This window comes from Gordionus sp. m RMFG-2023, chromosome 2 (assembly GCF_954871325.1).
Source record: "Gordionus sp. m RMFG-2023 chromosome 2, tfGorSpeb1-WG-v2, whole genome shotgun sequence".
Classification (NCBI taxonomy): domain Eukaryota; kingdom Metazoa; phylum Nematomorpha; class Gordioida; order Chordodea; family Parachordodidae; genus Gordionus; species Gordionus sp. m RMFG-2023.
In genome coordinates, this window is record NC_088776.1 from 2,132,303 (window position 1) to 2,204,391 (window position 72,089).

General features: G+C 27.3%; 2 protein-coding genes across 2 annotated transcripts; one reads left to right on the forward strand and one right to left on the reverse strand.

Annotated features, from left to right (window-relative positions):
* Positions 1 to 15,063: 15,063 nt before the first annotated feature.
* On the reverse strand, positions 15,064 to 29,129 carry LOC135925589 (ruvB-like 1). Its single transcript, XM_065460996.1, has 10 exons — positions 28,943 to 29,129; positions 28,811 to 28,897; positions 27,051 to 27,183; positions 26,203 to 26,286; positions 24,449 to 24,606; positions 18,703 to 18,852; positions 17,949 to 18,012; positions 17,268 to 17,469; positions 16,363 to 16,563; positions 15,064 to 15,313 (listed from the first exon to the last, which is right to left on the reverse strand). Exons 1-10 carry the CDS (start codon positions 29,081 to 29,083, stop codon positions 15,154 to 15,156), a joined length of 1,380 nt encoding a protein of 459 aa, XP_065317068.1. The 5' UTR covers positions 29,084 to 29,129; the 3' UTR covers positions 15,064 to 15,153.
* Positions 29,130 to 38,695: 9,566 nt separating this feature from the next.
* On the forward strand, positions 38,696 to 46,313 carry LOC135923277 (RNA polymerase II subunit A C-terminal domain phosphatase-like). Its single transcript, XM_065457941.1, has 9 exons — positions 38,696 to 38,918; positions 38,963 to 39,122; positions 39,165 to 39,381; positions 39,438 to 39,591; positions 39,642 to 39,997; positions 44,582 to 44,917; positions 45,014 to 45,160; positions 45,220 to 45,394; positions 45,457 to 46,313. The coding sequence occupies exons 1-9, from the start codon at positions 38,701 to 38,703 to the stop codon at positions 46,061 to 46,063; spliced, it is 2,370 nt and encodes a 789-aa protein (XP_065314013.1). The 5' UTR covers positions 38,696 to 38,700; the 3' UTR covers positions 46,064 to 46,313.
* Positions 46,314 to 72,089: the final 25,776 nt, after the last annotated feature.

The window sequence follows — 72,089 nt, forward strand, 5'->3', positions numbered from 1 at the left end:
AATAGTAATATAATATCCTTCCACAAACATCAAAACCAGAAAAATATAATTCATATAAAATCACTTTTAAGTCTTTTGAACGAATAATCTCAAAAAAAATTTTGCTCTGGGAGGGGTCCAAACCCGAAAACCACCCTCGTAGCTACGCCACTGGGTCGAAGCAATAAATCCGGCCTAAGGAGCTTGACTATTTTGTAATAAGTCAAAACTAACAACCTAAATGCTTTAAATTTAGAACATTTTTAGCGATTTAGACCAGTATCATTTTGTTGTCAAAAGGGTTATTTTAGTTCAAGTAATCATCAATATATACGATTAAACTTGTGTGTAAAAAGAAAGAACTAAAAAAAAAAAATTTATGATATAAGTTAGTATTTTAAACCTGGGAACCCCAGAACTTAAAAGGATGGCTCATGAAAATATCACTTGTCAATCCTTATAAGAAATTATTTTTTTGATAATATTTTTCGAATTTGTAAAATTATATACTTAATATTATTTTTATTTTATTTTATTTTATTTTTTTTTGGGGGGGGGGGCTTTTTTATATAATAAAAAGGCCTGATTTTAATCAGATTTTTTTATGAACCGAAATATTTTTGTGTTTTATATAATAAAAAGGCCTGATTTTAATCAGATTTTTTTTAATGATAACCGAAATTTTTGTGTTATAATTTTAAGACAATGTTAAAAAAAATATTAAGAAAAAAAATAGCAGGTATTATGGATTTATATTTTACAGTGAAAACCCAATTTAACCAGTTTTTAAAAAATAAAATATAAATATGATTAGCGAATTTTATTCTCAATTTTATCTGGAATTACTAACTAATTATTTCCTCCTCTTCAATTAAATTATCAAATTTCTATCTTTTTAAAACATAAATAAAAAAAATTATTCTTCTTTAAAAATATAATTTTAATAGGTGGACGTTGTTTTTGAAATTTAAAAAAATTAATTTTATTGAATCTGAAATGATATTATCCTCAACTTGATGACCCCACAATAGATAATCTCTCTTAGAAAATTTGATATCTTCATTTTTAAATTTTATTTTTATTGGTATGGCAACCTAGTTTTGTTAAACGGCTCGTTTTGAGCCGATTTTTAAAAAACGGCTAACTCAATATTTCATCCAGAAAAATAATTACGGAAGCCTGAAGAATTTGCTCATAGAAGGAACAAGGTTTAAGCAATATTTTTTTGGCTAAAATATTACCGTCTAATAATAGCACCTCATATCTCCTTTGCTCTTTTTTAGGAAGATTAATAGGATATATATATATATATCCAAAAATTTTGTTATTCCTTTTTTTTTTATATAGAAAAATATTATATTTTAATTAAGAATTATTTTTTAACTTTTAATAAAATCCCCCCAATTAAAATTTTTATTTAATAAATATTATACAACCCTTCCATCCTCTGCGTTTATCAAAGATGTGTTAAGCACTCTCTAGAATATCCAGGGTTATGCATTTGACCGGTCAAATATATATATTTTTTTTTAATTATTATTATTTATTCATATATAAAACTGTAGTAAAGGAGATGATGAAGAAGAAGAAGAAAGGTACATCTAAATGATTCATTTTTAAATTTATAATGGTTCCCGTTCTTAAATCGCTAAAACAAAAATATAGTCGATAAAAATTTTTTATCTGACTTGTATCTCTTATGAAAATGAAAATTAATAGATTCTACTACTAGTGGGGGGGGGGGGGGAAGTAGGTGTAAAATCTTGAGCGCCATTTTTCTTTAAAAAAACATCCTCTATTTTTAACTAAGACTAGCCCATTCTTCCCCTCCGACATTTTGCTTAACAACAATATCATATTAAAAATACAAGATTATGAAAATTTATCTTTCATTTTATTTTTATTTCTTATCAAAAAAAATTTTTTTTATATCTTAATTTAAGTAGCGGGCCATGAAGATAAAATGCCTGAACAAGGTATATCGGAGTAGAAACATTTTTATCAAAAATTATTTTAGAGGCATTTTATTATAATAACAATATTTATTTTCTTTTTTTTTGAGAATTATTCGTTTTTTTTTGAACTTATGAAAGCCAGAAGAGCGTATACAATTATTTTTGTTCCTGCTCAAACAAAATTCCTGGTAAGACAGAAAACACAGTATAAGATTTCTTGAGAAAAAAAAATATTTTAAATACATTTTTGAAAAAAAGCAGAAAAATTATGGAATATGATTTATTTTGAAAATTCGCGTCTTTTGTTTCGGTGTCTTTTTGTCTTCGGTATTTTCGGTAATTGTCTTTCTCGCCAGGTATCGCCGCGTTTCTCCCCAAGTCTAATTTTCATTTTTTAAATTTTTGAACGTATATATTCACAATTTTAATATGCGAATTATTCTATGCTTACTTATTATAACTAGTGTATCAGAGTTGTTAAATGATCTAGATACAAGTATCTAGATCCTGTATCTAGATATAAAAATGTGGTATCTGTATCTGTATCTAGATAGATTTTTTGATTAAAATATCAGTATCTATATATTATTTTAGACGATGTATCTGTATCTAGATCCATTTAAAAAGTATCTTTTAACAACTCTGTGTATACATTTAAGTTTAATCGAGTTTGTATATTATATATAAACAGGGCCGGGCTGAAAAAAATTTATGGATAGGATCGGGTTCTGCTATTGGTACCTCAGCTGGTCTCTGATTTTAAAATAAATGAAAGCAAATTTTAATTCTAAATTGTAGTATCCTAAGAGTATCGTGATTACCCCAAAATTCAAAATGTAATAATATTATATTATCTTTAAAACATTAAAATTTCTTAAGAAACAGATATTATATCAATTAAAACAACTGATTATACCTATTAGAATAGGGAAAAAATAATTATATCTATTAAGAACTCTAGTTAATTTTACCTTGGCGACAAGGAAGCTTGTCGTTTACCAAAAAAAATAACTAACAAATTTTTACTGTATAATTTATAAGATGTTTTTAAATTTTTAAAAATTTTATCTATATTTTAAGTTTTTTATTGCATTTTTTTTAATTAGAAGAAGAATTTCTGGGCGGAATCATTCTTCCTAAATATTATTTTAAAAAAAACTAATAATTTTAACTCATAATATTATTACATGGAGGAGAGGGTTTTTTTTTCCAACCCTTCCTACCTTGTATATGCCACTGAGTTTAAATAAGCGCTACTTCTTTAAAAAAAACGTTTTTATGATTAAAAACAAGTTCGATTTACAGATTACTAATTTAGCATAAAATATCAGTAGAGGAGACTATAGATTTATTGAGGTTCTTGCGAACCCTGGAGTATTATTAAATCTTATAATATATAATTTTTATATTTCAAAGATGATAAATTTCTTAATTCTCATGACAAATCCCTTTGTATATAAATATTACCTAAAAAAGAATGCCATTCGGACATTATTTTTCCGAAATTTCAAGGCTTGAATATTTGTTTGGCTAAAATTTTGATTTAGCATTTTCTTTTAAAAAAATATTAGCGAAGATTTTTAATAACGTATCATCTTAAGAGCTCACATTATCTCCGATTTCGACTAGAAATACTGGAAAAAAATTAAAATTTCTTTCAAAAAACTTTTTTATAACAATTTAATTAAATATTTTTATAATGTAAACTCTATAAAATACATTTCGAGTTATATAATACTACTTGAATTTTAAGCTGTAATAATTATTGACTAATAAAATAAAAGGATCCTAAAAAAAAATAATTTATTTTTAATATTTACACCAGAAGAAAGTACACTCGAACCCATTGGCACATCCTGTGAAATGCGAAGTGAATCAACTCTCGGAGTAAGAGATCTAAAACTCGCAGGATCCGATATCCCAAATAACACCACTACCTTTTATTTAAGGGGAACTTTTGAGTTTCCATTATCGTCTTTCCCTAATGCAAGTTTCCGTTATATATTGAGCCCCTATACAATTAATGGATTAAACCTTGACAATGTGATTCAAGATTTTCATGTCTCAGTAAATGATGTTGCTCAGGTTTTTTTATTAAATTTCTATTATTTAATGATCATATACTATATATTTTTTTAATAGACCAACTTCGAATTCGACATTGGTAATTTAGAGAAAAGCGTCAAATATTTCTTACAGATTTTCGTCATCTATCGCGGTTTTGATGCTAAGGAAGAGATAGCTGCTGTGCAAACATTCGAATGTAAATTTTTGTTCATGTTATTCAAATAATTTTATTCTAATTACAAAAAATTCACTTTATCCTTATCTCTATAAAATGAGACGTGTCCTTTGTTGAAAATATTTTTTATATTATTTTAAAATATTATACTATACGACCAACGTTATGGGACAAGCATATATTTTTCATACATATTCTCGTTATGTTTTAGTATTTATCAGAGTTGTTTCAAATATACATTTTCAAATAGATCTAGATATAGATATATCGTATAAAAATGGATCTAGTTAATCTAGTTGCCTTCTTATAAATGTAGCTGCACCCAGATACAATTTTTTACAATATATCTAAGTATTGATATAATTTTTATTATAATTATGTCAAGTGTGCTTGCTTAATATAGGATTTTATTTTTAAATTTCTATTTTTTAGCGAGCTTAAAATTTTTTTATTTGAATATCAAATATATAATTAAATTATATTTGTTACATTCTTTATTTTTATCATTAAATAACCCCCCGAAAAGGAAAGGAAAGGAAAGGAAAGGAAAGGAAAGGAAAGGAAAGGAAAGGAAAGGAAAGGAAAGGAAAGGAAAGGAAAGGAAAGGAAAGGAAAGGAAAGGAAAGGAAAGGAAAGGAAAGGAAAGGAAAGGAAAGGAAAGGAAAGGAAAGGAAAGGAAAGGAAAGGAAAGGAAAGGAAAGGAAAGGAAAGGAAAGGAAAGGAAAGGAAAGGAAAGGAAAGGAAAGGAAAGGAAAGGAAAGGAAAGGAAAGGAAAGGAAAGGAAAGGAAAGGAAAGGAAAGGAAAGGAAAGGAAAGGAAAGGAAAGGAAAGGAAAGGAAAGGAAAGGAAAGGAAAGGAAAGGAAAGGAAAGGAAAGGAAAGGAAAGGAAAGGAAAGGAAAGGAAAGGAAAGGAAAGGAAAGGAAAGGAAAGGAAAGGAAAGGAAAGGAAAGGAAAGGAAAGGAAAGGAAAGGAAAGGAAAGGAAAGGAAAGGAAAGGAAAGGAAAGGAAAGGAAAGGAAAGGAAAGGAAAGGAAAGGAAAGGAAAGGAAAGGAAAGGAAAGGAAAGGAAAGGAAAGGAAAGGAAAGGAAAGGAAAGGAAAGGAAAGGAAAGGAAAGGAAAGGAAAGAAAAGAAACAAACAAACAAACAAAGAATCTAAAAAATTCCTAAATATTTGATAAGTATTAAAATTTATATCATTAATCACATCCTCTAAGAAGTGCTGAAAAAAATTGATATTAAATAATTTTAATTTTTTTTGACAGGTTTTCTATTCACAATTAATTGGAAACTTTAATAGATCTTCAACTAAAATTTAAAATTTACCACGTTTGTCGTCATCTATTTTCAAATGAAATAAACTCGGACATAACGTTTAATGAATTATATTCGAATATTAATTTTTGATTTAAAATAATAAAATATCAAAATTTATTTAAAAAAAGTATCTAAAAATATATAGAGATATCTCTATATTTGATATGTAGATACTTTTATGAAGGTATATCTAGATAACATATTGTGTTTATCTAGATACAACAACTCTGGTATTTATAATGTGTTTGAAGTTTTTTTAATGAGTTACAAAGCTCTTAAAAAATGGTAAGAGAAAAAAAAAATTGTATTGTGAAAAAAAAAAAATTTTAAAAACTAATGGAAAATTAATAGCAAATTAATTGAAATTCCTTTGAATTCATTTATAATGTAAAGTTTATTTTGTTGATAAAATTATAAATTAATTCATTATTCGTTGTAAAATGCATATTTTATATACATTTTTAAAAAAACAGATCAACAAAGTTCACCAGTGAAGATAAATATTATTGGTATGTGTTCAATAAATCAAATATATTTTGTAAAATTAATTTATATAAATGATATTGGGATAATTGTATATATATATATCCTAGAAAGATTAACCATCTCAATAATATTGCTATTTTTTTTTGTTAGTCTCCGAAATAGTATACATCGATAGAAATTTTCTCTTATAAAGTAAGTGATGGCCATTTAAAAGATAGTCATAGCAAAAAAAAATTATAAATTGGTATAGTTAGTTAAACTCTCATGAAAATGATACTATATGTATATGATATACACATTATTTGACAGATAAATACCGATTTGCTCCTAAAATAAAAAACGTGGTTGTCGAGCAAAATGATTTAAAAGTGATTTGGAGTATTGGTCACTTGATAAACCAAACTTTTTATGAAAATATTGATTCATGCATCATTGAACTGTGTTCTATCACCCCAGGCATGATTAAACCTATACAAAGCTATCGTGTAGAAGTTCGTAACTATCAATTTTTATTTAAAATTAGAATAGGGGTTTTGATTTTCTCCATTATTAGAATTAAGACTTATCATTATAATAAGCCGTTATTTATAAACCCAAAGTCATGAGGTTCATAATAGATGGCTCAAATATTTGTTTTTAGAGACGGAGGATTTATAAAATTGAATCATAGTTTTATAGCTTACTTAATAAAATACTTACTTTTTTGACCAATCCACATGCATGAAACGCAGCAATAATTTATAAGAGATTATTTATACAATATTATTATTCTTTTTTTTTACATTATAGAAGTTCGCCACAAGTCTCACATTTCATAATGTTACCCTACAAATCAACAGAATAACGGTGATCCTCACATTCAAAAATGAACACAGAGATATGTCCAATAAAGACCATGTTGCCGATAGGAAATACATATTCTTTCCTTGTATATTAGATTAATTTTTCTAGAGATTATTAAGCTTATATTCTTTTTATAAGTGTTAATTTTTTATATAATATTAATTTTTTTTGTAGGTTTTTCCATTATAATAACTATTTATTTTTTTATATTGATAGAATGTATCTTCTGGATTGATAGATTTAATTAAAGCCTTTATAATAGGTTATACTTAGCTTAGAAAGGAATGTTGTAAGAGTGACCAGTCTCCAATAACTCATAGAATGCTAAAACAAATAAGAGATTCCTGAAAACTGGATTCTATTAATTAATTAAATCAAAATTATTTTAAAAAATATTTGGCAAGCTTATCTTGAATTGAGTTGGGAACATAACAAATTAATAATTTTAAAAAAAATATTTCTATATCTAGCATTTTTATATGGGCATTTATTTCAAAAACAAATTATTTCATTACCTTTTAAATAAATTTTGGTCTGTAGGATCAAATAATTTATAGTTATAATTTTCACAAATTTAGTAAATAAAAAAATAAAAATATGAATAAACTTATTAGAAATTATTTTTCAAAATTTCTTGAATAAATAAGTAGGAATCAAAATGGAGAATAAATAATTAAATTATATAAGAAAACAAATTTCCTAATCGCATAAATATCTAAAATTTACACTGAAATTAGAAGATTTTCCTGTATTTAATCAAATTGATTATCATATAGGAAGATTAATACATTAGAGACCAATTTATTTAACAAATATTATGAACCGATTATGTTTACAATCAAAATGACTCTGTGTAACCTGGAGATTCTCCTGATGGTAGAAAAGTTTGGACTATCTATTTGAGAAGATATCGATGCTTGCATAATAATATTTTGGCTAAGATCCTATTCGGGCCGTTTTAAAAAAATGGTCTCTAATCAAGCTTTTTTAGCAACACTAACAACAATAAATACATAAATAAAAATACCTCTTTCCCTGTCTATTAACCGCTCTATCTCAAACATATTGTCAGTAGGATATCATTTATCTTTTAGATGAATTTTACAATTTTGTTGATTTGCGGAATCTGATAAGGGGTGGCAGAAATATATATTCCATTATCGATATATGAATAATAATTCTTAAATATGAATTAATTATATTTTATAAAATATATTATAGGTTCCACCGATATCACGAAGAGCATAGGTAATTATTTTTAATTTTGAATGTATAAAACGAAAGTTATCTGATCTATGTAAAATAATATTAAAATTAAATTGGAACCACCCCCCCCTCCCTCTTAATTAATTTTAATATATACATAAAATACTGCCTAACAAACTAGAATTAGATAGATTTGGTAGATTTTTAAAATTAATTTAATATACCAGATACAATGGCTGAAATTGTCTGAAATTCGTAGATACTCAACATTTTCTGAAAATACATTTTTTTTGAGCAAATTAGATTTTGCAAAATTTAAAAATAGCCCTCAATAAAAATATATAAATTTGAGGAATAATACCAAATTCCCATGGTTTCTATATCCCAATCATAAAAAAATTTATAATATAAAAATAAATCATTTTTAATTTAGAAAATTTTTTAATCCAATACATTAAAAAACTCATATTTTAATTAATATATACTTCTTTTTTTTTAATTAAAGATATCGATACTACGATAGGTTTTAAACTTTTATATGTGAATATATATTTTATTATCTTAATTTTATGTTTACATTTTTTTTTATCATCGATATTTCTAATTTAATGGAATATTTTCGAGAACTGTTAGTTATTTAAACATTCATTTTTTTTTGTAAGATGTTATTGAAATGTCGTAAGTTGTGGTGGACATTTTATACTTTATGGAATATCTTAGAATCCAAGTTCCGATTAAGGATTTAAGACAATTCCATCGGATTTTTTTTTCTAAGAAGATAAAATAACGAATCTCATAATAACGTCCTGGCCCTCTTTTTGCTATATAAAATTAGCAAAACTAAGGCTTGGGCTATCTCTTCCCATCTAATTGGGTTAAGAAATTTGGGATTAACCAATGAGATAAGCTCGCCCCAATTCGAGGGCTGTTAGTTTTTTTTTGAAACCTTTATTTTTGTTAGATTTGAATGAGTAAGATCTTATTGATTTGTCGTTACATAAAAATTTATAAAAAATTAAAACAAGGCCCAGCCCGTGTACTTGGGCCGGGCTTAGGGCCTTATCTGCAGGTATTTGTTGCTGCTACATAAAATAGCAGAGCTTTCATATTCATTTTAAAATTATTGTATGGGAAATATATATTATATTATTGTATTTATTAACATACGTTATTGTTCTATTTGTAGTTTAAAATCAGAGTCGCAAAAATAAAGGAACATCAATATTATTTTTTTTATTTTATTTTATATTACATTATTTTTTATTATTATATTTCATTTTTTTTATTTTGTATTTTGCTAAATTTTTTTTATATATATATAAGGAATTATTATTTTCGATTTTTTTTATTGTGATTTTAGAAATAAAAAATATTTTTTAAAAAGGGATATTCTGGGAAACAAAATAAATAAAATTTTTTTAATTAATATGAAATTTATAAAGGAAAACTTAATAAATAAATGAATAAATAAATTGTTGTAAAGAAATAATCAGTTTTATAATTTTAAACATTATCGAAAAAATATATTTAAAGAAATATTAGGAAAGAAGATAATAAAAGAGTTGCCATATATATTAAGGTTGCTAATTGAAACATTAAGAAATATAAACATTGAATTTAGTATGGCAATTAAAATATTGGTGCCGTGACAAAACCGGGTGCCGACAAACCCGAAAAGTGCCGGTAAATTTGAGTTGAATGATTTTGAGAGCGTTTAATTCGAATAAAATGTACGACAAGTAGGGGTTGAAAATATAATTGAAATATTGGGAAAGTTTGCTTATTTTTCTCTCTCTTTAGCTTTCACCTTTTCTGGTTGGTAAGCTCCTTCAATAACTCTCTCCACCTTTATGTCATTCATACTATCTCTTTTATCTAATTTATACTTCTTCATATTGACTCTAACTTTATGGCCCCATTGAAGTTTTGGCCTTCCTCTTTTACGTTTGCCCATCACTTCCAAACTCTCAACCTTATTCCCTAAGTAGTTTCATAGGCTACCACCTAAGTTAAATTTGGATTAAATATACGGAGAAGAGAAACAGCGCTATTGCACGCACGGTTTCTTCAAAAAGTGATATTTCCTTCGGTGTATTTTGACCGAAGTTCTTTGTCCAGCTCAGGCAACCCTACTCCTAAGATAAAAATATCTCTTTTAAGAGTTCATCAAGCGGCGATTTAAAATTACATAAAGAACAAATACTTTTCAATTTGATTATTGAATAATACCGAGAGTGTTAAATTTAAGCAAAATATACGGGGAAATAGTGTTATCTGTTATGATTAGCGGTAAATTTGAATATAATTAGAACTAGTGCTGAAAAATTATAATTGAATAATATCGTAAAAGTTAAATTTGAATTAAATTATAAGAGGAATATAGAGAGTTGATAAGATTGGTGTAAAAATTTGAATTAAATTTACAATATAAATATAGTTGATAAATAATTAGCGTTAAATAAATTGTTTAGGGAGGGGTAAATTTAAACAAATTTTATCTGAAACTGATTATAATTTAAGTCAAGTTTATGCATATGTATTATTAATGGGATGTATGTTTTACATTATTAATTCTATCTTATCTGTTAACATTACAAGTAATCAAAAATATTTATTTTAAAGGTAACATTAAATTTTTTTATAAACTTGAAAAGTTTAAAATTTATAAAATATTTGGAATTTCTATAATATTGTGTTAGCCTTAATTTTATGTATATGGGTGTATTAGTATAGTTGACTAGGAAGAGTTGAAGTGTGAGGATTAAGGGACTAAACTTGACAATAGAAGAGCATAATGGCGAGGATGATGTGATGAGAAAAGTGGTGGTTGCCTCTCCAATAGTTAATAAGGGGTTGAACTGATAGTGAGATATTGGGGCTGCAAAAAAATCTATTAATAAATAGATCCCAGGGTGGAGATTATATGAAAGGTATAGATATAATAATCAAGCGTTGAGACCTTATGGGAAATATAAGCTGAGATCGAGATTCAATTCTCAGGGGAGGTGAGATGTTATATGTTATAACTGTGGTAGGCAATGCCATATGATCAGAGATTGTCAGGAAACAAAGTGTTCTGAGTGTGGAAAAATATGGTCATATAGCTCCGTATTTTCCCCTTAAACAAGATAAATTGAGATATACTGGGTTGGGATATTTGGTCATAATAAAGAGGGTAGCGCTAGCAAGTATAATAAAAGAGGTGGTTTTCTACAAAGAGGAATGGATCAGAATACTCCCTATGTGTGCGGGCTATAGAAAGTGAAAGATGCACAAAAATAATTATGTCCAATTTATAAAGAGGAAAATTGAGAGTATTGTGTTTTAATTGTCGGAAAGAAGGGACATGTGGCGAGAGATTGTATGAGTTGGTGACTTTACGATGGTGAAGAGTGATCAATGGGAAAGGGAGTGTGGCCGAGGAAAGGGATAAGAAATATAAAATTTACTAGGGATGTTAAAAATATAAAAAAATATGATACAATAAGGGATAGCGTATGACATTTGTCCTAGAGTGTTAAAAAAATTTAATGGAAGTGTATCATTGTTATTTGATACATGAGCAGCGATTTCAGTGATGGGGTGGCCTGATGAAGCTATTAAAAGGGGGGAAATAAGAGTTCGGCAGTTTTATGGATCGGAAATGACAGTTATGTATATTTGCGCCCATTAAAAGTGATGATGAAAGTTAGATGGGAAATATTGGTGAGAAGAAAGATTGCCAGGGATTGAAACTATGTTTAATAGAGAATGGGGAGGAGAGAGGGATTGGAGATTTGTGAATTTTAGGGAAGAAATCGGAGAAAATTTTAGGGAAAAAATAGGGTGAAATTCTAAAAAGTAAATAGATATCTCTTGGCCAGATCTAAGTTAACAATGACCTCATGGGTCCATCCAAGGATGATACAGATTCCTTTGCCAGCTCTAATGGTGACCTCGTTGGCCGTTCGAGTACAATGTAGATCAATCTACAATGGCCTCGATAACGATACTCTGGTGGGAGATCAAGCATACAATGGCCTCGATAAGAATACTCTGGTGGGATATCTGTCGATATTGATACTCCGAGAGATCAATTAAAAAGGGAATCGATACAGATACTCTAGTCAAGATCAGTACCAAAACCAATATTGGTGCTCTTTTGAGAGATCAAAACTTTAATTGGTGAAGAGATACAGGTAGCCAAAATTTAGCTAAGGTTAATAAGGGTAACACCACATGATAAAGGTAAATGGAAACCACAGGAAAAGATTTTTAGAGAAACTTTAAGTCGTGGATGCCATCTAGTATATGCAGGTTTCCTTTCTATTAATGAAGGGGAAATGTAGTTTAGGAATTTATTATACCTTTTATAATGATTATATATATGGATATTTATTATATGTTTTATAAAGATTATATATATATATATTCATGATTTAATATAACCATTGTGACTTGTTAACCACCTTAACATATATAGTGAGCATCAATAATTATTAATGTAATTTCCGATTATAACTAAATTATGTGTAACGAATAAATATATATTGTATGAGAATCAAATTTATTAAAAAGAGATATTACAAAATTTATTTATTTTTAACTTTCACGACCATTACTTCAACTATTAATCATTACATTTATGTATTGAGACCAATAATAGTGAGAAAATCTCTTTTGTAATTATCAGTCTCCTCGGAGGCTTGGGTTCAAATCCCACCGCTGCCACCATGATAAGGTTAGCAGGTGTTAGTTACAACAAATGGAATTTCACCGTTATAAGATTTCGAGTTTCTTTTTAAAAAAATTTATTGCGAAAAATCTTATGGGGATAAAAAAAAATAAAATAAAATATCTAATATATAAATTATATCTAGTTCAAATGTTTATGGGAAAATTGTCTGAAATTCATAATGGTATCCATTCCAAACATAATGGATTTACATTCCCGGTAAATTCAGGGTTTATAAAAATTTTTTTAAAAAAAGGCTCTCAAAAATAACCCATTGCCGATAAAAACGCAATGCCGCTAACATATTATATATTAACCTTATAGTGCGCACAAATTGAATATTTCAACGCCGCGTTACAAAACGCGAATAATGCATTTTAAGTGCATTTGTTTAAATTGAGTACGTTCGCGTTTTATATTTTATATTATTGATATGCGTTTTAAAAACGCTGTGGAAACGTTCAATTTGTACGTACTAATACTCCATAACTGTCTAAACTCTTCAAATAATCTCTCGTTCCGATTGATTAGTTTTTTTTTAAAAAAAAGGGTGCTTTCAGGGATCGAATTACCTAGTGGCGCAAATGTCAATATCCTGGTCATACTTTACTCCAAAAATGTTTCAGGAGACCCATATTTCAGGGGCGTCGCTAGCCTTTACAATCTCAGGGGGCTCAGCTAAAAATTTATATTTTATATATTATTCTTTTTAAAATTTGTTAAATCTGAACAATTATTATGAATTTCATATTTTTTTCATTTATTATATTATGCATACAAAATAAATTGGCATATAAATAATTAAAACAATACGAGACATTTCTAAAAATAATATTTTTTAATACAAAATCTAATTTATTATCAGTATACAATATTTTCGATTGCTGATATAAAAAAAATTTGCGTCCAAAGAATTACGAGTGATAAAAAAGGTTACTTAATTCATACATGCCTCATACCAATTCTTGAAGAAGAGAATATAAACGACCAATCCAAATCATAAAACTATATAGTAGTTAGAGCTTCCTCTTAGATGATATGATAAGCTAGATAAGTAATCAAGAAAATTATTGTGATATTAAATTTCTAAAAGATTATCTTCCATTTTTAATGATATATAAACGACTAAACAGTTGACCATTATTGCATATCTAAAATATGCATTCATATGCTCTCAGCAGCTGTAGTAATAATCTTAAAATTACATACCCACACAAATAATAGATGCAGGTTAATTTGCAGTAATGGCCATGACACTCACGATGTAAGCTAGTTTCAGAATTTATTATGTTGGATAAATTGATAAAATAAAAACACTAAAAATCTTTTGAAGAAATAATTGTGCAAATATATCGAAGCCTTGAGTTATTTACACACGGCAAGGATGCCATATTAGAAATGAAACATTTTGGAACATAAAATAAGGACCAAAATGATATGATGAAACAATTAAGATTTTAACATAATTTTATCAAAGTCAATTCCTTGTGCTTCAAAGTATATTCTTTTATTTCCTTTCACGTAGTAGGACTAGGACTGCCCTTAAACCCCCTCCCTTTGATTTACTAATCAACGCCTCTTCGCCAGCTTTATCCTCCGCTATAATATTATTATTTTACCTCTTTCACCTTTTAGCTTTCACCTTTTCTGGTACTAAGCTCCTTCGGGTATCTCGCTCACATTAGGTTTCCCCTACCAGGATAGAACCCGGTACCTTTGGCTTAAAGCATACATCGTAAACACCACTAGGCCACCCCGGCGATATAATGATTTATATATATAGTTATTTATGATTAATATAATCATCGTGAATGTTAACTATAACATAAATATAGTGAGCATCAATCGTTATAATGTAATTTCCGATTATAATTGAATTGTGTCTACATGAATAAATAAATATTGTTATGAGAGAATCTAATCTCATTAAAAATAGATATACTATATCGATCCTTACTTCAAACTATTAATCATTGCATTTATGTATTGATATCAATAATAATCAGGAGAAAATACTTTTATTTTGATTTGTTTTTATATTTTAGTGGAAAAAAAAATTATTCTTTTTTTAATTATAGCACGTTATACAATATTTAAATATTTAATTGATATGTAACGATAAACTTAACAGAGACCATCATATTTAAATGTTTTCTTTTATTCAATAATATTTTGAATATAAGGTAGAAATAGTCATTGAGTCTAATTATCGCTATCCCGAATTGTCGTGTGACCTATAATCGACTTCTAGATTATATTTTAGCAATTTTTTTTGCAATGCACAACTCGAAAATTCTTTTTATTTATTATATAATAATATCAAGTTCATTCGCGATTTTACAATAGTATATGATACGAGTTAATATAAAAATATTTCACAATAATTGCCGCAAACGGGCAAGAACCAAAAAATCAGACGATAAATTTGTCCCTCTGTTGGTAAATTAATTTGGAAGATGTTTTCGCATCCAGGAACAGTTCCTTGATCTCGTCTATATCTTCGATATCGATCCCTATTTTACCTTTGCTCTTGGCCAAGATGTACGTTGGCGACAGTAATTGACAAACGTATCTTGTCAAAAAAATAAATAAAATAAAACAATGAGTTATTATTTAAATAATCTATAAAATAAAATAGTTTAGGGAAATGACAAATATTTATTTAAATTTCAAACGGTCGATTTATTTTTAAAAGCTTAATTTACTCCAAATGTGTTAGAAAAAGTTTTTAAAAAAAAGTAATTAATTTCGTTTTTTTGAGTTTCTCAAATTTGATCAATGAATTCCTGTGTCCCGGCCATAGCTGTTATAGTTATTTTTTAAATTAATTATTATAATAAATATTAACTTCATAACTTAAGAAATTTTAATTTTTAAATATAATTTCGAATGATTTCATTTTTTTTTCCAAGTTTTATTCGGACAAAAATTTTACTTTCCTTGATGAATAAAATATAAATATTTAATACTTAATCGAAAAATATTATTTAACAACCAAAATTATCATTAAAAAATTTTTTTTTCTATTTATGTAAATTTCAAAAAAAGAAAATAATTTGCCTAAAACTTTCTGAATATTCGTATTCATGGTTTATTCCAAGTTAATAAACCGGATATTCTAATTCCACTAGGAAAAGAGTTGAAAAATTAATTTTTTTATTTTGTGCAAATAAACGTCAAAAAATGCCATGCGAAAAACTAAAACTATTATGTTCAAAAATTTGTCACTGTTTTAAATATCCAACCTAGTCAAATCAAGATATCTATCTAAAAAATATTAAAGTTTGAAATAGTTGGATGATAACCGATAATGTAAGCTAAAGTTTTTAAAATAAGAATAATGTTTCCACTAATCAGCTTAAAAGCGGAATGCAAAGGATCAAATCGTGTGATGAAGTTATATATTCTAAAAAAAATAGTAATAGTAGCCTAAAAAGTAACTTCATTTAGTACGATACTTTAAAAAAAAATATTGCCAGCAATGAGCGATTTAATTTTGTTGAAAGGATCTGGATTACTTCAGCAACTTATTTAATTGATCATATTTGTAACTTAACCCAATTCTTTATACAACTTTTATTTAACTTTCGATTTATTTAAAGAGAGAAAGAAGAAAAAAACCTTAGAGTGGTACTGGTTCCTAGAAGCCCCATATAAGTCAGGGCCTCGGGCTGAGCAAAGTGGATGGATTCTATTGATGACCTGAGCCTGAGAATAGACGTGATCTCTTCGGCATCGTAAGGTAAGGTTCTGATGATGGCGAGTCTATCCAACAAGTCCCTGGGTATGCCATGGGGAGAAGTTATGTTAATGTCAGCACCCCTTGTTCATATTTTTATTTTTTAGAATTTTGCGATGGTCAATACAAGTATATTACCTTAGCCAAATTATGTAATATTAATATCTAATAAATAATCTGTAATTTAAGCAAATATTTTTGATTATATTCAAAACAAAAATATAAGAGATTTAAAAAATGATATTAAGATTAATAAAAAAAATATGGGCTAATACAGTGGCGTAGCTAGGAATTTTCCTTAGAGGGGGTCCATACATATATAATCCTGGGGGCTTCGCCCCCAGACCCCCTTCAACGGGCCTTCGGCCCTTTTGTCCGGCCTTCGGCCGGGTTTATCTTAAAAATCATAACCACATCTTCGACAATATATATAAATATTTTTTTAAATGCATGAATAATATGTTATTATAATTTAGTAGATTATTCTCAATGACTTTATAATAATATTACCCAGAATAAATTCAATAGTAAATATCCTTTCACAAACATCAAAACCAAAAAAATATAAATATTAATGTTTGATACAAAGTCACTTCCAAGTCTTTTGAACGTATAATCTAAAAAAAAATTTGCTCTGGGAGTGGTCCAAACCTGAAAACCACCCCCGTAGCTATGCCATTGGGCTAATATTAAATAGATATTTATTGCGACCTATGTTAAAGAGAAATATCGGAAGAGTTGAATTCAAATAAGTCAGAAAAATTTTGAGCGTGAAAAAAAAAAATACCTGACATGACAGACACCCCTATTCGTTGCGAATATGAGGATAGGGGGAGAAACGGTTGATTCGATAGCCCTGTGCAGGAAGGTGAAGCATTCCAGGTCCAGCATGTGGATCTCATCTATGAACAAGACGCCCGGAATTAATTCGCCAACGCCTTCGTCTATGTAACCGTTGACCTGTTTGTTAATTTCGCTTCTCAACTTTTCTTACGAAAAAAATAAATAATAAAAACGATAAAATCAAAGTAAGGGGGGGGGGGAACACCGTGTCTATTTTATTCGTTTAATTCCTCGCTGCATTTTGAATTGGGCGGATCGAACGACACAAAATGGCGGATTTTATGTCAAAAAAATATGTTGCAGTTAAAGTTAGGCTTATTTGGCAATCATTATTATGAAAAAGACTTTACTAAAATAAATGTCATTTTTACTGAATAATATTCAGAAGAAGAAAAAAATCATATGGAGGTTTCTAGTAACAGTTCCCATTAACTAATTCTAGATTTGAAAAGTGAATTTGGCAATTAAAGTGGCTTTTAAGTTTCTAAAAGAAAAAAAATATATTGGCATTTCAAAGTTTAAACCGCGAGGCTATTAAAAGAATTAAATTTGCAATAATTTAATAAAAAATGTAGGGTTTCAAAACAATTTAATATAGATGTGTATAAAAAAACAATAAATTTACCAGTGATTTCTGTCTTCTTATTGGTTGTCAATTGGCCTATCATAGACAGGATATCCTGATTTCCCTGTTTTTTTTAACATTATAATATTATGTTAGACATTATAGTTGGGTAATTTTAATAGCTAAATAATTGGCTAAATCGCCACGTCAATCTAATAAACGATGAGTGCAGAAGAAAATCCGCGAGTTTTGAGGCGTGAAATAATTCATATTGTTATAGGCAACGCGTGTAAACGCTAATCGGGCGATCCATATAGTTTTTGGCGTATAAATTAAGCGGAAAAGTCTGCGATCAAATCCTCTCCGAAAATTTAAAGGAAATTTTTTTTAACACACAACATACTGGCTATATATTTTTCGGCAAAATAAAATCTGAACTTGTTTAAATTACCTACCACTCAGAGTTGGACAGGTCCTCCGGGAAAAAAAAAATCTAGATACAGATACTTAGTATCTTAAAAAATGTCAAAAAGATACTGAGTACGAGATACAGATCTTGTAACTTAGATACAAGTATTTGTGGTACTGACCAACTCCGCTACTATTATATATTTTAATAAAAATATTGCATAGGATGGCCTGATTATGCATGTTGTGGGTAACGTACACGTTGCGTCCTTCAAGCTAAGCCTTATCATTTTCTAACAAAAGAAAGAAAACCAAGACTGAAATGAATTAAGCCAGAAGAGGATTATTTCTATACTCGTGGTTATTTCAATATCCTTTCCCTTTCTTATATTTTCTAATAAAAAACCTGAGGTCTGGCATTCGAGCAGTCCAAATCGTGCAAGGTTATGTCTTGAACGACTTCCCGTCTTTTGTGAACCTCTCCCTTGGGGATAGGAACGTATTGTTCTGATTCCATATCGAACTCTGAAGCGAAAGCGTCACTCCTACCAGTTCTCTAGTATAAAATAAAGTTGTTTTTTTTGTTTGAGTGTAGTGTTGCGTAATCGGCTAAAAACTACGCCTAAGTCTAATAAGGCTAAGCCTGAAAATCGGCTAAGCCTAATTAGGCTAAGCCTAAAAATCGGCTAAGCCTAATTAGGCTAAGCCTAAAAATCGGCTAAGCCTATTAGATTAAGCCTAAAAATCGGCTAAGCCTTATTAGGTAAGCCTAAAAATCGGCTAAGCCTAATTAGGTTAAGCCTGAAAATCGGCTAAGCCTATATAAATCTGCTAAAAATTAGTCAAAATTCTGCATCGATGCTTAGTATTAATTATTATTTATTTATTTTAGTAAAATAATTTATTTTATTTATATTTAATGTAAATATTTTATTATTATCAACAAATAAACATGATAGGATTTAATATTTTTTATTTATATTATTATATTTTCAAATGAAAATAAATATATTTATTTGATGTTATTTTAATAAAAAAAATAATATGCTGCTATATTGTAAAATTGTAATATTCTTTTTAATATAATTTATTAGTGATTTTCACAATCTTCTTTATAAATACATCTTTTATTGAGGAATTATATTGTAAATTTTATTAGATAAATAAACAATCTTTTAGGTGAAATCTTTTATAATTTTTTTATCATTTTTTTTAAATTATCTTTTTTATTAAATGAGGTGGATTTTATGAAACTTTTTTGATGATTTTATATGATCTTTTTAAGGATAATATTTTAATGTGACAATTGTCATAATCGTTATTTTATAAGTTTTTTGAATTTTTTTGAAGAAAATAGGTTAAAATAAGTATTAATAACATGTGTAAATATAAATTTAGTGAAGATGTACCAAAGAAAAGTGACAATTGTCATAATCGTTATTTTTAAAGTTTTTTGAATTTTTTTGACGACAATATGTTAAAATAAGTATTAATAACATGTTTAAATAAAAATTTAGTGAAGATGTACCATAGAAAATTGACAATTGTCATAATCGTTATTTTTAAAGTTTTTTGAAGAAAATATGTTAAAATAAGTATTAAAAACATGTTTAAATAAAAATTTAGTGAAGATGTACCATAGAAAAGTGACAATTGTCATAATCGTTATTTTATACGTTTTTTGAATTTTTTTGAAGAAAATAGGTTAAAATAAGTATTAATAACATGTGTAATTATAAATTTAGTGAAGATGTACCAATGAAAAGTGACAATTGTCATAATCGTTATTTTATAAGTTTTTTGAATTTTTTGAAGAAAATAGGTTAAAATAAGTATTAGTGTAAATATAAATTTAGTGAAGATGTACCAATGAAAAGTGACATTTGTCATAATCGTTATTTTTAAAGTTTTTTGAATTTTTTTGAAGAAAATATGTTAAAATAAGTAGTAAAAACATGTTTAAATAAAAACTTAGTGAAGATGTACCATAGAAAAGTGACAATTATCATAATCGTTATTTTATAAGTTTTTGGAATTTTTTTGAAGAAAATATGTTAAAATAAGTATTAAAAACATGTTTAAATAAAAATTTAGTGAAGATGTACCATAGAAAAGTGACAATTGTCATAATCGTTATTTTATAAGTTTTTTGAATTTTTTTGAAGAAAATATGTTAAAATAAGTATTGATAACATGTTTAAATAAAATTTAGTGAAGATGTACCATAGAAAATTGACATTGTCATAATGGTTATTTTTAAAGTTTTTTGAATTTTTTTGACGAAAATATGTTAAAATAAGTATTAATAACATGTGTAAATATAAATTTAGTGAAGACAATGAAAAGTGACAATTGTCATATTCGTTATTTTTTAAATTTTTTTGACGAAAATATGTTAAAATAAGTATTAATAACATGTGTAAATATAAATTTAGTGAAGATGTACCAATGAAAAGTGACAATTGTCATAATCGTTATTCTTAAAGTTTTTTGAATTTTTTTGACGAAAATATTTTAAAATATGTATATATAACATGTTTAAATAAAAATTTAATGAAGATGTACTCTAGATAAGCGACAATTGTCATAATCATTATTTTTCAAGTTTTTTGATTTTTGTTGACGAAAATATGTTAAAATGAGTAATAATAACATGTTTAAATAAAAATTTAGTGAAGATCTACTATAGAAAAGTGACAATTGTCATAATCGTTATTTTTAAAATTTCTTTGATGTAAATGGGTAAAAATATAGATTGTAAAATTAAAATTGCCTGAGTATATGCCATAGAAAAACATATGGTAATAATAGATTCTTCCCCAAAAACAGGAGCAAATTGGCATTTTATTACATTTGTTCATCGGGTCAGAAATTAATATGCAAAATTTATATCATAATATCTAATCCTAAGTTAGAAATTATTATTTTTTTACCAATTTTCACCAGACAATCTTGTTTAAAATTTGGGTAAACTTTTTTTTCTATTTTAAAATCAATATCGATGCAAGTTAACTATTTTCGTCAAAAAAAATCAAAAAAAATCAAAAAACTTTAAAAATAACGATTATGACAATTGTCACTTTTCTATGGTGCATCTTCACTAAATTTATATTTACACATGTTATTAATACTTATTTTAACATATTTTCGTCAAAAAAAATCAAAAAACTTTAAAAATAGCGATTATGACAATTGTCACTTTTCATTAGTACATCTTCACTAAATTTATATTTAAACATGTTATTAATACTTATTTTAACATATTTTCGTCAAAAAAATTCAAAAAACTTTAAAAATAGCGATTATGACAATTGTCAGTTTTCTATGGTACATCTTCACTAAATTTATATTTACACATGTTATTAATACTTATTTTAACATATTTTCGTCAAAAAAATTCAAAAAACTTTAAAAAAAACGATTATGACAATTGTCACTTTTCTATGGTACATCTTCACTAAATTTATATTTACACATGTTATTAATACTTATTTTAACATATTTTCGTCAAAAAAATTCAAAAAACTTTAAAAATAGCGATTATGACAATTGTCACTTTTCTATGGTACATCTTCACTAAATTTATATTTACACATGTTATTAATACTTATTTTAACATATTTTCGTCAAAAAAATTCAAAAAACTTTAAAAAAAAACGATTATGACAATTGTCACTTTTCTATGGTACATCTTCACTAAATTTATATTTACACATGTTATTAATACTTATTTTAACATATTTTCGTCAAAAAAATTCAAAAAACTTTAAAAATAGCGATTATGACAATTGTCACTTTTCATTGGTACATCTTCACTAAATTTATATTTACACATGTTATTAATACTTATTTTAACATATTTTCGTCAAAAAAATTCAAAAAACTTTAAAAATAACGATTATGACAATTGTCACTTTTCTATGGTACATCTTCACTAAATTTATATTTACACATGTTATTAATACTTATTTTAACAAATTTTCGTCAAAAAAATTCAAAAAACTTTAAAATTAACCATTATGACAATTGTCACTTTTCATTGGTACATCTTCACTAAATTTATATTTACACATGTTATTAATTCTTATTTTAACATATTTTCGTCAAAAAAATTCGAAAAACTTTAAAAATAACGATTATGACAATTGTCACTTTTCATTGGTACATCTTCACTAAATATGTATTTACACATGTTATTAATACTTATTTTAACATACTTCCTTCAAAAAAATTCAAAAAACTTATAAAAGAACGATTATGACAATTGTCACATTAAAATATTATCCTTAAAAAGATCATATAAAATAACATCAAAAAAGTTTCATAAAATCCACCTTATTTAATAATAAATAGATAATTTTAAAAAAATGATAAAAGATTTCACCTAAAAGATTGTTTATTTATCTAATAAAATTTACAATATAATTCCTCAATAAAAGATGTATTTACAAAGAAGATTGTGAAAATCACTAATAAATTATATAAAAAAATATTACATTTTTACAATATAGCAGCTTATTATTTTTTTTATTAAAAAAACATCAAATAAATAAATTTATTTTCATTTCAAAATATAATAATATAAATAAAAAATATTAAATCATATCATGTTTATTTGTTGATAATAATAAAATATTTACATTAAATATAAATAAAATAAATTATTTTACTAAAATAAATAAATAATAATTAATGCTAAGCATCGATGCAGAATTTTGACTAATTTATTTTAGCCAATTTTTAGGCTTAGCCCATTTTTAGGCTTAGCCAATTTTTAGGCTTAGCCGATTTTTAGGCTTAGCCAATTTTTAGGCTTAGCCGATTTTTAGGCTTAGCCGATTTTTAGGCTTAGCCAATTTTTAGGCTTAGCCGATTTTTAGGCTTAGCCTAATTAGGTTTAGCCGATTTTTAGGCTTAGCCTAATTAGGCTTAGCCGATTTTTAGGCTTAGCCTAATTAGGCTTAGCCGATTTTTAGGCTATACCTAATTAGGCTTAGCCGATTTTTCCACCTAAAATCTCGGCTAAGCCGTTTTTAGTCGGCTAAAATTAGCCGATTACGCAACACTATTTGAGTGTCATCAATTCAATTATGATTATAAGTGAGCCAGTTGGTAGAACGACACCCCAAATGTATCGCGATACTTTAACCCCTTTATAGTAAAGTTTTACGGTGGAGATGCTTACAACCGACAATAATTGAGGGGTAATAGAGTATTCAAATATAGTCAATTATTTGCAAAAATAAATTATATTGATAACTATAATATTATCTAAATAGGTATATGTGTATGTAGTGTTTTTTGTTAAATAGCTCGATTTCAGTTAAAACGGCAAACCCAATAACAAAACCATTGCCTGAGCACCGAAATTTAGCTAATAGATGACTAAACCTTTTGTGCCATCTATGAGCAATTAGGCTTGAGTAATTGGCGGGATAAAATATTGAGTTGGCCCGTTTTTTTTAAAAAAAATTAGCTCAAAATATGTATTTAAAACATGTTTTTTTTAAACGATTAAATAACAAAAGCAATTTATTAGAATGTATTACCATTAATTCTTTACATCACAATAGTGTATAGCAGAGACCTGCCCGGGCCAGACATTTTTTTTAAAAACCGAAACCGGGCCGGGTCGGATAAAAATTTTTTTAAAAATCCGGGCCCGGCCAGACCGTACAAATGGTACCTCTACAGGTCACCTGCATATAGTTCGTACCACAAAATCTAAGCCTTTGAATAGTCTCACTAACGCGTACTGAACATTTTTAGTACCTCTATAGATTATTTGGACGTTCAAAAATTAGGGCGGGATTAATGATTGGATTTAGGGGAGGATAAAACCTGACTTCATTTTAGACTCACGTGACTTTCACTTTAGCGCCAAGTAGAGATCCGCAAAGCCCGACCCGGGAAATTTTTTTTTTTAAATATAAAGGGCCAGCCTATAAATTTTTTTTCCACAATGCTCTAATTCATAAAAAATCAACATATGATTTTATTCATAAGATTTGATGCCTTTTATGAAAGAAAACGAATATTTAATATATCCTCTGTCTTTCCGGGGGCATATTTTTTTTTGCAAAAAAAAAATGGGGAAATCATGTGAAGTCGGGATTTTATAATTTAAAAAACAAAAAAAAAATTTTTTAAACCTTGACTATGCCACTGTTGGACTCCATGTAGATAACGTCCCCTGTTAGGATTCGCTCTTTCTGGAAACTTTCGTAAATGGATGGGTCTAGCTTTAGTTGCTTGCTGCCTTTTGCCGTCTTCAAACCGACAACCACGTGACTAATTGTTTTCCCGAACCCTTAATTTTTTTAATTATTTAATAAATTTAAATAGTGTGTGTGTGTGTTCATATTTTTAAAACTTTAAATCATTTTTCGAGCGCGTTTTTTTAAATTTTAAAATCAGATTTTGCCGCCTTTTTTACCTTTGAGTAATTTTTTATAATTTATATTTTAAAAAAATCTATTCTAGAAACTGATATATATATATTATATCAAGTTCAAAAGTTAATAACAAAATTGTCTGGAATTCGTGGAGTAGGTATCACGTGATAGATCCCACACATTTCCGGTAAAATTAAATTTTTGAAATTTGAAAAAAAAAAAAGGATTTACATTTGGAGAAATAGCACATTGCCGGGAAAAAAAATTTTGACGATCAAATCGAATTTAATAAAGATGGACGTTTAATCGATCAAATGCAATGTTCTGCTTTCATCCAAAAATCAACTAAAAATTTTCTACGCCTCCCGATAAGGCCGGGGGTATCCATATGATACCACTATACAAAAAAAATCATTAACACTCTTTTTTAGACCGCGCCCGAAAGTGGTTAACATTAAATAAAAAGATTTTGAAAATTATATTATCGTCTGCCTATCTTATTTCTTTTAATTTTCAAAATTATTTTATCGTCTGCCTATCTTATTTCTTTTAATTTTCAAAATTATTTTATCGTCTGCCTTCTTATTTCTTTAAATTTTTAAATATTCCTTTTTTTTAGGATATATATGTAAGTTATTTATATTAACATTTTTATTATATAATAATACAAAGCGAAGAATTGAAAAAAAAAACAGGTAACGAAAAAGCAAAACCTATTTGCGATTTTTTTTAAATGGTTGCTAACGCCAAACGGTAAATTTTACCAATTTGCACGAAGCCATTTTGAAAATGCGTAATTTGCGTTTAAACGCCACTATAAGGGTTGACAAACCCCTCCTTCCCCCCCCCCCACCCAAATCCCAATTTTAAGCGTTAAATTCCAAGATAACTTCAGCTACCAAACCAACTACTAAAAATTATTTCTAACCGTTTAGATTTTAAAATGTAAAAATTCTCAAAAAAAAAATTATTAAAAAATATATATTATATATCGTCGCCTGAATATTAATTGTTATAATATCCATTTTTTTTTTCCTTTAAAATAGGAGATAACAATGTTAATAAATGTAAAATAAGGGGGATTATTCTCAGTATCACGTAATATAATGAAAAGTTTATTTAGCAAAAATAACAGTGGGGATAGAACACTTATCATGATCAGCTGACGATATGTAGGATTGGGATCATGGATTCCACTAGGAACCGGAATCTCTCGTTTAAAGGGGGTAGGGGGTTTTTTATTCTTTAGATTAGGGCAGAAATATATTCCAAACTGTTGTTAGAATAACCTGCCACATGAATTTCGGACTGCTCAAAAGTATATGTGCAAAAATTGTTCAGAAAATTCATAGTTTTAGGGGTTTACTCTCTTCGTACCAGGCCAAGCTGAAATACAATTTTGATTTAAATGAAAGATTCCTATATTTCTAGTGGTATATTCCTATTCACAAAAACATGTGATATAAAAAAAACCTAAAACATAATTTTATTTTATTATAATAATTCCGAACCTCCAGATTGGTCTTCAACTTCGTAAGGGGAAATCTCCGTAACTTCTCCCTCAAAAACTTCCTTGGTTTCTTTGATTCTTATGCCTAAAATAAAAAATAAGGGAAATTTGATTACGATAATTAAAATTTGTATCGGTTATCTGTTCATTGGATCGGTTTTAAGAGAATATAAGAAAATTCCTCGTGCAGTTAAAGATAAGACAAAAAAGTTCTTTTTTTAAGCCCAAAAAATTTTACATAGGGCTTGGCCTTAAGAGAAATAGTATTGTATTGTCTTTTCTTTTAGCTTAAAAATAAAATCAGTAATTTCTCTGGTACTACACAAAGACAAATCTACTAGTTGATTTTGTTAAGCCTATCTTAATTCTTCATATAAAAATGTGCTTTATTTAAATTTCTCAAATAAAAAAAAAATTTGGATCAAGCCAAAGAAAGAAAGAGAAGGAAATAAAGAAAGAAGGAAATAAAGAAAGAAGGAAATAAAGAAAGAAGGAAATAAGGAAAGAAGGAAATAAAGAAAGAAGGAAATAAAGAAAGAAGGAAATAAAGAAAGAAGGAAATAAAGAAAGAAGGAAATAAAGAAAGAAGGAAATAAAGAAAGAAGGATATAAAGCAAGAAGGAAATAATGAAAGAAGAAATAAAGAAAGAAGGAAATAATGAAAGAAGAAATAAAGAAAGAAGGAAATAGAGAAAGAAAGAAGGAAATAGAGAAAGAAAGAAGGGAGGAAAGAAAGAAAATTTAAAATATTAGTTATCGAGTAAAAATTTATAACAAAAAAAGTGGGGGAGAGGGAAGGGTGTCATTAAAAAATTTATATTATTTATATAAAAAAAAAAATTTTTAAACCTATAGCTTTCCTAAAATTTTCCATCAGCACTTCCGTCTTTTTGACTTCGGAGGAATACACTTCGCTAGCTACCATGTGGCAAAACGGAATTTTACTACCCAATTCTTGCGCTATAGCTATGGCTAATGCGGTCTTTTATTACAAATTAAATTTATTGCATTTTTATTTTATATTGATAGATCTCTGGTCTGTTAAATTTATTAGCGATAATTTGTATTATTGCCCCATCATAATAATTAATGACAAAAAAAACTGGTAATCTAAATTAGAAGGCCCTTGTAAGTGGGTACAAATATTTCGTTAAATGCTGAAAGAGGCGTCAGAAAGGATGTCCAGGAGCCCAGAGAGGTGCCGATATACAATTGGAATATTCCTACCCGACCTTTGGAACAATACACATTGATTTGACAGGCCCCGTATCTGGAAAGTATTGGTTAATTTGCGTAGACGCCTTCACCAAATGGGTTGAAGTTGCAATTTTAAAGCACATATTAATTTGGTGAGTGTAATAAATAATCTGCGTAATTATTTCGCTAGATTTTGTTTACCTCGCTATACTGTTTCAGATAGGGGTACTGAGTTTACTGGATCTAAAACTAAAAACAACATAACATTTTAGATTGGCCCCTTATAGCTTACCCTAAAATGGTTTGAGCACTATATATGTACGATGACACGTTTCTATGTTAGGAGATGTGTGACTCCAAACCAGTTAAATTTAGTGAATGTTTTAATTACTATCAAAATACTCCAAATTTAACTACCAGTAAATCCCTTACCAAAATGATGTTTAGAAGGATGCTCAGGGTGCTGTTAGATCAATGTAAACTGTCTGCGAGAGAAAGGATTGAAGATGCAATATGAAAATAAGTGAATTTGAAGAGAAGCAAAAGGTTAGGGTAGAAAAAGAAAAGACAGTGGGATGGCATGAAGGGACAGTGATTCAGAAAAAGTGTGATATTCTATGTTGAGTCTAAGAATATTGTAAAAAAAATTGAGAAATGCTCATGTACAAGCTAAGGAAATACCCATAACAATGATGGAATATTAGGACAATGCAGAACATAATGGAAATACAACTCTTAAAAAAGTTTCAAAAACCCCACTATGTTATCAATGGTAATTGATTGATTATCGTAAATGTACCCACAATCAATATATAAATATATTATTGTAAAAGTTAAATTATCTTTTCGATCTTCTCAATTTGTTAAAATAATTATCATAAACACCACAGCTAACTATATTGAAAATTATTTATCTCTGATTGCCTAATATAGTAAAACTTAAGTAACTAAACCAGATATAATTAACTAAATTACTAAAATGCAGGTGTTAGAGTGGCCCAAAGGGTCTAGTCTGAGCCTAAAATTTTTATTTGGGGCAAGCAGAGCTTAAATAGTTTTAACAAAATTGGGCTATGCACTTGAAAAAAAAGTAATTCTAAAAATATAAATAGTAAATGATATTTTCTCTCACTGTATCTAAATAAAATGATAATATAGATTTATCTATGACAAGGACAGACTAGTGATTTTTAAATCATTTAACAGAAAAATGTGTTTAAATTTGTATTCTTTTAATTAAAAATTGTAAGATGGCCTAGGTTCAGAAGTAAAATATAAATTTTGGTGAGATGAAGAGAAGAGAAAGACCTAAATGTTAACATTTTGTGCTGGTCTTAAGTTAAAAAAAAATAAATAAATTTAGGACAAAAAAAAGAGGATCTTTAGTTGATTATCAAATTTATTTTATGTACTTTGCCTGTGCCAGGAGGGCCAGCTAGTAGTATTGCCTTTCCTGCCATTCTTTTTGATTTAATTAAATCGACAATTAATCCACATGCCTTTAAAAGTAAGGGCCATTAACATGTATCTAAATATTATTATACCTCTCTAGCCTGAGCTTGGCCTACCAAACCAGATGATGACGGTAGAGCCATACCTTTCGCATCTAAGCCAAGGCCTTTTATGTGGCTATGGCATGCTATTCTTTGAACTAATGGGATAGGCTTTACCTCTTCTATCTTCATCTTTTTTGAAATATTGTGGTACTGCACTAAATATTGACCGAATAAAATTAAAATTGATATGAGAGTTGACAGGTAATTAAATCTAATTTTTAATCCATCAATAATATTCTGATAAGATTTTTTAAAATTTTCTTTTAAAAATAGTTTCTTCTTTGAGACATTAGGCCCGACCCGGCCCTGATATTTTTTAAAAAAAATTTTACGGCCCGGCCCGGATGTAAAAATTTAAGGCCCGGCTTGGAATTTTGTAAAATTATATTCGACCTGGTATATATAAAAATTCACCTATGAGGTATTTTGCCATATTTTTCAGTGAGTATTATCGCCTATTATTTAAAAAATACATGTAAAAAGCTAATATTTTGAGAATATTATAGTAAATTTATAAAATAATAAAACTGTTATTTATAAAAATGGATATTTTGAGCATATACTATATTTTATATTGCATTTATAAAAATAAAACTAATATTTAATTTATAAAAATGGAAAATATTTTGAGAATATAATATATTGTATTTAATTTACTATTTAATTTATAAAATAAAAATAAATCGCTATTTAAAAAAATGCATATATATAATAAATAGTATTTTGAAAATATAATCTAATTGCACAATATTAATTTAATTTATTTTATAATATAAATTTTTAACAAAAGAAGATAATTGTATTATATAATATTGTAAAAAAAAATAATGAAAAATGTTGTATTAAAAACTTTCATGACCAAGGTAGATATAATAAATGCAATAAATATTTGACAGTTTGCAAAGTAAAAAACCAGCATGATTGACGAAACCCCATAATCAAGAAAGATATTAAAAATTCACAAATTATCATGAAGAAAGAGAAGCATATCTACCTTTTCAGGTTGAAAATTACTTCTTCTTTCTTCAAGAATTCTCCCACCCAGTAGTGGAAAAATTCCGCTCACAGCTTGCACTTGAAGCAGGAATTGCCAATACCCGTTTTGCCAATTTTGCTAAAATTGGAAATTCGCTTTGATGAGCCGCCCAGCACTCTAACAAATTATCCACCTTAAATGTTTCATCTATTTTTTTATTTATGTAATTATAATATTCATCATCGGGTATTGACATATTACCAGAATTACCATCGCCCCATTTGTCATAAAACGGTTCAGTTTGTTTAACAACAGTCGTAATTTGACTGGTCGATGGTATTTATTTACTTCCTGAGCCTCTTGTAATTTAATATAATCTTTTATCTAGTTTTCCGTCATCTTGCGATCTGTCCCTGACAACATACGTAATTGCTTGAATTTGGGACAGAGAAAAAGAGAAATAAAATGATACTTGTGTAAAACAAATTTTTCAATTAAAAAATGCTTTATATTAAGTAAAATCAATTTTATTTCTCCTTTTTCGCTTTGAAAGGTATTACAAACTTCAAGAAGTGATATTCCTTTATTAGATTGTTTTGGTAAAATATATTCTAAAAATTTAGATATGAATTATAAAAAAATATATTAATAATACTTGAATATTGGGGCTTATATTCCTTTATTTGATTGTTTTGGTAAAATATGTTGTAAAAATTTAAATATGAATTATAAAAAAATATATTAATACTTTGAATAAATTTGCAGGAAATTAATAATTAGATCGATCTGTGGATGTTAGGTAGTGTTAACCATCACCCAATATTATATTAATCATAACTATAATATAATCTTATAACCATTAACTCATAATGTAAAAATTTTTATAAAAAATATTAAGGCCCGGCCCAGGTTTAACAATCTTAGGCCGGGCCCGTATATATTTAAAAAAAAAATTTCTAAGCCCGGCCCGGATATGTTTAAAAAAAAATTTCTAGGCCCGGCCCGGGTATATTTAAAAAATTTAAAATACGGCCGGGCTTAGGGCCGGGCCTGCAGGTCTCTGAGATTTATTAATATTTTACAACTCTTTATACCTACAGTTTATTTGACGGATATCTTTTTACCACTTTTAATATATATTTAATATGCATTGTTTATAAATGATTTATGGAACGAAATGAAGTTATGAATAAAAAAGAACAAAATCAAAGATATTACCATAATTCATTGAATAAAGGGAGACTAGGTGTATATTGCGAGATGATCAAACCCCCTACCCCGCGTGAATAATTTTCTTGATTTTTTAGCCCCCTTTTTAATTTTGAGGAAGTGCTGAGCCCTATAGCCATAATGTAATCATAATTTTTCAAAGTTGTAAAATTGCAATCTATTTTCACATTTATATTGTTATTAAAGTTAAAATACTTTTTATTGCACACGATATAAATTAACGTTATTTATAAAATTTCATTATTTTATCCCCTTCTTGTAATTATAAAATAAAAAATTCGAATAGTGTTTAAATTTTTTCAGTGTGTACATTTACAATTCGTGTAAAAACCATTTTTATGTCATTGGCTTTATTACTATATTTAGGCAAATTTGAGAGTTCTGAAACTTATGTAGTAGATAATAAACTACATTTTATTAGATAATTATTTATAATTAAATTCATATTCTACAAATGTTATAATATATATTAGAATAGAACATTCTCTTTTAAATATATTTTATCTATTATTTCTTTCTGTGGATTAAAGATGTCAGTCCCTTGTGGCGTTTTTCTACATGCATACTTTGAACTGAACTGTTATTTTTAGAACTAATATTCACATCTTTATTACATTTTCAAAGTACTTCACTGCCGAAAATGTAAATGATAAAATTATTACTATATGAAATTTTAGAGACTCATAATATCTATATTATAATTTTTCGATATCCTAGCTAATTTATATCATGGTGAAGTCATGTCATTTGAACGTCATGTCATCGGTACGTATTTATTTATTTATATTTAAAAATATCAAAAAAAACTTAAAATAAATAAAAATAAATATTTTATTATATGTTTTGTATGCAGAGTATTTCTACAAATCGTTTTATTCTAAATTCAACTCAGTATTCAATTAAATACAATTATATATATGTGATTTTCAGTTTTCTAACCTATAATGCATAGTTTTTATTCGAATCATTCTATTCTAAATTTAATTCAATAAATTCAATTCTAATGGGTCACATTAAATGTTGTTGAGCAGTTTTGAAGTAGAATATAATATTCAGGTAAAATTAGAACTAATGGGTCGCACATGACATTTTAATTACAATGTTGTGGTGAGATTAGAAGTATATTATTTATATTGAAAAAAATATATGTATTTTAGATATCAATTATAAAGGCACACCTAATGATAACTGCTCTGTGGGTTCAGTTCATTAATATTATTCTTAATTATTCTTTTGTTTTTATTTAACCTCTCTTAATGATAGTACAGATGCTGATTTATCTGTCATTAATAAAAGAAAAAGTGACAAGTTATTCGAAACGTTCTAGAAATCATGAAACCCAAATCTAGCAACAATACAAAATTCATATATATATAGTAAAAATGCTTAAATATTTATACATTACATTTTGGATTACATCCATTTTAACTTGATGACATTCGCACTATAGTTCTATTAATGACTCCTCTGCAGACTCAGTGCACTATTATTTTTTAAATTTTTCTTTTGCTTGGAAACAAATAAATATTATATTTATTTTATTTTGTGTTTTTGTTTCTCGTTGTTTGATTTCTAATAAATAGGACTTATCTACGGAATTTCGTTAATATAAACGCATAATAATCCTTAGTCTGACAATTCCTTCATATTAATGTATTTTAAAGCCGCCTAGCGACATTTTATCACACGACACTTTATCATGCGACACTATCATGCGACACTTTATCACGATGACACTTTATCACGACGACACTTTATCACAACGACACTTTATCACGACGACACTTTATTATGACGACACTTTATCATGACGACACTTTATCACTACGAAACTTTATCACTCAGTCATTTGATAACGCGACACTTTATCACGCGACATTTTATCATGATATACTTAAAACTTAATTTATTATAATTGAAAAGTTAAATTTTGATAATATCTCATTTTTTGACTTTCATCATGATATACTTAAAACTTAATTTTATATATTTGAAAAGTTAAATTTTTTTTGACTTTCATCATGATATACTTAAAACTTAATTTTATATATTTGAAAAGTTAAATTTTGATAATATCTCATTTTTTGACTTTTCCGTCTAATATTTTTTATGTTAACGCGACATTTTATCATGATATACTTAAAACTTAATTTAATATATTTGAAAAAATAAAATTTTGATAATATCTCATTTTTTGACTTTTCCGTCTAAATTCCAATATTTAAAAAATTTAAATTAATTTTTTATGTTAACGCGACACTTTATCATGATATACTTAAAACTTAATTTAATATATTTGTAAAAATAAAATTTTGATAATATCTCATTTTTTGACTTTTCCGTCTAAATTTCATAAAAAATTTATATAATTTTTTTTGTATTTTTTTTATTGAGAAAAACTCATATTTTAATTTACATTAATATAATTTTTTTAAACTTAATTATCATCTTATATAGGGAAACAGGAGACATAAGCAATAATTTTCTATTTATACTTTTTATTAATAAGTAACTATAAATCAATAAAACACCACACTTAAATTAATGTGTTTATCTATTGATATTTTTTAAGCTAATCGTTTTTTCACAAAGATTTATAATTTTTACAAATTAAGGTTTTGTATTTACCCATAAATATAATAATATTTTTTTTTCTATATATACCTCAATTTTCTATATTATTATATATTAAAGAATATTTTTTTTATAATTATAATGTTTGAATTAGGATTTACATCGAAAAATAAACCTACCCTTTTATATCAAAATTACGAATATACTAAATTTAGGACAAATAAAAATGAATCAATATGCTGGAGATGCGCCAAATATAAATCTCTAAAATGCCATTCTTTTATTACAACAAAATTTAATGATATCTTAAAAGGTCCCCTTGATCATACTCAGTAATTTAAATTTTATTATAGGAGCTGAAACAATTACTACCAGGGGCGCATCCGAGGAAAATATTGGTGGATTTCGAACAGGCACCGATAAATGAGTTTAGAGCTGGATATCCACTCGCAGATATCCTTGGATGTTATTTTCATCTAAAACAGAGCGTTAATAGAAAAATAAACGATTTGGGATTAAAAGAGATGTATGAGTCGAATGACGACTTTCGATTGTATAGTAGGTGTTTATCGGCTCTTGCATATGTCCAAGAGGATGATGTTGGAAACTCATTTGATACTTTGGCAGAAATATTTGGTGAATTGAATGGCTCATCTGAGCTAATTTCCTACTTTGAGAAGACCTATATTCGAGGACGTAGAAATCCCAGTAAAAAAAATATTTTTTTTATTATAAATTTATATATTTATAGGGCAACGAAATAACTTTGCAGCGCCTTTATATAATGTAAGACTATGGAATAAACACAATTCCACGTTAGAAGGTGTCGCCCGAACAACAAATTGTGTTGAAGGGTGGCACTATGGAATTCAATCCCTATACCAATGTTCTCATCCAACACTATGGAAATTTTTAGATGGGATACAAAAAGATATGCAGAAACATAAAGCTCTATATCTTCAAGTCGTGATGGGAACAACATCGTACTTATCAAAGAAATATGAAGATATAAAAAGACGATTCAAATTTATGTTTCAAATTACGGATTGTCGGATTATTTAATATTTTTAAAAGCTATTGCCCATATTTCGTGCAATTAAATATATTATAAATAATTTATATTTTTTACTCGTGATATATTGATTTATAGTTACTTATTAATAAAAAGTATAAATAGAAAATTATTGCTTGTCTCCTGTTTCCCTATATAAGATGATAATTAAGTTAAAAAAAATTATATTTATGTAAATTAGAATATGAGTTTTTCTCAATAAAAAAAATTAATTTAAATTTTTTAAATATTGGAATTTAGACGGAAAAGTCAAAAAATGAGATATTATCAAAATTTAATTTTTTCAAATATATTAAATTAAGTTTTAAGTATATCATGATAAAGTGTGGCGTTAACAAAAAAAAATTAATTTAAATTTTTTTAATATTGAAATTTAGACGGAAAAGTCAAAAAATGAGATATTATCAAAATTTAACTTTTCAATTATATTAAATTAAGTTTTAAGTATATCATGATAAAATGTCGCGTGATAAAGTGTCGCGTTATCAAATGACTGAGTGATAAAGTGTCGTCGTGATAAAGTGTCGTCGTGATAAAGTGTCGTCGTGATAAAGTGTCGTCATGATAGTCGTCATGATAAAGTGTCGTCGTGATAAAGTGTCGTCGTGATAAAGTGTCGTCGTGATAAAGTGTCGTCGTGATAAAGTGTCGTCGTGATAAATTGTCGCATGATAAAGTGTCGCGTGATAAAGTGACTCCAAATCTTTAAAGCACAGTTGAATGCAAATCAGTGGGAGTCCACGTAACAGGACCTTTTGCTAATCTATTTACATTAAAAATACATATTCTTTGTAAGAATAGCCTTGGAATAATTGTTAGGTAGGATATTATAATACTTCGTTAACATTAAATTTTGTATAATATGCTATGCACAACCTAAATCATATCCTCAGCGGTTTTTCGTTAATATACACTTTTAATGAACGCATCTTCATTTTAGATTTATTATTCAATGTCATTGATAAAATATATGCTAACAATTGTCATTACCCTCTGATTAGCATTCAGATTTTATACTCTGACACCCTTGTTTTTTCAAGTGTCTTAGAACTGGACTTCTTAAAAAAAGAACACTGAATAACTATCGAATAAATAGACTAATTTTTAAAATAAAATTAATTGCTATGCCTAACTGCAATGTAATTGTGTTTTTATTGTATAAAATGACTACAAAATTTACTTATTATTTTTATAATTAAATAAACATTTATAAAATTATCGTGTTAGAATTATCAAGTTATATTTTATATTTATAAAATTTGATTTTTGAGTTATTATGTATTACAATTTTTGAGTTATTTTTTTTTTACAGAATTATATTTTTAGATTTATAAAATTTATTTTCAGTATAATAATGATGATTCATGATTTTTGGTATATTTTTAGCTTAAAATTATGATTTAAAGTGTGACTATGATATATATAATTTTTAAAAAATATATTTTTAACTTATTATTATTTTGGATTTTTTTAAATAAGATTCAATTCCCTATAAAAAGGTAGCACAGAAATGTAAATTCAATACATTTTTTTCCTTTTTAAATTTATTATGATGAATTAATAAAGTTTATCGCAATATATATCATTGGTTTATCGTTATCAATATCTTTGTGTAATTGTTTTGGAAAGTACATTCTAGTTCGAGGTGGATAACCCAATAAGTAGTGGTATTAGTATATCAAATAGATTCACAATCAATTTAATTTGATCTTATATTATATCGAATTAGAAGTCCAATTTTAATAAGCTCACCAATCCAGTAACTTAGATATCTTATCATTTATATATAAAAAAATTACTAAATTATATCTATTATAGAAGGGTTGTTAAAAAGTTCGATTTGGGTCAATTTTAAAAACATTTCGATTAAGATTTTAGCCAAAACAATATTATATGAGCATGGAGATTTTGCTCATTGATGGCAGAAAGGTTTGTACATTTGTGTGATCTCGATTCTTACATATTATTTTTTTGGCTAAAATCTTAATAGGACCGTTGTTAAAACTCAATATAAATCAGGCTTTTTAATAACATTGTATTATAGAGGCGCCACCCAGAATTATATAGAGAATATATTAATCATAAATGAAAAAAACCTCGCCGCTAAGATGCTGTTAAAAAAAATGATATATAAAAAATTAGAATTAATACTATAAGATTTTGAGAAAAGTTCAATTTAATAATCTAATTCCTATATTTTATTAAGGGAATAATTGTGGAACAAAATGAATTTGTCCAACTACTATTAGATTTGATTAGCTATTTTAGAGCTTATAAAAAATAAATATTTCCTTTATAAATTAGAAATACTCATAATTATTAGCTCTTGTATATAATTTTGTCAGGAAGATCTTAAACAAACAGCGTCTACGTGAGCGGGGTGGGTAGGAACAGTTTGCATCCTATTTTTTTGAGGGGGTAAGGGGTAAGCTGCTATAATGGGGGTAGGATAAATTTTTTGGGGGGTTATCTATTAAATTTTGAGATGAAATAAGACAAAATTTATTGCAGTAAAAATTAATATTATTATAGTATTATTATAATACAATTCATCGACCAAATCTATATATTGCAAACAATCATACACATTGTTTTTCAAATAAACTAAAAATAAATTCTTTATATTCACAAAATATCGATAGTTGGTAGTAGAGATAGATTAATTTAAGTTATTCTTTATAAATTCTTTGAAAAGAGTATCAATAAATAAATAGGTGAAAATAACAACAAAGAGACACCGCCGCCGAAGAAGGCGCAAATTTTTTAGGGGGGTAGGCAAAGGTTTTTGAAGGGGGTTTGCACCCAGTGAAAATCCTATCATGTAGACGCTGACAACAAAACATTGATGAAAAATTTATAATTGGAATAAAAAGTTTAAAAGAAAAGTTAAAACAAGACTATATCTGCACAACTGCCTTATGGTATATTAAAACTAGGAATATCCACAAGCCATCGGGTAGGGTTGATTAAATAATAACATAATAATTATAATTATATATAGCTTGCCAAAGATACATTTGATCGTATTTTCAATACTTTCATTTGAGTTTGAAGCATTTGACAGAATTTGTGATATAATTGTTGATCATACAAATATTGGAATATCTGACAAAGCTCAAACAAATCCATACAGGCCTCTTAACTTTTTGAGTATGATGTGGATATCAAAAATTAAGCTAATGATGATGATAACACACAATTTGAGATGTCAAAAAATTATAATCGGTTGATTTATATAGTAATAGAAGACCCAAATAAAATTAACTGATGATCAACAACCCAACATTGTATCTATACAATTTAGATTATTCCTTCAAAGGGGTATTTTTTTTATCTGTTACAATGAAGCTAATCAAAAATAGTGAAGGTCGAGCTACTATTAACTTACTATCCAAAATATTTAAAAAACTTTATAATTTTTTCTCCTCTAGAGAATATATTCGTAATAAAATAACCTTGAAATCAGCAATAAGTAAGCTAATCCATAACCTAAATTATATTATATTTCATTTTATTCTTTTATAAATATACATATCATATCTCTAATCTCATAAATCTTATTTACCATCATCTTTCTTTAGTTAAATGTAGGCTCCTTATAGTAGAGTAAATTATTGCCAAACATTGAACACTGATCTACTGTAGTGGTCTGGCACGCTCATTAGCTGGAGCGTGGAATACACATTTGTTAATTTATTTGAATATCTGAAATTACGATTACTATCTATTCCTTGCCAACCCTTCCACATAGTTTCGAATAATATTAAAATTATAATTGTTATATTAGATCTACGAATATTAAGCCTATTATTAAATTAATAAATTATATTTTTAGAATATATATTACAAGTTTTCCTTGTGCTATTTTATCCTTTGATTCCTTTGGCTAGAACAATGACAAATTCTTTACAAAAATTGGAAATAAGATTCTACGGATTCAAGCCAAGTACCATAGTCAAATGCAGAGTCCGGGAGAAAGATATAGTACTAAAGGACAGTATTTTTATAACATATAGAACACACGATGCATCTAATCTAATTAATTTAAAATCACCTATAACTGGAATAGTTGACAAGCTATATTTTAAAGCTGATGATAAAATAGAGCCTAAGTAAACAAAATATAATTGAATGTTGTATATACCGCATATATTAGCGAAATAATAGCAGTCATTTTACCAGGATGTCCTCACCCAACTTTGCTTAAAGATACCTGTGCTATATGTGGATCTGCAGTTGATATAGATATAAGTAAATCTGAACAAAACTATGTCCCACTTGTTCATAAAATTCCTGAATTAACAGTTAATAAAGAGGTTAAAATAATTTAAATATGTAATTGTAATTATTTTTTTTAGCAAGCTATAATATTAAGTAAAGCAGATGAAACTAGACTCCTTAAAGAAAAGCGATTGGTGCTTATTGTTGACTTAGATCATACCCTAATTCATACAACCAATGATGAAATATCATCCAATCTCAAAGATGTATACCATTATCAATTACCCAACAGCCCACCTGTTTGGTATCATACAAAATGCCGACCTAGAACAAAAGAATTTTTAAAGAATATGAGTGTGTTTTTTTTAAACAATTTTACATGATAATTTTTAATTTACTATAATAAATAGGTACCTATTATGAGCTCCATATATGTACATTTGGTGCTAGATCTTATGCACACACCATTGCTAACATAATAGACAATGATGGCAGATTGTTTTCCCACAGGATTTTATCCAGAGATGAGTTTTTAGACCCTTCATCAAAGACAGCAAATTTAAAGTATTAATATATATTTAAAAGTTTTATTATATAACAATTTATTTTTTAAGGGCCCTCTTTCCGAATGATGACTCACTAGTCTGCATTATAGATGACAGAGAGGATGTTTGGAACTATGCCAAAAATTTAATTCATGTTAAGCCTTACAAATTTTTTGAGTCTACAGATGACATTAATTTACCCCAGGGATATAAACAGCTAGAAGCTAAATGTTCGGCTAAAGTTTCAACATCCATGAATGATTCAGATGATGGATTGAAAGACATCGTTATACCTCATTATACTGATTCACATGAACCTGATAATCCAGATATAATAATGCTTGAAGCACCCCAGAAATCCCCACTAATTGGCACTACAAAGTGTAAAAATCATGAAAATGATAAAGAAGTGCCTATTATTAAAGGTAGGGAAATTTTAGGTTATTTAAAAATTATTTTTTTGTGCCAGAACTGTGGTTCAAATCAAAAATGCTATATGGCTTAGAAATCTTACAGGCATGCATCATTTTTGTTTGTCCAAATAACTTCTATTTTTTTTGGCAGCAAATCTGTTATTTTCCATGACAGATTTTTTTTAAGGTGTCTTAACTTTCATTTAATCAATAGTTTAAAAGATTATAACCTTTATAGTGGATCTTGATCTGACTGAAAATCTTCAACTCAGCTTTAATGTTTTCTTTAAAAAGAAAATTTAACTGGCTGGCGAAAAGTGGATAAATCAACGCATGCACTTTGAAAATAAATATTTTGGTATTCATCTAACTAAATATTTAAGGATAATAGGAATTAAAAAAGCAGCAAAATATTATGCCTTCAAAATTTATTATTAGCATGATTGTTCTTTCTAATAGTTAAAACTGAAAATTTAATATTCTATTAAGTCACGTGTTTGCTAAAGCTCACTCTGGAGGCAAGATTTAGATATGTAATGCTAATGAATAGAAGCAAAATTGTGAATGCAATCCTCAAAATATATCTAACTATTTAAAAGCAAGTTGATTATTCTACACAAAATTCACAATTGAATTGGTGAGCTGAGGGCATAGGCCTTGGTGCAAAAAATCAATGCGTTAGGTTCTTGTGATTTTTTTCTATGGGCTTGAACTGGTCTGGGTCTAACTCTTAACATAAATTGGCATTTCTTTATAATTAAATAATGTATTGGCAACACTTTTTTTTGAAAGCCAATATCCTTATATTAAAAAGATAATTAAGAAATTTAAGCATAAAGATAATTGTATTGTGGCTACAATTCATTTAAAAAAAATTATAGACCGATTATCCAAAAAAGATCCAAAAGCCCTGGTCCAATATACCCCTGATTTGAATTGCCCCCATGAGTCTGTACCCATTTAGACAATTTAATTCGAACCTCAAAATTGGTTCAAAACTCTGTATTAGCATTATTATGAGCTTTCCAGGAAGGTGCCTCAATACTTATCACATTTCTTTACACACATCTGTAGATTGAATCGAATTAGTCATTTTTTTTTACCAATTATACAACACAATTATTGTCGGCAAAAAATTTATTTTTATTTCTTAATTCAATTTTTTTTTAGAAAATTGATAACATACATTTCAAGTAGATAAAATCATATTCAGTTTTGATAATTGACAGAATTCGAAAACATGTGGGTCAAAGAGCTGGGCCGTAAAATAATGAAAATTTAGCAGCATAGCTAAACATAGTTTTTCTGGCCAAAACTAATTATTTCTCTTACGCGAATGTCTATCACCAGTGGCCAATGGAGGATTTTTTACAATATTCATGCAACAATTCCTCATACCCAATAAAAATCTAATTAAACTTGTTGAAATTGTTGGAAAAAAAATCTAGCCATCTTTAATGGCTATTAAGATAGATGGAATTTATTTATTCCTCGAGGAATCATGTATTTCTAACATAAAAATGGCGGCGATTTCGACTTTTATTCACATATCTAGGCTGGGCGAATGGAATAAATTCCCCCTTTGACTGGATAATTGTTATCCCATTTTACAAGCTATTTATGTGAGAAAAACTTTGTGTAGTTTTGCTACCTACTACCCAAAATATTTGATTTTTATTCCCTAGTTGCTTTAACCACCTCTTGGAATATAAAATTATAATAGCTCCTAACCACAATCACTTCTGTTCTACAAGATATGCTTTTACGAAAATTACGTTTAACCCAAAGAAACTTGTAACTGTGTTTTAAAATTTTGCGTTATGATGATTGAGAATACCTGCATGATCTCTTCCCAGGAGATCAGAAATATAGTTACCCAAGAGGGAAACGTGAAAATCGAGAATATTCTATCAACCAGAACTTTTAATTTTAAACGACCCAAAATATTTGATTTTTATTCCCTAGTTGCTATCACCACCTCCTGGAATATAAAATTATAATAGCTCCTAACCACAATCACTTCTGTTCTACAAGATATGCTTTTACGAAAATTACGTGTAACCTAAAGAAACTTGTAACTATGTTTTAAAATTTTGCGTTATGATGATTGAGAATACCTGCATGATCTCTTCCCAGGAGATCAGAAATATAGTTACCCAAGAGGGAAACGTGAAAATCGAGAATATTCTATCTATCAAAACTTAATTTTAAACGGAGAAACGACTTGGACATTTGCAAATGAATAGATGATCGTGGAGTAAAAAATAAAACTTAAGTTTTGGCCTGTTGCCACCGTAAGAGAAGGTATAGTTGGCAACATTCGGATTATATTTTTTTTAGTAGCTCGGACATCACATATAATAATTATCTACATAATCGGATTCGCTTATAATTGATATAAGTTGTCTTCGTTTTATTCGAAAGCCTTGAGCTTTTTCTAAAAAAAACACCCTAAATCAATATTTTAGCCAAAGAAATGCTATCACAGCCTCGAAAATTTCCTGCAGATCGCAGAAAGATGCAAATCTCAGGATAGTTAATAATTAATTTTAAAAAGCGCCTAAATTTTGAAACTGTTTATTTTTATTTCTGTCATCTTGTTCTTTCATCATTTTTTTTTCTCTTTGCAAAATCTCGCTTAATTATTATTTTAACAGTGTTACCAGACTTATCCGTCGCGGCGAGTGAGGAGCATTAAATCCTCGAGTTCTCCCATCTCTGGGACGCGCACGAAATCCGCCGAGGGAAAAAAATGAACAAGTTGGCATCCTCCAGAGTCTATTTTGAAATTTTACAGGAACTGGTTCTAACATAAGAGATCAGGTTCTGAATCGTTAAAAAGTGGGTATCTATATATTTCTTAGAAATTTTTTTAAAAGCAACATTGAAAATAATATTGATAGATGCTAGAAGAGAAGTAAAAGAATTTTATTTGAATTGAATTCTTCAAAAAAAAATCGCCAAAAATGTGGGAAATATCTTAAAGATTCGAAATCTTGATTGATATCTCCATTTATCTAATAGAAAATATATGAGTCTACTTCCCTAGGATCTAATTATGATTATTTTAGAAGATTGTAAAACGAGATTCCCCAAACAGATTTTTAGCGATTCAGTAAGAGAAACCCTAACAAAAGTTCAAATAATTGCAAGGCTACCAAATCCTATTTGGCATTCAATAAGCCTAAACTCGATTCAGCGGTAAAGCAAACAACGGAAACTTAATCGAAACCTATTTCTCCTGAAAGGTATCTAACCGCCCTGGAATCACCTTACAACGGGTTAGATGGGTCATTTGGTTCCTATGGCCTTTCTGAACTCTAAATTTTGGTTCATAGCCCTTAATTTATTAAATTTTATAACCAGAACCCCACTCGAAAATTTCTGGAAGAAAATTGGAATCAGAAAATCCACGTTCCAAATGCCGGAATTGATTGTCCTAAGATTTTTTATAATAATAGCTTTATTTAAAATAAAAAAATTTAGTTTATAATTTTCCTATAATTGTAAATATTTTTATAAATTCCATCGGATAATTTGATGCGGTTTTCGAACTGTAATAAAAAAAAATAGGTTTTGAAGATCTCGAAATTGAAGATTTTCTTAATCATGAAAGATTAGGAATTTTAGGTAAAATTGGATCAATATCCTGGCTAAATCTTCTCAGAATATTAACAATCCTTGAAGAGCATTTCATAACTATTTAAATACCTATAAAATAAATCACGCACAACATTTTGTACGTTTATAATACGTAAATAACTTATAATTTTCCTATAATTGTAAATATTTTTATAAATTGCATCGGATAATTTGATGCGGTTTCGAACTGTAATAAAAATAGGTTTTGAAGATCTCGAAATTGAAGATTTTCTTAATCATGAAAGATTAGGAATTTTAGGTAAAATTGGATCAATATCCTGGCTAAATCTTCTCAGAATATTAACAATCCTTGAAGAGCATTTCATAACTATTTAAATACCTATAAAATAAATCACGCACAACATTTTGTACGTTTATAATACGTAAATAACTTATAATTTTCCTATAATTGTAAATATTTTTATAAATTGCATCGGATAATTTGATGCGGTTTTCGAACTGTATTAAAAAAAATAGGTTTTGAAGATCTCGAAATTGAAGATTTTCTTAATCATGAAAGATTAGGAATTTTAGGTAAAATTGGATCAATATCCTGGCTAAATCTTCTCAGAATATTAACAATCCTTGAAGAGCATTTCATAACTATTTAAATACCTATAAAATAAATCACAAACAACATTTTGTACGTTTATAATACGTAAATAAATTATACTTTTTGTTAGAATTGGTATCAGAAATTATTCTGGAAACTTCTAAAAATTTATTCTTGTTCCGGGTTCGGTTATTGTAATTTTAAAAAAGGGCTTTGGTTCCTGTTACAAACTTACAAATTTGATATTATTTTTGTTTCAATCTAATAATCCACGTGATTTTTGCTTATAAACATCTGTTTTTCGAAACAAATATTTATCTACCTTAAGTAATCATATGTTTTTGAATAATGCAAAATATCATTTATCTAGTTGATTTTTTTCTCTTTCCCTTTAAAACCAGAGTCCATTGTAGAACCAGCAATCAGTATCACTAATCAAGATATCGCACAGGATTCAGATTTATACATAAACCTAACTAACGTAGTTAGCAAGCGAAAGGAAGATATCAAAAAATTGCACTGCGGATCGACTGAGACCGACGATCTTAACGCCGGAGTGCCAGTCATGGACATGACTATGGAAGAATGGGAGGATTCCGATGATTACTTGTATTACCTAGAGGATATTCTTATAAGGATACATAAGCGATTTTTCTCTAAATACAATGGCATTCAAAAAATGTCGCCCTCGACTTACATCGATGTCGACGAAAAATTACCCAGCCTAAAATATATAAGTATGCATTCTATATGTTAACACCTTCAAAAAAAACAAACAAATTTGAAAGGTGTATAATTAATATTCAATTGTATTTTTTTTAAAATTTTAATAGTCCCCGATATTAGGAAAGAGATATTGTCTGGCGTGAGTATAGTATTTAGCGGCGTTTTTCCTAAACATATACCGCTGGCGCACAGTAAAGAACGCAAAATGGCGATAAGCCTAGGTGCTACGGTGACATCGGAAATCGCCCCTAATGGTAATATCGCATTTTCTCCTGGATAGATTGTTAATATCTATTTATTTTTTTTATAAAAGTTACTACCCATCTGATAGCCGCTATCAAAGGGACCAATAAAGTTCACAAAGCCAAGAAGTTGGGAAATATATCCATCGTAAATCAAGAATGGTTGACTAGTTGTTACGAAAGATGGGAGAGAAGCAGCGAAAAACTATTCTCATTGCGCGAAGATGTTTTACTACCAGATAAGACGTTAAATTCTTTACATGACTATATTTAAACAATTTTTTTTTTGTTTTTCTAAAAAAATTTAGGCAGGAAGCGCGTTCATCCACCGACTTTGATCATACCGGAGATAAAACCGTGACTTTGTTTCCGTGGAAATTGATACCGATCGATTTAGAAAAACGGCCTCCAAGGACGGGTTCCTATAATACTCGAGCACTTAAAAGTAGGGGTAATTTAGCAATTTACCCTGTGACCGATGCGAAAATTAAATCCCCTAACAATTCTTTAGCTACCGAATCCGTTTATTTTTACGATAAAATAACGGGTAAAAAGGTCAAACGGTCAAGAGCCCCCGAATTTTCGCAAGGTGGGTGGAGGAATAATCATCGAAATTCTTTTGGCACGAATTTTGATGGTCACTTTCCACCTCAACGCGAGAAGTCGTCTCAACAGCAAAATACTGCTGCCTTTGACGAAAGCATTCTCTTTGGATCCCTGTCGGCGGAGCTCATACAAAATATGGAAGATGAAATTAAGGATGCATTAAGTGAAGATGACGACGAAGAGGTTGTCTCGTACGACCAAGGAGACAATATTCAGCTTAATACTCTAGTTAATAAAAGGGAAGTCGACACGCCAGGGGAAGATACATTTTTGCGGAAGGAAGAATTGAAGAGATTAAAAAGAATATAACATGTCCTTTTAAGAATATTGATTAATTTTTACTTGAATTTAATTCCTACTTGAGCGAGAGACTAGAAAAATGTGCATTTAGGCTGAAGCTACCTATTTACCCATATGGAACGACTTCATTTTTAAAATTCTGTAAAATATATATTTTAAAATGACCAAAAAAATATATTATTTATATATAATTTATTTCTAAATATATATGACGACATTATATAAAGTTTTAAAAAGAACCATATTATTTATATATAATTTTCAGAGAGCTTTTATCCAAAACAGGCTTATTATATATTGTCCTTAATAACAGAAATAATAATTTTATTTGTACATAAATATATATATATACACCACTATTCTTATGCTACGATTTCTTTTTACTTGCAGCGTAATCGTTACCTAAATATGTTGCATAATTTCAAGGTATTTCTTGAAACGGAGACTGCGTTATTCTCAGACGAGAGTCATCTTTTAACTAATAAAGCTCAAGATGCAATCTTTGGTCTGGTTCGAACCCAAACTCAAGATGCAATCTTTGGTCTGATTCGAACCCAAACTCAAGATCCAATCTTTGGTTTGGTTGGAACCCAAGCTTAAGAATGAGTTCGGACCACGAATCTTAAGGTCGTTCCGGAGATTTTTGCTTGTTTCTTGTATTTAGAAAATTTTCTTACTTACGTGCTCTTTATATATTTAAATTTCGTAAAGATAACATTGATAAAGTAAGTAATTACGATTGCAAATATATTTTGAATAATAAATATCTAAATCAGGAAGACATTAATGTGACGGCCATGTTTATTCCGTTTTTAGTCCAGGGATTCATATAAGAGGTCTGCAATGAACAGGATTTTACCAATTTAAAAATTGGTCCAACTAGCGGGTGCTTTAAAATATATTTTTAAAATGATGGGCGATTTTTTGAAGTATCTTTTGGGCGAAATCAGCTAGATAAATGAGGGGAGGGGGTTAACCCCTAATAAACTATGGGCGAGCTGGTTAGTCGGTGAGACCTGAGATTCGTTTACTAGTATTATCTTATTAAAAAGATACTCCCTTTTTTAAAACACGATCCCATGACTTGGAAAAAATTATTTTAGACCGCGAATAAGTGCTGCGCTTGTTTAGGTATATTCGGGGTTCTCAGATTTTCGCAACATACATTTTTTTTTAAAAACTACTTATCTATCTGATGTTGATAATGTATTTTTTTCTAATAAAATTTTAAGCTTTTTAGGTTGGGCTTTTTTATTTTAAAACCTTTCATTCACTCTAGGACAATATATAATATACTTGGGAGGGGGGGGGGGTGGTAACTTTTTGTATGATAATACAAAATCTCCCCACCTTAAAGCTTTTTTTTAAAAATATTTTTTCACTTAAGTTTCAAAAAGAGTGACAACAAATAAATATGACCCATTTTTTTTTCTTTGCATGAAAAGGTTAAGATGTAATCAGAATATTTCACTTAGCGTTAAACTGCTCGTTTTGAGCCCATTTTTTTAAAAAAGGGATAGATAACTCAATATTTCATCCAGAATAATATTAGATTTTGCTCATAGAAGAAACAAAGGTTTAGACTTATATTATCGAAATCTCGAAGCTTAAACGATATTTTTCTGGCTAAAATATTGAGTTAGCCGTTTAACAACACTATATAACCATAACCAAAATTTCTAAAAAAATGGCTTCTCTAGCAAAGAATGTGTTATCATTATGCTGTGCTGACTCCTCACCTTTTCAATCGATTGATAATATAGGAACGAAAGATTTTTTGAAGGTATCAAAATTTATAAGATATATTTCTAGTGTTGTTAAACGGCTCATTTTAAGCCGCTTTTTAAAACAGGGCTAATTCAATATTTCATCCAGTAAAATATTACACTAGCATGAAGATTTTGCTCACAGAAGGAACAAAGGACTAGACTTATATTACCGAAATCTCGAGGCTTAAACAATATTTTCTGGATAGAATCCAAAAAATCAGCCCAAAACAAGTCGTTTAACAACACTAATTTCACTATTAACTTCTATTTAAAAAAAAGAAGCTTTTTTTGGTCTATTTAATTTTTTTTAAAAATATTTCTCTACTTAACGTTTTCTGGTAAGGTCAATGTTTATGTTAGAAATAAAGCGTATTATTTATATCTTATTAAGTGCGAATAATCTAGGATCCAATCAAATTATGGGAGAAAAAAAATAAAATAATCAACCAATATTTTTATTGATACCTTTATAATAAATTTTTGTTTCAAAATTTCGTTTAAAAGCATTGTTTTTGTTTTTTTGTTTACAATTTGAAATGCTTTTACCATCCCCTTATCTGAATATTATAAAAAATAAACAAATGTGTGTGCTCATCGGTTTTTAAAGAATATCGGATCGATTCACCTTTTCAAGTCACCAATATCTGTGCCGATTTCGATTGAATGTATCATCGGGTACCATAAAAAGTCTCTTCTTTACAAACGAACGAAAACTCTAAGAAAGGGGATATAAACGAATAAAACGTAAATAAGAATTAGGACTGTCTCGATCCATGTTGTTGCAAAAGTTCGATTCGGGTTAAGATTATAACCGAAAGAACATTACCCAAACCTAAAAGATGTTGCTGCTCATAGCCAGCAGAAAATGTTCGAATGTTTTGTATTTGCCCAGTCTCGATGCTTCGCATAATATTATTATATGGCTAAAAATCTTAAATCGGCCTTTTTAACAGTACTAGTGTCAAATCCACAAATTTCAAATCAATACGATTGTTGTTTAGATCAATTGTTATTTGAGATATCTATTCATTTTGAATATCATAAATATAAAACAAAACACTTAATAAGTTTTCTTAACGGCTGACTAAATCCTTTTTAGCCGAAAAATATTTCGCAGTCCGGAGATGCCGCTTCATAGATTGCGGAAAGGTTTGGACATCTATTAACGAAATCGCCTCGATGATTGCGTAATTTTATTTCGGCTAGCCGTTTGACAACACTAGGCAAGGCGATATTTAGGAAATGTGAATGATTAAGTGTATTTTGGTTTTTATTCCAAGGATTAATCGAGTCATTTAAAATATGGATAATATTTATGGCTTCATACGATTCGTTAAATGTTTTTAAACCTTTTTTTTTAAAAAAAAATGTATAAATAATGAGGGCGCATGGGCAGGAATTTGTCGTGAAAAGAGGGAAAGAGTGGATAATAAATAATTTATTAAAAATTTTTTTTTTTGGGGGGGGGGGGGTAATATTTTTGTTATTTATAAAATATAAAGATAAATTTCTAAGGACTAATGACAATTTTTGGGTTCGACTACACTTCAAATACCCAGGTAAACTACGAATGCTTATTTTTTGATATACCATCTATTAATTGAAAGTGGAATCATTTTCTTATGATATAAAAATAACCTATAAAAATTAAATTATTAGATATATAATCAATAATAAATGAAGAATATACATTAATTAATAGTTTCAAGTGAAAAAAAATATAAATAACAAGATTAATTTATAATTTACAATTTCGAGTAAAACAAAATAAAGGTTAATACTGGACAAGAGGAGGGGGGGGGGGTTAACAAACAATGTAGGGATCAGTTTCAAGTGAATAAAATATAATAAGGTTTTCTTTATAATTTACAATTTCGTGTAAAATAAGGTAATGGTCGATGTTGGACAAAGTGACAAACAATGTGAGGAGGCTGTGAACACAGCACTTTAATATAATTGTTATATATATGTAACCTTTTTTGTTATTTGGTCAAGTCATCTTTAATCACAATTAATAGTTCTTTTGGCAAGTCATCGTTATACCGAAAGGAAATATTGTCATTTTATCAGTGTTGTTGTAAAAGAAGAAGAAATATAAGAATTTATTTTTGGAATGGTTTATTAATAAATCTTTATTTATATGGAAGATGTAATGATTATAAAAAAGAAGAATATTATTATTATTCTGATTCTTATAAATTTATTTTTATTTTTAAAATTATATAGAAAAATTTATTAATTTATAATTGTTTTTAAAAAATTATAGAAAGTAAGTTATTTCTGATAAAATTGATTTATTGTCTTCCAATTTTTGAGAAATTTATTATTTTTTTTGCAAGTTGTTCTACTTGAAAACTTAACATTTAAAAGTGTGAAAGAAAAATCTTTTAATAGCGCGTTGGTCATAGACCTGCTCAAATGTGAACGCACGTGATGAATTATATTGAGGGCCCATCCTTCATATAATTATACCGATTTTTTTACTTAAAGATACCAATAAACCTTGTAACCCAGACATGAAGTAATATGAGGATGGGACTACACCCGAGCTATTTGTATATGTTAATAATGAGTATAGCACAGGAAGAAAAGAATATATGAATAAAAAAAAGGTTCTTCTTCCAAAAAATTAATTATAAAAGTTGGGTTAATTTAATTTATTAAGGAGGTTCATATAAATTCTTATGTATTTTTTAAATAATATTCAATAAAATTATTAAAAAATGATAAAAAATGCTTTAAAGATTTCCAAGTATAAGTTTAAATAATTAAGTGACTAGGTAATAAATTTAAATAAATTGATTAATTTATGATACAAAAATGATTATTATAGTAATTAAAAACAAATGGTCAATGAATTTTTAGAAATTAAAAAATATGAATGATAATAAATAAGTTATGTAAATTAATAATATTTGGGTATTATTATTGTTCCGAGGTAGTAAATAAATAAATAAAAAATAATAAAGAGAGAATTTAAAAAAAATGGTGGACAAGAGAAGATACATACATAGTATAATTATAGTAATGGAAAAAAAACGTGTTTTTTTTCGCAAAAGAAAAATACAAAAGAAATGATTAATGAGCTGAAGAAAATATTCAAATCATTTTAAATTCCTCAACAAACATAATTATTAATTTAAAATTGTCTTCAGCTTAATGTTTATTAATGTTATTTTTACTTTATCTTGTGCTCTAGATATATTCAAATAAATGAATTAGAAACAATTTTTGGGCATACAACTTTTTTTCTTCTTGAGTTAGAGTTACTTCATTTAGAACATTATTGGTCTACGGAATTGGCTTTTTTTCTCAGATCACTGAAAGAAAATTATTTACTTTATTAATCAAATAATTTAAAATTTATAAAATAAAATTACCAACTAATTCTAACAATGAGCAAAATAATATCCATCTTACTATTACAAACGAAGTAAAGATTCATATATTACAAAAGAATGAGAATAATATAAGGATTAGTGTTGTTAATTGGTTGGTTGTGTAGAGCCCAGACCCGGGGTTTGGGTCGAAAATATCGACTCCCGGCACAAAAACCCATTATTTTTAAAAAAAATAATAAAGAATTTTATTTAAAGAATATTATTATTTTATAAAAAGTAAATCTATATTATATATATCAATTTTGTGTAAATTTGTGAAATCATTATTTAGGCTCTGCATACATAGGAGAACACAAATCATGTCAAAATTTTGTTCTACCTTTAGGGGAAATGTGCCATAAATGGCCATGTTCTGGCCACCACCCTTTAACTTTTTATCTATTGGACCGATTTCTCTCAAAATTGGTCAAAATGTGTATATGTTAATAATATTAATTAAATTAGTGTATAATTAATTTTTATATGCCTAAAAATTGAAGAAATATATAAGATTGGTCTTTTGCAAGTATTTCATATTTATAATATAACTCTTAAATAATATGTTATAGCCAGTAAATACATTTCAGCGAAACTTTTATCGCGAAACACTTTTTCGCGAAACTTTTATCGCGAATATCGTTTATCGCGAATGGATTTTATGGCGAAAATCGCGAATCCATAATAGCAAATACTATTCCGCGAATACAATATAGCGAAACAAATATCGCGAATTTTTTATAGCGAAACCTTTATCGCGAAACCTTTAAAGCGAATACATTACCGCGAATACAATATCGCGAAACAACTATCGCGAAAATATAATAGCGATAATTACTAATAATGACTAATTTATTTCGAAACATTTTTTTATAATTATATTAATTAAATAATATTTTTTAAAAAAATAGGATTGTGACGATTTTACACTCAATTTTGAATTATCTCATATGATATTTATGCCTATATAGAACTCTTATGCTGAAAGATAGGCCTGCCCCCTTATCCAAAAAAAAGTGTAAGATATGTAAGAGTAAATAAATAAACACTTAACTCATTTTGCCCCGGTTTCACATGTATTTTAATTTCATTTTATTTGAAAATAATGAGTAAAATTGCTTACAAATTGAGTAGAAGCGTTTAGCGGTGTTTTCATAAAAACACTGTTATTTAAATGAACCGGTATAATTTTTTAAAAATGGTGAAAACTATTTTACGTTTTTTAATTTTTTTATATTGTTTAGTTATACTTGTGAAATAAGCAAAAATATAAAACTAAAATAACTTATTATCAAATGATTTATTTCCATAATAATTTTTTGGAAAAAAACAGATGAAAGGGGGAATGAAAATATAGTTTTTATTTTTTAATAAGGATAAATATTTATAAATTAAAAAAACGGATGTAAAATAAAGTTATTTATAGTATAAATATTATAAATATATTATTATTTTTTGAATTCCATCTGGGAAAATAATTTTTTATAGCTTAACATATTATTTTTTAGTGATTTTAAAAAAATATCAAAAAGTAAATCTATTTTTAACTAAAAAATAAAGAATATACATTTTGTATTCTAATTCTAAATAGATTTTTTTTTCATTTTCATTTTTATTTTATAAAATAAATTAAAAATTTTTATATTTAATATGTTTTCTGAGGATCATTTTCATTGGTCAGATAATGATGACCAATCTATGCCATCTTCTCCAATTAATGAATCCTCATTTTTGTCTCAATCAATTATAGGACAAGAATTGGTAGATTCTTTTTCTGAAGAAGCCTCATCGTCATCATCCATAGCAATAGACATTAGGAATTCATTTACGATGACTCCTAATAAGACACGCAAAAAATTGTCCAAATGTATACAAATTTTGAACTTCCCAAAGTAACAATAATTTTAAATTTTTGTTTTAAATATTTCTTGAGCCGGCCTGAACCAACAGCTTAAACCTATTCTGAGCCGGCTTGAGAAAGAACAAATTTAGCTTTTCAACTTAATTAGTGCTCAGGCTAGTTCTGAGCACGGTTTAGACCGAAAAATATTATTTATTAAAAACTTCCTATACTATTTTATGAATTATATTTTATATATTTAGCGAATTTGAAAAAAACATCTCGAATCAGTGCATCCTAACACATTTAAAGAGATGTCACACTCACAGGGTTCCATTTATGACTCGATGCCGGGGATGTGAAAGCTTTTATCGCATGAAAATTTGATGATAAATAAACTCATCTTAATATTCTTAATAAAAACTAATAGTTCCTTTAACATAATAGATAACCCAGCTTTTAAGAGGATATTCTATTATACAAATAAGAATATCAAGCTGTGGTGTAGGCAAACAATAAAAAATGTCTATAATTTTGCAAGAAATAATTTAATTGAAAAATTAAAAAATAAAAGTAATATGATATCCTTAAGTACAGATTTATGGACTGCTAATAATAGCACGTCCTACTGTGCTATTACTTTCCATTACATTGATAACAATTGGGATTAGTGTTTGCAACGGTTAGGTCCGGTCTTATCAGACTTTTCGGTCCTAGGGACGGTCCCGTCCAACAACACGGTCCCACGGTCCGGTCCGACCGAAGACCGATTTAAGAATATAAAAGTTTACTATAAATTGCTTTATAGTTAATGTGTATGTACATGAACACATAAAATATGATTATTTAATGCCTACCACTTTATAATATCTAATTCATCGTTTACTTTTTATATTCTCCCGTTTCATTCAATTAAATTCAATCGCCTTCAAGTATTTTAATTTAGTAGGGTAGGTAGTATTATATTTTATTTTTAGAAATGGATATTGATATCATAGAAGTTGATATTGAAATGCCACACTCTTCAAGGGGTGAAAGAATGACTATTATTGATGAAAATCAAAAAAATTCATCAAATTCTTTAAAAGATGTTAAAGAATTATACAATTATTTTAAAAAAGAGACTGGTAGTAAGATTTGTAAAATCTAGATAATAATTTGGAGATCAAACATCAAGGAAATGAAAAACTTTCTAATGGATCAAGTAATATCCATAAAAACTAAAAAAGCATCAAGCAAACATCGTCAAAGTAGTAAGTAGCAGCAGAAACTCATCTAAAAATAGAAATATTAATTAAATTTAAAATAATTATAATTACAATTATAAATTTCGTTAATATTAAATCCGCAAGTTGGCGTATTAATATTTTTACACAAAATAAAAAAAATTTCAAAAAATTTACCATATTACTAACGAAGTATAGATCATATATTACAAAAGAATAAGAACAGTGGCGTAGGCATGGGAAGGGGGGGGGTTGGTGGTTCAGCCTCCCCCCCCCCCACCCTGCCCCATGAAAAATGAAAAAAATTTTTTAATTTTAATTTAATTTAATAAATTCTTAATAAACGCTTGATTTTTATGTTTTAAATTTTATTATAAATAATAATTAAATAAATTTTATATTATTTTGCATTTCATAAAAATTTTCTAGTTTGTCATATTCCATTTTATAAAAATATAAATTTCTCATTAATATGAAAAAACAATCATTAATTTATTCATATTTCAACAAATCACATCCTACACCTATTACAACATTGGAAAATCTTCCTGATGGTGATGATAACGGTATAATATTTTCTTAAATATTTTTACTTTATTTTATATCATATAGCAAGAGTTCAATCACCACCAACATATCTTCCCATCTCAAATTTGAAATATCAGACTATTCCACTTCTTGATCAAGGTATAATATTTTGTTTAATATTTTTATTTTACATTAAATTGTAATAGTTCAATCACTAACATATCTTCCCATCTCAAATTTGAAAGATCAGACTATTCCACTTCTTGATCAAGGTATAATATTTTGTTTAATATTTTTATTTTTCATTATATTGTAATAGTTCAATCACTAAGATACCTTTTCATCTCAAATTTTCAAGATCAGACTATTCAACTTCTTGATCAAGGTATAACTATAATATTTTGTTTAATATTTTTATTTTATATTATATTGTAATTCACCAACATATCTTCCCATCTCAAATTTTCAAGATCAGACTATTCATCTTCTTGATCAAGGTATAGTATTTTGCTTAATATTTTTATTTTTTATTATATTGTAATAGTTCAATCACCAACATATCTTCCCATCTCAAATTTGAAAAATCAGAATATTCCACTTCTTGATCAAGGTATAATATTTTGTTTAATATTTTTATATTATATAGTTCATTTTTATTTTGTCTCTTATACTTATTCAAGATTATATTTTTTATTTGTTAACTAGTTTTTTAAACAAACTCATAGATAAGGTTTTTGGGGTGTTTTTGATTAGTGCTATAAGAGATAGGATCATTGGGTTTATTATATTTAAAACAGTTCATATTGAAATTTTAATTTAAAAAAATTGTAGACATCCTTTGTCAGAAGGATATTGCAACCTATGTACATACATCTCATAATGAGAATAATATAAGGATAAAAATAATTTGGAGGTCAAATACCAAGGAAATGAAAAACTTTTTAATGGATCAAGTAATATCCATAAAAACTAAAAAGGCATCAAGCAAACATCGTCAAAGTAGTAAGTAGCAGCAGCAACTCATCTAAAAATAGAAATATTAATTAAATTTTTTAAAAAAAATTGTAATTACAATTATAAATTTCGTTAATATTAAATCCGCAAGGTGGCGTATTTATTTTATGTCAAAAAAGTAAAAATTTTAAAATAATTTATTGTTTTTTTAAATATATTTTAAAATCATTTACCAATATTTAAAACGGTTTGTTTTACTAAACCGCATGTGCTTAGTTAAATTTTTTTATGATAAAGACTCCATTAATTGAGGTGAGATTAATTTTTAAAAATATGAATAACTTATAAAAAATTAAATTATTAGACATATATTCAATAATAAAGGAATATATATGTCGTACTGGGATCTTGATTTTAAATCCTTTACCGAGAGCAATTTAAAAAATTTTAGAGTTCGACTTAACCGGAAATGTATTTTAGCATGGGTATGTAAATTTCAAACAATTTTGCCATGAACTTTAGAACTAATTTTTATATGGATTTTTCATATAAATTAAAAAATACAAAAATGTCTATCGCTGAAATTGGCTGAAAAATATAGGGTAAATACTCTACACTTTTCTGGAATACAATTCCTGTAAAGTCAGAATTTTAAAATTTAAAAATCACCCTTAGAAAATTATTTAATATTGAAGATTCCAAATCCCCACGGATTCCGAAACCCCATACGACATATACATTAATAAAATGTATTTTCTTTTTTATCTCACAATAAATAGTTTAAATCCTTTAACAATAATTATATTAAAACTAATTAATTATGATTACATTTTTAAATTTCAATAATATTAAATGGTCATCATTTATGAGTAAACTTTTAACAAGCGCTACATTGGGTAAACACATCCTTAAGTCAAAGATCCATCCCTAAAAACATTAATTGATTATAAGGTGTCATAGATATTTCTTTTTGACTGTTATATCAGATTGGGCATCCTTATTTATCACGCCAATCACTTTTCGAGATTGATTTCTTCCATGTTTGAATATATTCAACGTTATCTGACGAATATATAATCAGGATATTAATTCTCGAATTATTTTATAACATCCGTATGTGTTTTAATGGACGTTTCCGTTTGTTATAGCTGATATTAGTAATTCCCCTTTAACTAATGCATGGAGTTTTTGGAATCTGCAGTTGAAAAAAAATATATGCCATTCTACCCTTGATCCCAAAACCATTCTCATTGGTTGTAGAGAGATTTATAAAGATATTTATTTTCGTTTTTACACTGGGTAACAAACAGATCCATCAGGAAAGTATAAAATTATTGAAATATTTCCTACAAAGAACTTCAAAAATTTTGATTAATTGATATACTAGAATTAGCTTGTATCCACGGAATAACCCTTCTAAAATCTTAACATATTAAGTGATTCTAATCGAAAGAGGTTACACAGCACAAATTGACATAACTTTTTTTCTTCTCTGTGTGAACCTATGTATTGAATACTTATTAGTTGGATAAAATTAAGACAGGTTGTCTGAAAATTGATAAATAAATTACACGATGAATAATGTAACGGCTCGTTTTAGGCCGATTTTTAAAAACGGCTAACTCAATATTTAATAAGAAAAATATTACGCAAGCCTGTAGATTTTGCTCATAGAAGGAACAGAGGTTTAGGCAATATTTTTCTGGCGAGTTAGCCGTTTTGAAAAATAGGCTCAAAACGATCCCTTTAACAACACTAATAATGAATAAGTAAATTTAGTAGGAAAGATGGCATCGCTAAAATTTATCAATAGAAAATGACTACCGTTGTTGCTGTTGGAAATAATTTTCAATATAGCTCTATGTCATTAATTTGATTATCTAATAAATAAAGATTTCAAATTTTGAGAAATTTATTTTGCCACATATGGAATTTTCTTTGTTATTAAGGAAGCGAAATTTTCGAAATAAAAAAATATAAATCTGCCAATCACGTAGATTTAAATATCCGGCAAATGAAAATTATAGCAGAGTTCCCGCGTAAAATATTTTTTTAAATTTAAAAGGAATTAATTTTTTTTTCGCGGGACGAAGGTCCATACTTAAGTGTCGTAAAGATATAATTGGGGTCTTAACTTTACTTTTTATTATCATCGTTGTTTATTTATAGTGCGCATGCGTTTGCATGAGTAAATTTTCAAAATGGCGGCCCGGTGCAAATTGGTATAAATTTACCGTTTGGCGTTAGCAACCATTTTTTTAAAAAAAACGCAAATATTGCTTTTTCATTATTTTTTTTTTAATTCTTCGCTTTTGTAATATTATATAATAAAAAATGTAATATAAATAATAACTTACTTATATATCCTAAAAAAATTATGGTTGTGTCAGTGTTGTGAAAGATTATAACCGATATTACCTTAAGCAAACCTATAAGATTTTGCTTCTCATATCTGCCAGATAATGATCGAATATTATATAATATTATTATTATTTGCTATCTATTTCTTTTGAATGTGATAAATGGAAAACGAGGCCCTTAAAAATTTATCGTTCCTTATGGCTCATGTCTTTAAACAGCTGACTCAATATTTTTTAGCCGGAAAATATATTTCGCGGCCAGGAGATGCCGCATCATAGATTGCGGAAAGGTTTGGACATCTGTCAACGAAGTCGCCTCGATGATTGCGTAACGCTTTATACGATCAGTTAAATGTTTTTAAACCTTTAATGAAGGCGCATGCGCAGTAATTTGTCGCGAAAAGAGGGAAGGGGTAGATAATAAATTATTTTTTGTGGGGTCAAAATTTTTGTTATTTATAAAATATAATGTTTTATAAATTTCTTAGGAACTTAATGACTATTTTTGGGTTCGACTAAATTGCGAATGCTTATTTTTTGTTATATATATATGTGAGACAGGGGCGTCACTAGCCTTTACATCTCAAGGGGCTGACAAAAATTTTTTTATAGGGGGCAAAGCCCCCTATACCTCCCTCCCCTCAATTTGCGGGACTTCGGCCGGGTTTTATATTTATATATTATACTTTTTTAAAATTTACTAACTCTAAATAATTATTCTGAATGTCATATATTATATTTTGCATACAAAATAAACTAGCATATAAAAATAATAAAAGACATTTCCAAAAATAATATTTTTTAATAGAAAATCTATTTATTACAGTATAAAATATTTTCGATTATTGATATAAAATGATTTTGCGTCTAAAGAACAATAAATGATAAAAAAGGTTAATTAATTCATATATGCCTCAATTGATAATAGTTTTTGAAAACTACATAATATAATATAATTCTTAGCAACTTACATTGACAAAAGATCATGAAACTAATATAACTCCCTATTACCATTTTAGACAATGTTTTATAGAACGGACTAATAAGAAAAAATTTATAGACCTTACCAAATCTACAATTCTTGAAGAAGAGAATATAAAGGACTAATCCAAATCATAAAACTATATGGTGGTTAGAGCTTCTTCTTAGATGACATGATGGAAGCTAGATAAGTAATCAGAAAATTATTTGATATTAAATTTCTAAAAGATTATCTTCCATTTTCAATGTTATATAAACGACTACACAGTTGACCTATTGCTTATCTAAAATATGCAATCATATGCTCTCAGAAGCTGTAGTAATAATCTTAAATTACATAGTCACACAAATAATAGATGCTGGTCAATTTGCAGTCCTATCCATGACACTCACGATAATAACCCATCACAATTTATTCTGTTAGATAAATTGATAAAACAAAAACATTAAAACCTTTAGAAGAAATTATGCAAATATATTGAAGCCTTGAGTTATTTACACGGCAAGGATGCCATATTAGAAATGAAACATTTTGTAACTACAAAATAAGAACCAGAGTGATATCATGAAAGTAATTATGATTTTATATATTATTGTCGCACCATCTCTAGTTGGTATATTATATCTTAAAATAATAGTAGTTTGTAATAATATCAAAAATATATTTGTATTAAAGATTTAGCTAAAATCTATTTTTCGAAGAAGAAAAATCTAGCTTTCCTAAAAACACGTAAAAAAGAGAAGATAATATATCTAATTTATTACATCTATTGTGGGATGAATAATAATACGTTTAACTTTAATTATATTTTAAATAAAATGGCGTTAAATATTTGTAAGCAAATTGTTACTTATATTTATTATCAAAAGCATTTATTAGTAAAATTTTATAAATATTAACTGTAATATTATATAACTGTCAGATACGTCTGTAAAAGTGCCATTTTACATAATATTTTATAAAAAATTATACATAATAGAGGATTATAAACTATATGTCTACTTATAAATCTCTTATACTTATTTGGATTTGGACCTTGAAAATAATTTTAGGAAGAGACATGATAATTAAATTTAAAAATCATTAATATAGTTGATTAGTGATTTTGAACTCGGCTAAAATATTAAATTATTAATATTTAATTAACAAATGATTATATTTATTAGGGTTATATAATAATTTAAATAATAAAAGTCAATTAAGCTTCAACTGTTAAAGCTAAATTAATATTTAGTGAGTGATATTGTTATATTTTTAACACAGAATTTGACTGCAAGCTGACATAGTATAATTTATATGTAATAATCTAATCTAATAATTAAAATAGTATTCATTTAATAAAAATTAAGATAGTCTTATTAATTTTTTTAATAAAATTAAATCTATATATTACTCAATAGAATTATAAAAGTAATTATTCAGAAGGCAATTAAAAAAATTTATTTTTAGCTCAAGGAGATATTAAAAGCCATTAAAAAAATTTTTTGCTTCAGGAGGCTATACAAATTTTTCAGGAATCTTGAGCCCCTGCGCCCCTTCCCCCCCCCTAGCGACGCCACTGATGTGAGATTCGTTTTCTTATGATATAAATAACCTTTAAAAATTAAATTATTAGATATAATCAATAATAAATGAATATACATTAATAGTTTTTGTTGTACGTGGCCACAAAATTTGAACAATAAATAAAAATATATAATTGTAAAGGGCGCAGTTAACATGTTAATTTTAATAATTGAATGTAATAAAGTTAGTTTTTAAAAAATAGATTTCTATTATGATTATTAGATTGTATAAAATTTTGTGTCTATTATAAAGAAAAAGTTTTTTTTTATATATATAGTATATTTTTGATAACTTAACAAATAAAAATTGAAATATTGAAGTTAATTATATTAATTTTTAATTGTGGTATAACAATTCATAAGTCATTACAATTTATACATAAAACAGTGGTATTTCCTTTTTATCTCATAATAAATATAGTTTAAAATCCTTCATTTTTATATTTAATCGACATTATCTTGTTACGAAATTTTCTTCACTTAAAAAAATCTTATGTATGATAAGTCCTTCTTTCCAAGCCTCACCACATTTGTTTGTCATTTTGTCCCCCTTGTCCATCATTGACCTATACTTTGTTTAACGCGAATTTGTAAATTATAAAAACCTTATATTTTTTTCACTTGAAACTGGGTCTCCCTACATTGTTTGTCATTTTGTCCTCTTTGTCTATCATCATTCCTTACTTCTGTTTTATATGACATTATTTCATATTTTATTCACTCGAAACTGTAGCCGGTATTAAGTGTGGCAGATTTTTTTTTGTATTTTAGAAGAGTAATAATCCCTATTACGGGGATCATTAAAGTAATCATGTTTTATATTTTGTTTTTAATTTTCGTCGAATTTAATTTTACATAATTGTTGGTTTGTTTTTTTGGATTACAGCTAAAAAAATTTGAGATTCAATAAATTCTCGATTTTTCAACATACAAAAACAAGTTTTGTACGATGACCAAAATGACAGCCAAATCCGGAATGGAGAATGAAAATTGATAAATAATGTAGGGACGAGTTTCAAGTGAAAAAAATATAATAACAAGGTTTTTTTTTATAATTTACAATTTCGCGTAAAACAAATTAAAGGACAATATCGGACAAAGGAGGGGGACAAAAGGACGAACAATGTGGGGAGGTTGTGATAACGACACCTTAATATAATTTTAAAAATAATTATAATTACATTCTAAATTTTATTAACATTAAATCCGCAAGGTGGCGTTTTATTAATATTATTATTTAAAAAGGTGTTTGATTAAATTGCAAATGCTTAGGTAAAATATCTTATGAATAATACTCTATTAATTGAAGTGATATTAATTTATTAAGATATGAATAACTTATTAAAAATTAAATTATTTAGATATATAATCAATAATAATAAAGGAATATATATATTAATAAATTGTATTTTCTATTTTATCTCATAATGAATAGTTTAAATCCTTTAACTATAATTATATTATATATAACTTATTATAATTACATTTTTAAATTTCAATAATATTAAATGGTCATCATTTATAAGTAAACTTTTAACAAGCGTTACAATGGGTGAACACTTCCTTAAGTCAAAGATCCATCCCTAAAATCATTAATAGATTATAAGATGTCACGATATTTCCTTTTGAGTGTTATGTCAGATTGAGCATACTTATTTATCACGCCTATCACTTTTCGAGATTGATTTCTTCCATGTTTGAATATATTCAACGTTATCTGACGAATATAATCAGGATATTAATTCTCGAATTCATCATTTATTTTTAAATTAAAAATATATATAGAAATAAAATTAATATTTAAATTAACATATCAAATATATAAAATAAAATAAAACAATATTATATAAAAACGGAGGTGGGACTACAAGTTCCCAAAAAACATGAGTAATTATATTTTAAAATAGTGATTTGTAGGTTTTGTTTTAAAAAATACAATTCTTTTGGTTCTGATGTAAGGGCTCTTGTCTTATCGCCTATATTTTTTAAGAACTTTAAAGTTCTGCTTGGCATATGTCCAAGGGAAGAGACAACGATCGGTGTAAAAATATAATTTGTGAATTTGAAATATTTTATTGTTTTTTTTTCTCGGCTATATCAACCGGATTAGAATTTAAATTTTTTGGGAAAGAAGATACGCATGTGAAGTCCCAAATTAAGGATTTCCCTAAAGACCAAGGCACGAAGTACCTAATAAAATATTTAATCATTAATAGTTGTATTTTCTTTTTATCTCATATTAAATAGTTTAAAATCCTTTATGTTGTGTTTAACGTAATCTTTTTTTCATACTTAATTGATAATATCTTGTTATGAAACTTTATTCACTTAAAAAATCTTATATATAATAATCCTTCTCACCCAGCCTCTCCACAATGTTTGTCATTTTGTCCTCTTTGCCCATCATCATTCTTTACTTTTTATTTATATTTTTGTATATAAGAAGAATAAAATATTTAATCCAAGATCATTAAGCAATCGTGTTTTATATTTTGTTTTTTATTTTCGTCGATTTGAATTGTACATAATTATTCTTTGTTGTTTTTTTTGTTGGATTAACGGGTTAAAATTTGAGATTCAATAATTTCTCCAATTTTTATGTCATACAAACAAGTTTTGTACTATGACCAAAAATGACTGCCAAGTCTGGAATGTCGAATGTCAAATAATGTAGGGACCAGTTTCAAGTGATTTTTTTTTTATAATGTTAAGGACCTAGTAGGCAGGGAATTGAATATAAATGAAAATTTTATTCACATTTTTTATTTGTTTAAAAAATTGTTTTAACTAAAAAAATGCAATATATTTTTTATGCTTATATGATATGATAGCTCGTAAAAATCGATTATTTTATAATAAACGAAAAAAAATCTATTTAATAATTTATTGTAAACGAAAAATTAATTTAAATCGAGCAATTGAGTTAATATTATAAAATGAGTTCGCAAGGTCAGTATTAAGTTAATGTATAACAAAAAGAGAAATATATATATAAATATTAATCAGGTCATTTTCTCAACCAAATAACATGGTTCTTTTATAATTTACAATTTCGCTTAAAGCAAAGTAATGGATAATGTCGGATAAAGGAGGGGGACAAAATGACCAACAATGTAGGGGAGGTTGTGAACACGACACCTTAATATTTTTAAATTTTAAAAATAATTATAATTACATTCTAAAGTTTCGTTAATATTCAATCCGCAAGTTGGCGTTTTATTATTTTATATTTTTAAAATAATATATAATATTATTATTTTTAGGGCAGTGCTAGGCTTGGAGCTCGCGTTAAGCGAAATTTCAAAATTCTTGTTCAAAAACAAAACTAAAAAAAAAAATAATTGTTTAAACGATCTATAACAATATTTCTTTTTTTTTTATTTGTACCAATCGTTTTTTTTTTAAGTTGAAGAACATATACCTAACTATATTACGTAATAAATACAACAAACCTTTTACCTTAGAATAAATAAACATTTTTGTATTTTTTTTTTTTTCATAAATATTTCAATTTGATCAAATAAATTGAAGAGAAGAGAAGAGAAGAGAAGAGAAGAGAAGAGAAGAGAAGAGAAGAGAAGAGAAGAGAAGAGAAGAGAAGAGAAATTTACATTGATTAATTTTATATTACTTATATTAATTTCCTTAAATTATAAAACTTTTTATAGAAGTGTAATGCCGAAATATTTTTATTAGATGCTTAAAAAAAAAATGAAATAATGACCATAAATAAATTTTATAAGAGGGCTTGGGTTAAAATTTTTTTATAAATAATAGGCGAGCGGGCGTGTAAGGTATTTTAGACAAATGGGCGAGGCGGACGCGTATATATTTTTTTGAAAACTATGAGCAGCAGGCCGCCCAATGGAGATCTCTAGTTTGACTAAACTGCAAATGCTTAGGTAAAAAAAATCTTTTGATAAATACTCTATAAAATTGAAAGTGAGACTCATTTTTAAGATATGAATAACTGAATAATTTATGAAAAAAATGAAATTATTTAGATATATATTCAATAAAAAAGGGAAATGTACGTTAATAAATCGCATTTTCTTTTTCATCTCGTAATAAATAGTTTTAAATCCTTATTTTAAATTTCGATAATATTAAATGGTCATCAATTATAAGTAAATTTTTAAGAAGCGTTACAATGGGTGAACAGTTCCTTATTCAAAGATCCATCCCTAAAATCATTTGTAGATTATAAGGTGTCACGATATTTCCTTTTGAGTGTTATATCAGACTGGGCATACTCACCTATCACGCCACTCACTTTTCGAGATTTGATTTCTTCCATGTTTAAATATTCAACGTAATCTGACGAATATATAATCTGGGTATTAATTCTCGAATTATTATATAACATCCGCAGGTATTTTTTTAGTATATGATTTTCATAAGGACGTTGCCGTTTGTTCTAGCCAATAACCTTTTAGTAACTCCATTAACTCTAGCAAAGAGTTTTTGCAATCTGCAGTTGGGGAAAAAAATATGCCATTCTACCTTGATCCCAAAACCATTCTCATTGGTTGTAGAGAGGTTTATAAAGTTATTTTTTTTCGTTTTTATACTGGGTAACAACAGCTCCATCAGGAAAGTATAAAATTATTAAAATATTTCTGACAAGAATTACAAATATTTTGATTTATAAAAAAATACATTAACTTAATGCAAAAAAAAACCCAAACAACTTTAATATATCTCCCTCAAAAAAAGAAAGAAACCTAAAACTAAATGAATTTAATAGGTTACAATAAATTTTTTTTTAAAAAAAACCCATCTGAGATGCAGTAAAGCTAATTTTTATTTATATTTTATTTAGGCATTTCATGAATAGCCTTGCAGAAGGAGGCTGAATCCTTAAGTTTAGAGAAGTAAGTCTTGTTTAAAACAGAGGTTAATAATTTACGACCCAATTTTGTGCTCATGCCTGCTCTGAGCACGAACCCTGAGCACAGACCCGGGGTCCAGACCCTAGGACCCGGCACAAAAACCCATTTATTTTTAACTTTTTTTTTTGAACTTAGTAGAAAAGTATACATAAGATTTATTCATTAAAAGAACAAGCGTTCCCTCTCGGTCTCGATAGGCTAATAGGGCTAGGTGTGTTAATTATATACTGTAGTCTACTAGTAATCATAATTATTATTCTAGATGGGTGGGTCCAAGAGGTTATGAATATTTTTAACAACATGATGATATTGATATTATGGGCGACAAATAAAAGGTGTTTTAATTAAATTTTGACTTTAATACTTATTATTAATATTCTAATTAGGCGGGGGTCTACTAGGTCTTATGAGGTCAGAAATATTTTTAACAATGGAAAATATCGATATGGGTGTCAAATAAAAGGGAATTTAATTATATCTTGATTGTAATCTAAATTATTATTCAAAGTGGGCAGGTCTAGGAGGGCACAGGAATATTTTTAACAATGCACTATTTATCCGCAATTTGAAAATTTTGACCTGGAAACCCTGTTCACATTATTTAATAAATATATATTTTATTATATCGTATTTGATATTCCCGGCATAAAAACCCATTTATTTTTTTCCCCAAAAATTATATACAAGATTTATTCATTAGGAGATCAGGCGTTCCCTCTCTACTCTGTACTGTAGGCTAATGTATAGGGCTTAGAAGAGGCAGGAATATTTTTATCCAAAATAATAATATAGGTAGTCCTGAGGAGTCAGGAATATTATTATCAACGGAAAATATTGACTGACAAAACTGATTATGACTTACGATAAACTCTATTGTGTTTATGAATATATTTTAACATTTTATTTTTAGTAAATTTACCAACCAAGGGCATCCTACTATAAATAGTAGGATTTTTTTGATTTCCATTTAAAAAGACCTGTTGTTGTAAATTTAACTAGAATATAATTTAAATAATTATAAACAATTAATTCTTTAAAATAATTATTGTTTAAAAAATAAGAATATATTTTAATATTTCTACTATTAATAACTTTCTTTCACATCCGTTTTTTTTGATTTATAAATATTTATCCTTATTAAAAAATAAAAACTATATTTCCATTCCCCCTTCCATCTGTTTTAAAATTATTATTTTTCATGATAATAATTTTTTTATTTAAAATCATTTAAGTAAAGATTAAAAAAATGTCCTCCATGAGATTTCAACATTTATAATTCCAAAGTGCCGATAACTGAGAATTTTGCCGTCGGAAGAAATTAATTAAGTAAGTTATTTTAATGATATACTGGCCATCCGTCAAGATAAAAAAATAAAACAGATATATTTTGACAAAGTAACCTCTAAGTATTTAGTATCTAGGTGACAATTTATGATATTAGAAATTTTTGTTGGATTATGCAAATTTAGTTAAAAGATATTTATGGAACAAAATTAATTTAAATGATGGATTTTTATTTTATGTGTTTATTTCTTCGAAAAATAATATTTGTATATGCAAAATAAATTTTACATTTTTTTATAGTTTATGTAACAAAATTAATTTAAATGATGGATTTTTATTTTATGTGATTATTTCTTCGAAAAATTATTATTTTAATATGCAAATACTTATAATGTTTAATGGCTATAAAAAAATATATATAAATAGCTAAGAAAAATAATTATATTTCAACGGATGATATTTTAAAGATTAATTTAATAAAAAGGAAAGATTTAATACAGAAAAAGTAAGTCTACGATTTAATAAATTAGAATTATTTAAAAGAGTTACATTATATATTTTAGGTGTGCTCAAAGTAAGTGGTTAGCCATCGTTATTATTAAAATTAATCCTTTATATTAATTATATAGATTTAATACACCTTTGATTCTTAATTAGCTCTCCCAATACTGTGTTAACACCCTGAGTTAAGTTCGGACTTGTAACAATTTGGACCAAAGTAAATCAGGGCCTGTTAGATATTCACTTAGGAATTCAAAGGTAAAAACAAATTTATTTTATGTTATTTAAATTATTATTACTTTTATTTATTATAGTAGTAATTTTATATTTATACAATTTTTTTAAATTATTTAAAATTATTTTAATCAAGTGGTTATTGAGTACACTTTAATGTATATTACGCAAATAAATTTATTAAGTTTAATACTTGAAAATATAAGTATAATTATATTTTTAGTGCTAATTTTAAGTTTCACGTTAGGTTTAATTATAGGAAGAAATACTACTTACGTTAAGATAGAGATTAAAGAGTTAGAAAATATTAAGAATATATTAAGAGAGGAAGATAAGAAAAGAAATATAAACAACTTCATACGAACGGATAATTACAGACAGATAAGTTGCTATAGCTGTGGTCAGCCAGGCCATATGTCGCGTGATTGTGATTTAACAAAAGATTTGAAATGCGCGAGATGTGGCAGGAATGGCCATTTAGCTATAAGATGTAGATTAAACAATATAATTGTGAGATGTAATATTTGTGGCCAGGATGGACACACTCAAGAAAAATGTAACAAATGACTAAGAAAGAAATATTTTGATAATGAATTTAATAATTTTTTTAATGTTGATAATTTAGTAGAAAATAAGAATAAATATTTTAATTTTAATAATAAATTTGGTAATAATAGTTTTTCTAATTTTAGTTCAGGTAAAATTAAGCATTTTAATTTTAATGATAGATTAGATAATTATACTAATTTTGTTATGTTAATAATTGTAGTAAAAATAAGTATTTTAATTGTAATAATGATAATTTGGATAATGTTGATAATGCTAGTGCAAGTAAGAATAATTATTGTAATAAGAACGATAAATTTTGCGATGATAAAAAGGGTTTTGACGTTGATAATTATAATTCAAGCGATATTAATAGAAGTGATATAAAAATAAAAAATAGAGATTTTGAAATATATAGAATTAAAAAGGCAACTAGTGTAGACGTACTAAAGATGGAATTAGAGAATTTTTTAATGAAAAATAGATGCCCTAGAGTAAAGATAAACATGGAGGAAGCAGAAATTTGTTTTTTATTAGATACAGGAGCAGAAATAGTTTGATAAGTATAAAGGATTTTATGAGATTTTGGCCAGAGAAAGAATTTGTTACAAAAAAGATAAGAGCCAAACAATTGGATGGTAGCATGGTAAAAATTTTAGGGTATTATAGGGTAAGGTTACCAAGAGTTAATAAAAGTATAAATTTGTGGATAACTACGTTGAAGATTGAACCTATTTTAGGATGGTATGATATAAGAACGTTAGGTCCAGTTTATAATTGGTGGAAATTTTTCGATACTATCCCTGTAAGTAATGATGAAAATAGTGAAATGATAGATTTCGATAGATTTAAGTTACCTATTATAGAGGGTAAACAAGAATTAGTTCGCGAGAAACTTAGAAATCGAACAACAGAATTTATTGAGAATAGTGAAATAATAAGGAGTGATTTCGATAGATTTAAGTTACCTATTATAGAGGATAAACAAGAATTAGTTCTCGATAAACTTAGAAATCGAACACCAGAATTTTTGATTAAATATAGAAGCAACTTAGAAGAAAATAAGAAAACAAGAGATATAAAGACAATAGAGGTAGATTCAGTCGAAATTAAACAAGAAAGTAATAATATGGTAGATCAGAATGTTGTTGAAGATATTTTTGACAAAGAAATAAAGATTATTTTGAATAGGTATAATGAAGTCTTTAAAGAAGAATTAGGTACTCTGAAAAATTTTGAAGTAGATATACGATTAGAAGAAAATTATAGACCTAAGTTTTGCGGCATAAGAAGATTACCGTTTTCTTGGATAGAAGAGATAGATAAAGAATTAGATAAATGGTTAAGAGACGGAATAATAAAACCAATAGTGTATAGTGAATGGGCAACACCTTTAGTGCCCATAAGAAAACCAGATAACAGTTTAAGATTGTGTATAGACTATAGAGTAACAGTTAATAAGTGCGTAATAAATGAAAAGTATCCACTACCTAGAATAGAACAACTGCTAGCGAATTTAAGAGGAGACACCCTGTTTTCAAAGATTGATTTTTCGAATGCGTATTTGCAAATTAAGGTGAGTGAAAAGACAAGTAAGATACTAACAATTACAACTCATAGAGGTTTGTTTGCATTCTGTCGATTACCTTTTGGTTTGAAAATATCAGCGCCAATATTTCAAAGAACGATGACGGCGTTATTTCAAGGAATAAAAGGAATAATGTATTATTTAGATGATGTTTTGATATCTGGTAGAACAGAAGAAGAACACAATTCGAGATTAGTTAAAGTGTTAGATATTATATTAGAAAATGGTTTAAAAGCTAATTTGAAGAAGAGCGTTTTTGGAGTAAAAGAAATAAAGTATTTAGGACATGTTATAAAGGGAAATGAGATTACGCCAATTGTAAAGAATATAGATAAGATCATGAATATGAGAGCCCCGAATAATAAAGCGGAGGTACAAGCGTTTTTAGGAGCAACAAATTATTATCATCGGTTTGTTCAAAATTTTGCAGAAATTGCTACACCGTTGTATGATTTATTAAAGAAAAATAAAAAGTTTGAATGGGGAGAAGCACAGGAGAAAAGTTTCGAAAAGTTGAAAATAAAGATGGTAGAGAAGCCTATTTTAAGTTGTTTTAATGAAAAATTAAATATTATTTTAGCAGTCGATGCTTCTAATGAAGGTATAGGAAGAGTTTTGTTGCAGATGATAGATAATGTGGAGAAACCTGTTTTATTTTTATCGAGACGATTTAATAGCACTGAGAAAAATTACTCAACGATAGAAAGAGAGGCTCTAGCAGTGAAATTCGGGCTTACGAAATGTAAGGAATATCTGATAGGAAAAAGGTTTTTATTGTATACGGACCATAAGCCGTTGGTAGATTTATTTAAGAAAGAGAATAAGGAACTTATGATTTCACCCAGGCTGCTGCAAAATAGCTAATTTTAGTTGGTAATTTCGATTTTGAAATAAGATTCAGAGAGGGTAAACAAAATTGCTTACCGGACATTTTATCAAGATTGTTTAATAAAGATATTGAAGACAAAGAGCTAGGAATCAATAGTTTAGAATATATAGAAGAAGAAGAAAATGTAAAGGGTAATATTATAAGAGCGGTGAGAATAGATACAAGAGAAAAACCTATAACATTGGAAATAGTAGATAAGATATCCCAACAAGATGAAGAATTAATAAGAATTAAAGCTTGTTTAAAAGGAGATATAGAATGGAAAAATGAAGATAAAGCGTTTAAAAAAGTTAAGAGTGAATTAAATATAGAAGACAATTGTTTATTGAGAGGATATAGATTAGTGATACCGAATAAATTAAGAAAGGAAACCTTAAATGTAATACATTCAGGTCATCAAGGCATAGAAAGAATGAAAAATAAAGCAAGAGAATATATGTGGTGGCCTAAGATGAATAAGGAAATAGAAGAGGTAGCGAGGAGCTGTGAAACCTGTAACATGTGGGCTAATGTTCCAGCAAAGAATAAGGAAGATAAATGGCTAAAAACAGATATTCCATGTAGATTTTTTAGAATATGAGAAGAAAAGATTTTTTATCATGGTAGATGCAGGTTCAAAATGGATAGATTGTCAGCAAGTTTCAGGTTTATCAACAAGAGTAGCTTTAGATAAGATAAAGGATTTTGTAGGCAAATATGGTTTAATGAAGACGATAGTATCAGATGGAGGTCCAGCTTTTAAAGGTAGAGCATTTGATAAATTTTGTGATAGGTGGAATATTAGACATTTATTATCACCACCTTATTACCCAAGAAGCAATGGACAAGTTGAGCGAATGGTAGCGTTAGTAAAGAGTTGGTTAAAAAAGGAAAAATATGGAGAAGGTCAATGGTGGTTATCATTATTAGCATACAACAATACGGAAACAGCAAAAGGAAAGTCACCAGCTGAAATATTTTTAGGAAGAAAGACGAGATCAGAATTAGATTTTTTAAAGGAAAAAGTGATAAGGAGAGAACAAGTAGAGAGTGAAAGATTGCCAGTAGGAAGTTTGGTGTGGGTATTGTTGTTTGATGAATGGGGGATGGGTGTAATAAGTAAAAATATAGGAAAGAAAAAAGTAGAAGTAAAAATGGAAGGACAAGAAGGAACCTTTACAAGGCACCTGAAGCAAGTAAGGTGTAGAAGCTTAGGGCCTTAGAGAGAAATGAGAAATATACGAAGAATTAGAAAGGAATAAATTGATGATAGACATAGTAGGAGAATCATAATTTAGAAAAGAATAAATTGATGATAGACATAGTAGGAGAATCATAATTTAGAAAGGAATAACTTGATGATAGACATAGTAGGAGAATCATAAGTTGTAGGAAATAAAAGGGATGTTAGACTTAATTATGAGATTTATATTTTATAAAGAGTTAGAGAAGAAATGGTAACCTAGTATAGAGAAATAAGAGTCGAAGAATATATATATATGTGTATAAAGTATTTTATTT

What these genes read in the sequence shown, in the direction of transcription:
- LOC135925589 (XM_065460996.1), bottom strand. Translation starts at nt 29,083, where the DNA reads ATGAAGATAGAAGAGGTAAAGCCTATCCCATTAGTTCAAAGAATAGCA. An exon ending in GCTCGAATGCCAGACCTCAG is followed by an intron (nt 18,013 to 18,702) that starts GTTTTTTATTAG and finishes TAAAAAAAACAG; the next exon opens with GGAAATCAGGATATCCTGTC. An exon ending in TAAGAAGACAGAAATCACTG is followed by an intron (nt 17,470 to 17,948) that starts GTAAATTTATTG and finishes TTTTTTCGTAAG; the next exon opens with AAAAGTTGAGAAGCGAAATT.
- LOC135923277 (XM_065457941.1), top strand. Translation starts at nt 38,701, where the DNA reads ATGACAAATTCTTTACAAAAATTGGAAATAAGATTCTACGGATTCAAG. An exon ending in AGAAGTGCCTATTATTAAAG is followed by an intron (nt 39,998 to 44,581) that starts GTAGGGAAATTT and finishes CTTTAAAACCAG; the next exon opens with AGTCCATTGTAGAACCAGCA. An exon ending in ACCCAGCCTAAAATATATAA is followed by an intron (nt 44,918 to 45,013) that starts GTATGCATTCTA and finishes AAATTTTAATAG; the next exon opens with TCCCCGATATTAGGAAAGAG.